The sequence below is a fragment of the Pediculus humanus genome, genomic scaffold (assembly GCF_000006295.1).
Source record: "Pediculus humanus corporis 1103172108260 genomic scaffold, whole genome shotgun sequence".
Taxonomy (NCBI): domain Eukaryota; kingdom Metazoa; phylum Arthropoda; class Insecta; order Psocodea; family Pediculidae; genus Pediculus; species Pediculus humanus.
Genome location: NW_002987829.1, coordinates 634,033 through 695,711, shown reverse-complemented (window position 1 = coordinate 695,711; position 61,679 = coordinate 634,033). Strand labels below are relative to the sequence as shown.

Genomic DNA, 61,679 nt, shown 5'->3' with positions numbered 1-61,679 from the left:
AAAAAAATAAAAAAAAATTCCATCGAATAAGACAGTTTAAAAAACAAAAAGAAAACAGATGCATTTACAAAGAAAAAAAAATTATTTTTAGATAAGTAACGATAATAATAATAATAATAATAATAATAATAATAATGTGACAACTTTCCGCCATTGGTTTAAAATTAAAAAGAAAATTCTACGATAACTTATCACGACAACCTACGAAATATTAACGTCAAAAAAAAAATTACAAAAAGGGAATCCCCTCATTTAAAAAACAAAAAAATAAACCTTTTGCCCTTTTTTCGGTAAAATTTTACGACCGTTTAATATTATTATTATTATTATTTTCACATCTCCATTTTTTTTTTTTTTTTATTTATTTCTAATTAAAAAAATATAAATAAAAATTTCACGTTTGTGAAGCCCAAAAGAAAAAAAAAAAAAAAAAAATTTAATTCGAATTTTTCTAAATCGTTCAGGTAAGAATAATTTTTTTTTTTGCAAGGAACGAAACCCCTCACAATCAAAAATTTTCTCTTCTTCTTCTATTGTTACCCTTATTAGTCCCTAAAAAAAAATTTTTTTTTGAAGGCCGATACAGTTTAAATGATTTACTCACTTTAACCTGAATTCTCTAATACAACAATAAGAAAGAGAGAGAGAGAGAGAGAGAAAAAGGAAAAGGTTTTCATGTCTCAGAGAAAAAAGGTGAGAGAGGGAGGAAAAGTGGAAGAAGATGCAAGAAAAAAAGGGGGGAATAAAATAAAAGGCAAAGAATTAAAAATTAAACAACGGTTTTCTAGTTAGACAAAAAAAAAAAAAATATGACGTACGTATGTAGACGTTTTGCCTTTTCTTTTTTTTTGGGGGGGGGGAGGGGGAACCGTAAGAAAAACAATAATAATGATTTTTTGGGAAAACGTAACAAACGACAGGAAATAATCGAAATTTTTAAAAAAATGATTACCCCGAAAAAATTTAAAATGTATGACGTAAAACAAAACAAAAAATAAATTCCGTTATAATTATAACGGGGGGGGGAGGGAAGGGAGGGAGAAACGTTATAATTTTTTTTTACATACCTGGTGACTATGAGAAACTTTAAGGGATTATTTTGATACAGGCACGTGTCCCAAATTGTAACAAAAAAAAAATCCTTTTCCATTGATTTTTTCTAACAAAGGCGTTTCATCATCTTCGGGGTTAAAACCCTAAAAAAAAAAAAAAAAAAATTTTTTTTTTTAAAATTTACCCTTGAGAATTTTTTTTTTTAGGGGGGGGAGGGGGTTTGGTTGGCACCTTTTTATCCGGAAAGGCAAAAAAAAAAATTTATTTTAACTATTATTACGATGACGTAATTTTAATATTTAATTATTATTGGTTAATCAATTAACGAATTTTGATTCAATCAATCAATCAATCAATCAATTTCGAAAAGAGAGTAATTAAAAATAACGTATATTAACCATCGGTATAAATTAACAAAAAGAGAGAGGGGGGAGAGAGAGAGAGAGAGTAAAACAAAAAATTCGACAAAAAAAAATTTCGGATACTAACAACGTTCAAACCTTTTTTTTTTTTTTTCTCTTTTCTCGGGGGTTCCCTTTTACAAATTAATTTTTTTTTAATGAAATTCAATAAGGACTAAAAAAAAAAAAAACGTGGAAGAAGATAATATTTTTTTGTACCTCATTAACTGTCTTATTTGCATTTAAATCCCTCGCGTCGTATGTTTTTCTCCCATTCCAAAAAAAAAAAAATCGTTAAAATTTTTTTTTTTTCTTTTTTTGCTATCGTTCAATTTTTGCGGCGGCACGTTAATTTACAATAATAATTATTTTCTCCTTGACGAAGCGAAAAATTAACGTTTTCATCAAATATTTTTTTATTTTTAATTTAAAAAATAACAATTACGTTAAATTTCTTAAAAAAAAAAGAAAAAAATACATGAGTTAAATTATTATTATTATTATGTTTTCTGGGACACTCACGTGTAGAAGTAACGATTTGCAATAAGGAAAAGAGGGAAGGATGGAGGGAAGGAAGGAGGGAAGGAAGGACAAACCTACAAAAACACGTTGTAAATTATATTATAAATGGATTGCTCATCTTGAAATTTTTCGTACCTGAAAACGTGTCACAAATTAAGGAAAAAAATTTTTTTTTAAATGGAAGGAATACAATGATTTTTTTTTTCATTCGATTTAATTTTAGACCCTAAAAATGTGATTTTTCGTCTGCAGAACAGTTCCGTTTCGTCAACGGTTTGATTTTTAGGGGAGAGGAGGGGGGGGGTTAAAAAATCACCCAACCGAAAATTCTAATTATTAAACTAGTTTAAGGAACCATTAACACCACCCTAACCTTACCTATACATTTTTCCCGTTTTCATTTCCGTTAATTAGGTATTTCTAGAAATTTATTATTATATGTCAACAACGTCGGCGGCGGTGGCGGTGGCGACGACCTACGTCACATACCCCCAAATTTATTTCGTCTGCGTGGGTGGGTTGTAAATGTGACAATTTAGAAGGGTGAAAGTAAAATAAATAATTAATAATTGTCGAGGCTATGAGAATTTAGGTGGTCTAAATTGCCAAGTGTCGGATCGAACGCGTGATAGGAAAAAAACAATAATAATGATAATTTTTTCCTTTAAAAATATGAAGAAAAAAACCGTTATAATAATAAATAAGACAAAAAATTAACAGGTGAACGTAAATCTCGTTCGAAATTTTATTTTAATTTGAATTTTTTTCAAATGAAATTTTGTTTCGTGTATTAATCAATCGAAAATGATAATGATGATGATGATGATGATAAAAAAATAAATAAATAAATAAATAATAAATCTGTTAAAAAGTAAATATATCTTTTAACGGTTGATTAAGGGGTTGATTTAAATAGTCGGCCTAATAGTCGTATTAATGAGAAAAGTCATGTGTTCAAACCGCTGGTGGTTTAACGGTTCTACTATTCCCATATGTCATCGCCTTTCAAACACTTTCATCCCACGGGATACTTTTTTCTGTTACTTTTTTTTTTCCCATTTACACACACACAAACACACTCACACACCGAAAAAAAAAAAAAAAAAAGTTTTATTTTAAATTAGTTTAATGGATTTTTTTTCTTTTTTTAATTAAAGTTACAGAGCTATGGCCATGCTGTTGTCACACTTATCATTTAAAAAAAAAAAACCACGTGATTCGAAATCAAAAAAAAAACAAAGAGAGAAAGCCCCCCCCCCTCGTTATGATTTTATCCGCGTTGTTTATTCCCATTAAATCCTTTCATTCCAGGTTTTCATTCATCAGGAATCATACTTTCTACATTTAAATTGTACTTAAGCGGCTCCCGATTCTCCTACAAAGTCCATTTTTCTCATTATTATTATTATTATTATTATTAAAAAAAAAAAAACTTTTTCGATAATTTCATCTCGACATGTTCAAACATCAACATAAATTTCATTCTCTTGGATACATTTTTTAAAAAAATTTTAAATTTATAAAAAGGCGGCGTCTTAACGCTTAAAAAAAAAAAAAAAAAGAGGCGTTAAACAAAAGTGCCATCCCTCAATGAGAAAGAAAGATAGAGAGAGTGGGGATCCTCCTCCCCTTTCTCCCCGTTTAAATATTTAAATATATATTTTTTTGTTGTTGTTTCGGTTTACAATGTTTATACCACATCACAAACGAGGCTTCCCGACGTTGTAATTTAATTAAATAATTATTTATTTAAATTAAATTTACAAATTAAATTCGATATTATTATTATTAAGTAGATACATTAATTTTATTATTCCTATTTAATTGAAATTCATCAATTTTATTTAATTAATTAATTAATTAATTAATTTTTTTTCTGTCTGTTACTGATCGAATCACGTTAAGTTTTTTTTTTTTTTTTTGGAATTTAAAATAGTTTTCGCGTTTTTGTGAATTTTTTTTTTTTTTTTCAATCACGAGTTTGTGTTTTGTTATTGTTTAAATAAATAAATTAATATTATTTATTGACCGGAAATGACAAAAATTATAAAATAAGCGGTGCGTGTGTATGTATGTATGAAAGTGCGTGAAACCGACACAAATGTTTGATATTAAATAAAAATTAATAAGTTTAAATGAATTTTATGGATTTTTACACGAACGACATGTCACACGTAAGTTTTCTGTCTTTTTAATTATTATTATTATTATTTAATTAAAATAATATTAATTACCCAATTAAATTTAATAAAATGAAAACTTTTTTGAATTACTTGTCTGTCGTCAAACGTTTCCGGTTTAATATTTTACAACGCAATCGTCTTCTTTTTTTTAAAGAATAAATTAATAATAATAATAATAATAATAATCTTTATGATTTTTTTAAAGGTTTGATCGATTTTGAAAAAAAAAAAAGAAAATAAAATGATTAATTTTGGGGGTATGATAATGCCACAACATTTATACAGAGAGACAAATAATGGATGTTCGATGCCATGTTCAAATGCCATCTCGTCAGAATTCACAAATTTTAATTCGCCCACATCGACAGAAAATTCTAGAAGATTTTCCGTGACTAGTTTATTAGAAATAAGTAATTTAAATAATGGAAAACCTGAAGATGCCGAACCAAGCGAAAGTAAGTCTCATTGACTTGTTTAAACGAAGAAATTTTTTGATTTTTTTGTAACATTTGTCGGGTATTTTGTAAAAGGAAAAAACTATCATATCAAATTACATTTAAACATGTTGGCAACATTTCAAACATTAATTAACTTATCCTTATTTTTTCTCCAAAATGGGTGGTAGAAATGGGGCGCCAAAACTTTGATATCAAAAACTGACGTACAAAAAAAAACAAAAAAAAACTAAAAAAAACGCCTACGAAAATTTTATTATTATTATTTTTTTTTTTTTGACAAATTAATGTCGACTCAATGTGTAAAATAAGTTCAAAGAAATTGAAAAAAAAAAAAAAAAAAAACAAAAAAAAATTTTTTTTTTTTTTTCAAGTTGGAAATGATCCCAAATGAGAAGTTTTTTTTTAAAAAAAAACAAAAAAAACAAAGAAGAAAGTTACGCTCGGTTGATTATTATTATTATTATTATTATTATTATTATTATTATTATTATTATTATTGTTATTTGAATACCTAATAAATTTACAAGTGTCTAATAGTAAATTTTTTTTAACGGTTTGACACTTTTTTTTTTTTTTTTTAAGAAGACGATTACGTAGATGGGGAAAATGGAAAAATGAAAAAACCGAGAAGAAATAGAACGACATTTACAACAATTCAATTAAGTGCATTGGAAAGAGTTTTTGAAAAAACTCATTATCCAGATGCTTTTGTTAGAGAAGAATTAGCAAAAAGAGTTGGATTGAGTGAAGCACGAGTTCAGGTACGTCACTAATTAAAAATTATAATAATGACGTCATTAATTATCTAAGAAAAAAAAAAAATAATGGTTTCGACTCACCAGTTTCTTTCTCATTCCAAATGATGAAGAAAATCATTTCAATAGTAAAATTTCATTTATAAGTTGTAAATATCAAAAGTATCTTCTTTTTTTACACATCTGAAACATAAATTAATAATAATAATATATTTAAATAAAATAAAAAAAAACGTTACTTTTTTTTTTTTTTTTGTTATTTTTTAAATGGGGGTAAAGTGTTATGATCAATTAAAATTTTACCGACAAACCAAAAGAAAGAATCTTTAAAAAAAAATCTAACGGTTGATCTCCATTTAAAATGAATCGTTCCACATGCGTTAAAAACAATATTTGTTTTTTTAAAATTAATTCTTCATTTAAATTTCAATTAATCATTCGCCAAGTTTTCTTCCCTATTTATTTATATAATGAATTTTTTAAAAAAAAAAATAATAATAGTGTTTCTTTGAGAAATTACCTATTACGAATTTTTATCATCCGTTAAATTAGATAATTTTTAAATTTGTAATTTTTTTTAAAAATAAATTTTCGAATTATGGAATTCCTTTTACGTCGAATCGTGTCGCCTTTTCTTGTAATAAATAATCCGGAGTTTTTTAAACAATTTAAATTTCATGATTGATTCACACACTCAAAGTTCCCTAAAAAAAAGCAAAAAATTTGAATTGAATTAAAAAAACGTTAACGAATTTTATCGGTGAATGATATTATATCGTACAAATATTTACGTCATAAATATAATTTATCAGAAAAAATATTTTTTTATCAAATGAATTGTTAATTTGAAATTTAATATCCATATTGAAAATCAATATTTTAAATATATTGTTTTTTTTTTTTAATATGACGTCATACTTGCCTTGCAAAGTTTTGTTTTTAAATTAGATGTAAAACGTTCGTTTGATACATATTTGAGTTGATAATTACATTGAGAAAATTTAATTATGGTTGTTTTTTTTTACTGCAGGTATGGTTTCAAAATCGTAGAGCCAAATTTCGAAGAAACGAACGAAGTTTAATATCTCATAGCAAACACATATCGACTCCATATAAACCCAATCAAGAAATTCAAAGTATGTTAGAACAACAACAACAACAATCATTAACTTCTAGAACTAACATTTTGTTTAATTCAGGTGAATAATACACTTGAGTCATTATTATTATTTACTGATCATTTAAATGACCACCAGGTGTTTGTGAAAATTAAAGAATTTACGCGTGTCTGATATTTGATCAGAGTATTTAGATACGGCTGCATTACTCTGATTAGTATCTTGTTTTATTTTATTTTTTTTTCAGAAACACACGGTGTGGAATATTTTAGTTCCTCATGGAAGCCCTCCAGTGGTATAGGACCTCCACCACAACATCCAGTTTTTGCCACTCAAAATAATTCTTGCAATGTACTTTCTAAAAGTAAGAAAACTTTAATTTCTTTCAAATTGTTTTTTTTTTTGAGTACTTAAAATATATATTTTGTTTAATTAAAAGGTATATCCTTGCCTTATGGTGCGTCATCATCGTTGCCAATAACATCTTCTAATTTTAATTTTCCTTCAAGTTTATCAAATTTGAGATTTAAGACTCATGAGTACTCATTTAATGTTGCTACTTGTAATATTTAAAAGTATCAACAACACTCAATTGTTAATGCTCAATTAATTGTTAAATAGATGATAGCCTATATTAATAAAAAGCTTATTTAAAATTACTTAAAAATCATTTTTATTAATAATCCTTTATATAATTACTACATATATATATATATTTAAAAGCGTAAAGTGACGTAGTGTCGAATAAAATAAAAGTATTATTACCTTTTTAACTTTATATAACTTTGAAATATATTTATGAGCATAGAAAAGATGAATAAAATATGTTTCCATGAAGTTTTAAATTAGTTAATAATTTCTGTGTAAAGATATACAATATAGTTACAAATATGTAGTAATATACATTAAGTCATTATAACAATTAATATTACCTTGATTTTTAAGAGGAAAATCGAAGAGAAGAAAAAGAATTTTTGTCTTACACAAAAAAATTATTTTAAAAACATTCTTATTTAAATTAACGAAAATGAACAGTACTGGCAACATTATTTAAAATATCATATCGAAATATATCGAACGAGTTTGGCAGTCACTTAATCCGTTTAATCGAGAGTAAGTTTTAATACATAGGACAAGGCTGACTGCAAAATGTCGAAGCCTAGTTCTTATTTAGCTGATAAAATAGACGCATTGGAAAATAAATTTAAAGTAGAAAATGAAAAAGATAAGGATAAAGCGTCTAAAGAATATAATGGCGGTTTGGATGCTCCTAGAGCTGGTTCAGGGCGTAGACCGAGAAACTGTAAGTACCTGCTAAGTTTGCAATAAATTATATAGATATTCTGTTTTTAATATTTGTATGAGCAAATTCTAATCGTGTCAATATTAAAATTTATTAAATAATTAATGTAAAATTAAATTTTATTAGAGCTAATAAAAATCATTTTTGTTTATTGTGTTAAAAAATTTTGACAAGGTTATATATGCTAAAGAATGTGATACCAAAACAAAAACAAGTATATTGCACAAGATAAGGTGAATATTTTTGAATATTTATTGGCGTATTTAAAAATACTTTTATTAGCTTTTTTAAAGTTATTTTTAAATATTTATTATCATTATTATTTCTTCAATTAACTTCTCCTTCTGAATTGATTAAATTTTTTTTTTTTTTTTACTTAATTTATTATTGAAGTACATATTTGACAGAGTATTTAATTAACTATATATCTAAACTTTTACACAAATTTATTATAATAATGTGCAAGTTATAGTAAGTTATAAGTTTTATTTAGTGTTTTTATTTTGTTTTAAAAACATTTGATTCGTTTTAGTGACTGAATTATCAATGTCGGGTGGAACGCAATCAACGAGAACTCCTAAAAAATTGTTAGATCTGCCCATGTTTCCAGTTCAACAAAGGGTATCTAATACAGGAGAAATAGATAGGAAAATGCAAGACATTATGAAATTGACTGGTATTTTAGAAATTAATGGAAAAGTAAATTGAACAAAGACAAAAAAATTTTTTTATTTAAACTTTTTTTTTATTAAATATTTTTAACGTTTTAAAAAATATATATAATTTTTCGATTTTTAGAAATATGAAACTGATATAAAAGATCTTGATCACTGCGGTGATCTCGGTAATGGAACTTGTGGTCATGTTGTGAAAATGTTACATAGGCCTAGTCAAACAGTTATAGCGGTTAAAGTAAATTTTGTTTCATAATTGTGCAATTCTTATCTTAAAATACTTCTATTGATATGGTATTAAACTTTTTAGCAAATGAGAAGGTCTGGCAACAGTGAAGAAAATAAAAGAATTGTTATGGATTTGGAAGTAGTTTTAAAATCACATGATTGTCCCTATATTGTACAGTGTTTAGGTTGTTTCATAACAGAATCCGATGTTTGGATTTGTATGGAACTAATGGCGACATGTTTTGATAAGCTACTTAAGAGACTTAAAATATCAATACCTGAAGACATATTAGGAAAAGTTACTTATGCTGTGAGTTAATTTTTATTAAAATTTCTAAAATTTAGATGTCAAGTTATTAAATTTTGTCAAAATATTTAGATTGCATAATAATAATTATAATATTAATGTTGTAATTGTGTAATTTTCTTAAAGACTGTTAAAGCTCTAGATTACTTGAAAGAAAAACATGGAGTAATACATAGAGATGTTAAACCATCAAATATTCTTCTCGATGAAAGAGGAAATGTGAAACTCTGTGATTTTGGTATTTCTGGTAGATTAGTCGATTCGAAACCTCAAACTACGAGTGCTGGGTGTGCTGCTTACTTAGCTGTAAGTTTGATTATTATTAAAATTTATTATTTAAAATATATTAATTGAAACTTTTAAATTCAAGCCTGAAAGAATAGCTCCACAAAATCCTAGTAAACCAGATTATGACATCAGAGCAGATGTTTGGAGTTTAGGAATAACTTTAGTCGAACTTGCAACTGGTGAATTCCCTTACAAGAACTGCAAATCTGATTTTGAAGTTCTTGCCGAAGTCGTAGACGGAGAACCTCCCAAACTGCCACAGGATCGAAACTTTAGTCCAGAATTTATTAGTTTTGTTAATTCTTGGTGAGTGTGTATAAAAATACACTTAAGTCCTTATACAGTGTGTTCGAAGAAAAAAACTCAACATGGATTTTCATTTTCAGTTTAACAAAAAATTACAAGGAAAGACCAAAGTATCGAAAATTATTAGATCATCCATTTATGAAAATGTCGGAAGAATCTAAAGCTGATGTTGCTGATTGGTTTGCGAAGACTGTACCCGTAACCGATATGAATCTTACTGGAAATTCCCCCATAAGGAGGTTATGACATTTCCGTTTCACTAACAAGTTAACTTTATAGTATTGCATGTTCCTTTTTTTTTTTTTTTTTTTTTTTATTACCCTTAGTTTTATAAACAAAAAAAAAAAATTTTTTTTTTCTTTTTTTTCCTTTTTTTTTTTTTTTTTACTTGTTTTTAATTTTCTTAATGAATTATACAAATATATTTATTATTTTTTTAAAAAAAAACCAACAGAAAACAACAAAAAAAAAAAATTTTAGTAGATGTAAAATGCATAATTTAAATTATCGAACAAGAGTGATGTGAATGTTTGTTTGCTTGAGAATATTTGTGCTTCCTATTTAAAAAAAAAAATGACTTCCATTGCTTGAAATTTTAAAAAAAGGTTATTCGATACCTCCTTTTTCTCTAAATAACCTTTTTAAAAAATTTAATAGTAAATTATTTTCTACTATCTTTCTCTCTCTCTCTCTCTCTCTCTCCTTTCTTTTTATATACTTTTTTTTTTAACGTAATATTTTAAATTAATTTAAATTTAAAAAAAAAGAAAATTTGTTACCTATTTCCTGTAGTTATAATTTATAGTAAAAATTTTTTTTTTTTTTTGTTTGTTTTATTTTTTTTATTAAAGTTTTTTTTTAAAATCGATTTAGTGAGAAATATTGATGAGTATTTTTTTTTAATGAAATGATTTATTATTATTATTATTATTATTGTGCATGAGTTTGTTTGTTTTTTTTTTTTTTTTTTTTTTAAATTAAATAATTGGAAAAAGTTTTTTTTTTTCCTTGGACAATATGTAATGTTGTACATATATATATATATATAAATAATTTGCACCGAAGAATTAATTAACCTTCGAATTTAAATAAATAAATAAAATTATCAGATAGAAAAAATTAAGTAGTAAATTAACAATTTTAAAAAATTTTTTATATATAATGTGATAATTATTTGCACGAAACAAAAAAAAAATGCACAAATGGATTTTTTGGATATTTAATTTAGGATAAAAATTTATAAACGTTGGTATTAGGTTGTGCATGAGGTAAGTTACATAAAATTTTATGGTAAATTATTTTATACTAGTAGTAGTAGTAGTAGTAGTAGTTATTTATTTATTTTATTAAAAATAATTTTTATTTAGATTAATAAATAATTTAATTATTAAATTTTTTAGATTTCCAACTCCTGCTACGTCATCATCTTCTTCATCCGCCTCATCGACGTCATCATCAGCATCCACACCATCATCAACAAGATATAATTCTAATTATATAGTTAATTTAAATAATGAAAAATCTTCGGAATTAAAATTTTCACAAGTTAATAATAATAATAGTAAGGGAAAAATAACGGAAATTCATTTTCCACCAAGAAATAAGTAAATAATAATAATAATAAATTCTTTGTGTTTTTTTTTTGCGGTCAATGTATGTTAAATGACGGCCATTTTGTTTTAGTGAAAGATCAACCGTTGCCGCCATAACACAAAAATTAGAATCTAGTCATGTATCATCAACTTCTGGTCATGTTCGTCATTGTGACATATATGAAAATAGAAGAAGATTTTTTTCTCAGGAACCTGTTGTTATTAACGGAGGTTCTGATTTACAAAAAACATGGCATCAACCTAAACCTCCAACTCATTCCCATTCTCATCACCATCACCATCATCATCATCATCATTTTCGAAGTTATCCAAATCAGGTATGATTTGTTGTTGTTATTGTTTTTTTCGGTTATACCTTTTTCATCTTAATGTTATGAATGTTATTGTAGTCATTCACAAATCATCAAGTACCTGACAATACTTTAGAACCTTGGCGTTCATATTCACCGAGCAGGGATTCAAATAATTCAAACGAATCTAGTCAGTGTTATTCTGAAACAAATAACACAGATCACAATCATCAGGTAGATGGGAAAAGTCATGAAGACACGTCGAAAAAAAGATTTTCATCTTATTTAAAATTTCATCTCGGTGGTGGTAAATTTTTAATTATTATTAATTAAATTTTGTAATTTTTTTTTTGGGGGGGGGAGGTTTTATAATTGTTTTTTTATTCAGGTGGTAAAGAAGAATCCAAGAGATATAATTGTCTTTCGTCGTCATTTAATAATAGTAAAAGTACAAGAGTACAGAGTACCTCGAATCCAAGAGTACAGAGTACCTTGCAAATTTCACAACCTAGTCAAAGTCCAGAACCTCCACCGCGTTATAATCGTTTTACGTCACAGGGTGAAGAGAGCGGGTCTCCTTTACCGATGAAAAGAGGATTTTTAGATCATTCACCGTTAAGAAAAGGTTTAGTCGAAGGTTCACCGTCGCTATCCAGAAGGTAACTTGTCAATCATAGTCATCGATATTTGTTTCCTTGTCTTTCGAATAATTTAATTTTGTACATTTTTAAGATATGTATCTCCATCACCACCGCAACCACCTCCCAGAAGACTTTCAGACTGCAATTCAGTTCCTGGTTCACCACAACATAGACAAGTCGAACATTACAGAGCAAGATTTCATTACACCCCCGAACCTCAAAGAAGATTATTTAGGACTGAATTTTGATATTAGTGCAATATAGAATTTTATTTCTTTTCTTTTTCTTCTTTAATGAAATTTTACTTTTAAACGAAATTAATCATATTGTAGAGACTTGTAAATATTGCTTATTGAATTATGTAATTTTCTTTTTTTTTTTTTTTTTTATTAAATAAATAATTCCCTTAAAAGGAAACATTTAAATTGATTAATATGTTTTATTTTTATTTAATACAAAATTGTGCCCATTAATAATAAATTAATTAATTAATTTAATTGATTAATTGATGAGTGCGGGCCATAACACCCACACACTAAACAAAAAAAATAATAATGATTTTTGAAATTATTGGGGAGGGGGGGGGAATGATTTACGTTTAAAGTAGTAAAGCAGCAGGTAAATTCTTATTTACAAAAAAAAAAATAATTAAATAAATATTATAAAAACATATTTATAAAATTTTTTTCATTATAACTAATTTGCCTAAGGCACGAAAATAAATAAAAATAATTTTACATTTAAAAAAAAAAAAAGGTATTAACATATTTATGTATGTTATATTCGAATATAATTGTATAATAATAAGGCTGTGATTAATATTTGCTACATAGTTTAGTAATTGTCTAACATCATCATCACAATTCTAATTATTAATCTCAATTTTTTTTTTTTTTTTACTGAAAAATTCACATTTATTTATCGGTTTCATTTAATTTAATATCGATTTTATAACAAAACAATTATTTATATTAACTAACAGGTAATTTTTATAAATAATACAATTCATCGATAATATATATATTGATAAATAATATTTTGGAAAATAATTATTTTTAAATAAATTTTACTGATTTTAAATTACCACTCACCCATTTTAAATTGTATTATAAATAAATAAGTAATTTAAATTAAATAATTTTTCCATTATTAAAAGCATTTATAAAATTATTTTTGTAGTTGTCTTTTTTTTTTTTTTAATTACAATAAAAAAAATATTGAAGATCTTTTTTTTCTTTTCTTTTTTTGAGGGGGGGGGGGGGAGGTTCATAATATCCAAAAGTACATGATAAAAACGAATAAAACGGCTCCGATTGCAGCACCTTTTACCATCATTGACTTACTATTAAGAATTGAAGCATCTTTTTTATACTGCTGTGACAACATAGACAAGTTTTGGGCTTTTGTATCCAATTCTGAAAGCACTGCACCTCTTTGCAAAACATCATCAATATTTTGAACCATTATTCTCTGTACATCTTGTAATTCTGTATTTAAATTATTTAAATTTCTTCTCGTTCTCGAATCCATATATGATTTTTTCGCTTTTCTAATGTAAATATCTTTAAAAAAAAAAAAAAAATCAAATTGTTAGATTGTCTTATATAAATGATAGTTTTAATAATAATAACTTTAATAAATTTTTATGAGATTTTTAAAAATTACAATTAAACATACCAAATTCAATGAAGCTATAAGGCCTTGACACTGAATGAATATGCCTACCATATTGTGATCTGAACTCTTGAGCTAAATCTTCTAAATAAGAAAAAGCTAGTCTTTTAGAATAATTTTTTTCACAAAGAACTAAATAGCAGACATCATGTTCTATGAGGTAACTAAAAGTAAAAATTAAAATTCAATTCTTTTTAAGTAATTTTAAAGAAAAAAATTCAAATAATATTTTCTTACTGAAATAAGTAAGGTCCAGTTTGAATTGTACATCTAGTAGGACTTGCAGGTGTGAGTTTTCTAAATAACATTTTAGCTTGATTTTGATATTCTAAAACGGTTCTACCACTCTGGAAAAAAAATTTTTAAATATAATTGTGTGAATGGGCGTTTAAGTGAATGTAAACTTTTACCAAATGAATTGACATTTTTTACTCTTCATGTTTTTTTGTAACAGGAATAAATTTTAACGTTTCCAAACATTAATACTATTTATATTTAAAAATAAATAATATTTAATTTGTATACTTCGTAACCGGTAAATAGGCTATTTAAAATGTTTTCAATTCATAAATATAATTACAATTACAAACTGTGTTGTAATTAATAATAATAATAATACTACAATAACTCACTTCTTCATCTTCTTGTATGGAAGCAGTCAATGGGAGGCCATCGGCCACCCGAGCAATCATTGTCATAATAACCATTTTTTATAAATTATATATAACTTCGTACTGACATTTAATTAAGTAAATGTAATAGATAAGGTAAGTGAATTCTTTAATAATACGTCAATTGAAACACGTCAACCATCACTGATTAGCTTCGGATTACCAACTTAACAGGTTTTTTTAAAAAAAAACTCGATTTACCGGATATCGATGTCTGTTTCACAAACTGGAAATTTTCAAAAATTTTTTTGGTGTAAAAAAAAAAAGAAAAAAAACTAATAGAATTTTTACTAAATTATTCATTGGTTATCACATATTTACACGCAAGTATGTATATTTAAGTAAATGCATGTGAAAATTTGTTTCCAACGGTTTTTGTGCAACAAATTAATAACTAAAAACTATGAAAATTTGAGCTTTAGGAAATGTAAGTAATTTTAACTTTCTTTTTTTTTTCATGCACTAAAAATTATAGGAAATGTGGACTTTTTTTTATATTTACAATGAAATTCATTGAAATGTAAGATTTTATTTAATATTTATTCACATTTTAACTTTTTTACACAAGATAGATATTCTTGCCTGATAATATAAGGCTATTTGATTATGTTAACTCCATTATGATTTCAAACATTTAAAAATTCTAAGATTTCTTGATACTTTACATATATTTCCAAGTATTAATTCAATATCAGGATCCTTAAAAATTCAAATATCATTATTTTAATTTTTTTGCCTTTAAAAAGAAAAAAAAAAATTAAAATGGTATGATATAATTTAATTAGAATTACTCACAATTTTTATGGGTTTCTCAAAAATCATTCAAGTTTATTTAACAAAACTATTTTAAAGATTCAGAATCTTGTAACACTTCCACTAACATTTGTGGTGTGATTTTAGCATCAATTAATTGAATTCTATCAGGAGTTTTCATTTCTTCTTCCAATATTATATCCAAATCAGAACTGAAAATGTTGAGATGAAATCATAATTATTAATGGCCAGTTAGGCCATCTTTCTAAACATTATTGCACTTACTCGCTTTCGCTAAAAGATAAATTTCCATTTAAGTTTTGAGGACTTGAAACTAAACCTATTTTCTTTCTTTTTCTAAAACATCTATAACTTGGTTTCTTTCTATCTTTTTCTTTTGGTTTTTTTTTTATTTTGCTAACTTTTCCTATATCAACCGGCCAACAAGATCTTGTTAGTTTTCTGTCAAATGGTGTATGTAACTTTTGTGACAGGGATTTTTCTTTTAATTTTTTTTTCTCAAACAGACGAGATAAGTAATCTCGACTTCGTGGTTCGTTTGTTGTAATTTCTTCTTGAGATTTTAATACAACCGCTTGAGACAAACTCTCTGATTCCGAAGAGAGCGTACTATTGCTAGATTTATAAAACTGAACATGTTTGCATATTTTGCAGTTGCTTTGTGGCATAATTATATTATAGCATTCTATATTACAAATTTGTGGCACCTAAAAAATTATTGTTTGCCCTATAATTGTGTAGTCATTTATATGATAATTTTTCTAACCTTGAAAGTTAACTAACTTTTCAAACCATTCCTTTTCAAGCTTTATCTTATTTTAAATTGTTTTTTGGGGATTTAAAAAAAAAAATGAAATAAATTTTACTTTACTATTTTGACAATATATTCCGAAACACAAACAGTAATAATAAATTGGTATCTTTTGTTTACAAAACAAATCATGGAGTATTTAATATTAAAAAAAAATGAAGGAATGAATATATATATTTTTAATTTAATTTATTTTTATGTAATTTTCTTTATTATAAATTAATTTAATTTTAAGTTTTTAACTCTATATCGAAATTTAAAAAATTTCGACTTAAAAAAGAAAATTAACTTTACAAGATACGAAAATTTTTAATTTCTAATGACACGTTTATATAAATGTAATAATTTTTGTTATGTATAAAATTTTTATTAATTTATCAAAGCAATCGAATTGTATAATGAAAAGAAACAAATATGTCTAATTAAATTAATTTAAATTTAAACATTACAAGAATAAAAATAATTAAAAGAAATACTTTAATTTAGGTTAATTAATAAAAAGTTTATTCGGTACTTAACCCGCCATATTTCATTATTTTGACAAACAAACTACAAAAATATTATCTAATTTCGTCTTTTAATTTATAACTACTCAAGCATTTCTCAATAATCATATAAATAATTTAAAATCGAATAATTTGAGTTTTATTTTTGATAAAAAAAATTTTTGGCGCCATAACAAATATCTCGTGGCATTAATCACGTTTGAAGAATATTAAAAATGGCGATTAAATTAAGTTCCAAATTGGCTTTTACAAATTTGCTTAAAAATGAATATCAAGCCAAGTTTATTTCGCCGATTAAGGTTGGTAAAAATTTAGCATAAAGATTTTAATAACGTCATTCATCATTATTATTAACAATAAGTATTAACTTTCATTATTTGAACTTTCAGTGTTTTTGTAGTCATACAGATTCAAGATTCAGTTCAGCCGTTAAAAATTATATGAAAGCCGTTGAAGAAAATGGTAAGGTTTGAACTTGGAGATATGAAAACCTTAAACACGCTTATTTTATAATTTTCATATCAAATATTGTTTGATTAGGTATAAGTTCTGTGTGTAAATTATATTCATTTGTTAAAATAATTTAATTAAAATTTATAGAAAAATTTATGCAAGAACAGAGAGAAGAGTTTGAGTTGGGAAAAAAGCATTTAGCAAACATGATGGGACGTGATGTTGAAAGTATGGATGAAAGAGAAATTAATGTAAATATTTTAGATTTATCATTGTAAAATATGTTTGTGTGAGTTAAATAATTTTAACCTAATGCTTTCGTCTTCAGAGGTCTATTAAATATCTGTTTCCTAGCGGTTTATTTCATCGACTAGCGAGACCTTTAATGAAACCCCCAGAAAAAGTTTTCAAACAAGATATTCAAAATGCAGGACTTAAAGTTGATGAATATGGTAGGCCTAAAAACTTTTTAATATACACGACTAAACCAAATTTTTCTACAGCATTGCATGTAAGTAATTTTAAAATATTAAATTGTTTTAAAAAAAAAAAAAAAAATATAAAATAAGAATGTTAATTATTATGTCGATTGCAGAAAGCTGCATTAATGGTTGAAAAAATAAATAAAATTCAGCGACAAAGTTTTAAATTGGGTCTAGAAAATACTCCGAAGGCAATGTAAGTAAATTTTTGTCAGTTCGATATATTAATCTTTGAAAATTCTTTTATTAATTTATGTTCCTCATAAGGTCTTTTATAGAATCTGAATGGATGACAAAAAAAGATTTAGAAGCTAAATTTGCTGAAAAATTATACGATGTAGAATATGAAAAGTTTTTAGAAGTTTATAATTTTTTGTTAAATCATCCTTACAATGAAACAGCTGCAGAATTAATAAGAGAATACAGAAATCCGATTAGAGCATTTAATTTTGAAAAGAAAAACATTAACATCGTTGAAAAAGATGGAGTGAAAATTGTCGATTCAAACTTGTAAGCCTTTTTTTATTTATTCCCTTTTTTTTTTTGAAAATTGTATATAAACCTAAAAAATTTTTGTAATATTTTTTACATTTATATATAGATGTAAAAGAGATACATCAATAGGAAGAGCTGTGCTCACATATCCTGGTACAGGAAAACTTTCAATAAATGGAGAAGGAATTGATTATTTCGGTCATTCGGATATGTTATGTAGAGAACAGGTATTGTAATAATTTAATAAGTTTTTATTAACTTTTAAGCCCAATAGTTCTCATTTTTTTCGACTAATTAAATTTATTGTATTTATTGCAAAAGATTTTTTTATTAATGCCCCAATTTAATAACTTATTAAACATTTTTTCTGTAACTTACGATTAATATTCAACAACAGAAGTTTTAGATTAGTAATTTTTTACAACAGAGTCCCAAGGTACATCCAGCCATGATTAATAATGATAAAAGTATTATAACGAATACGTTTTATTTAAAAGTGTAGTGATAACTTAAAAATAATTTTCCTCATTGGTGAATTCATTGACTTTTACCATTCACAGGTTGTATCTTGTTTATTTAAAAAAAAAATTTATAAAGTTGTTAATAGTAGTTATGTAAATTTAAGTTATAAATGTGAGTCAGTGCTAAATAAAGTAAGTTTTGTGAAACTATTCGTAGTGGTTTGGCCGCCCTCGAACCGGCCACAACTCGGTGTGTGTGTATATACTCGGAATGTTTTGCGCCATCTTGCACAAATAATTAAATACAATTTTCATCGAGGTTTTTTTTTTTTTTTTTTTTTAAACATATTTTATTTGTTTGTTTATTAATAATAATATAAAGAGAGACAATTTAAAAAAAAAAAAAAAAAGTGCGGAGTTTTTCCTGTTTGTATATTTATCACAATTATGAAGATTTAAAAAAAATGGTAAGTCCCTTTAGAATTTTTTTTCTTTATTATTATTATTATTATTATTTTTTTTTTTAATAAATATCACAGTCTTGATACTTTTAATTAATTTTTAAAGTATGTTACTTGTGTACGTGTTTTTTGTTTTTATCGGACTGTAACGCACCGTAGATTTGATATTACAAATAAATGAAAAAGTTTCTATAAAAATATTTAATTAAAAAATAATAATAATAATAATAAGTAATAATTTAAATCAAATTTTATTTATTTATATTAAAAATTATTGTATTTATTATTTACTAACGTCTCTGATAAATCATGGGTTTCTTTTATTTTTTTTATTTTTTTCATAACTAACAATTGGATTTCTTTTTTGTTGAAAGTTTTAATGAGTGACCTATCGTACGTAGAATATCATTATTATTATTATTTGTTTTTTCGCAAGAAAAATTTAATAAAACCATTTGCAAATTTTTGTTTTTTTCGCGTAAAAATTCTGACGGGTCATTGACTGTTTCCATTCATAGACGATGATAAAAAAAATATATATATGTGTAAAATTTTAATAATTTGTTGTGTAATTGAAAGCCTATAAGTTGTTAACAGTTATGATAGTAATGGATGTCAAATTATTAAGAATTCACTTGTCGGTTTTAATGTTTTAATTTTAAGCGTGAATCATATCGTAAAAGTAAAAAAACCAAAAAATATTTTTATTTAATTTTTTCGATCTAGTATGAAATGACTTTAGATAGACAACAACAACAACAACAAAATAAAAAGTTTGCATTCGAATGTATTATGTTAGTTAGTTGTTTGTTAGTTGTTTGTTGTACGCAATGCAAGAGTCAAATTCATCGAAACGGTATGCGAGAAATAATTTTTTGTCGGTTTTTTTCCCTTTTTTCGAGGTCAAGGTTGAAACGGCGAAACGTTTTTTTGGTATTGAAAAAAAAAAAAGGGGGGGGGGAAAAAAGAACCGTGAATGAACGTGAACACGAGAAACGCGGCAATGTAATAATAATAATAGTAATAATAATCGAGCCGGAAAAACTTGCCATTAATAAAATAATATCCGTGAAAATTTAAATTGATGAAAAAACAAAAGAAAATTTATCTTTTGATTATCGAAAATTGGGGGGGGGGAAAAGAAAAGTAAATTTCTAATTTCGTTTTTTTGTTGTTTCGATGACGAGAACAAAAGAAAATAATTATGACGATGACGATGTTTCATTATTTTTATTATTATTATTATTATTATTTTTTTTTTTGTAAATGAATCGCTGAAGAAATTTGAATGACAATGTCACTTCCGCTATTCGTCCTATTTAATTTCGAAAAAAAAAAAAAAAAAAGAATTCTCAAGAAGTATGATGGTGTTGTAGTTGTAATAAAGAAATTGAAAAATTCTCAATCGTGATAGAGAAATGGGGGGGGGGCGGGAGGAAAGATACGGTCGGTCTTATTTCGGAAGAAGTAGTCCAAAGTCATCATCACACGTCGCAGATGATGATGATGATGATGATGCAAAACTAATAATATTAGTATTATCGTTTTGTTTTTATTTGCAACACGTATTCGAAACGTGGCGGAAACACGTGTAAAAAAAAATTAACAAATAGTTAATTGTAATTCAATATTCGAATGAAAATTTTTTTCCGAAGGGATCATCATCAAATGACTTAAATTCTATTTATATAAAATTTATAAATAAAAAACGAAATGGAATAATGTACGTAAACAACTTTGGAAAAATGTTCCCCCTTTAGGCTGAATGATAATAATAATGATAAAGAACTTTCGAGAAACGAAAGGTTCGTAGAAAAACAATCGTCCTTTTTTAAACGAAACCGAATACCTAACTGGTACCCGTTGGAATTTAAAATCTCGTTTTGTTTCGATTGTGATAGAAATCAGATTCGAATGATAATTTTTTTGTTGTTTTGTTTTCTTAATATCTTCAAGGGAAATCGATCGTCGTTGCAAAATTCGTTAAGAAAAATAATAATAATAATAATAATAATAATAATAATAACGATAATAATGATAAATTTTTTCGAAAGGAAAGCAAAAAAAAAAAAAAAATTGTTTCACACACTTTTGCACCGTGATTTTCAATCAAGGATTTTTTTTTTTTTTTTTTACGAAGTTTACCAAAGCTTGAAAATTCATTATTATCATTATTATTATTATTTTTTTTTTAATTAGAAATAATTTATCGCGGAACCTTTTGGAAGGAAAAGAAAATGTGAGGGAGAGAGAGAGAGAGAGAATTCGATCGATTGTATCGTAGAATATGTTAAAATTGTACAGGTTTTGTCGTATGAATTAATTAACACGTAAAACCGGTATTTAAAAAAAAAAAAAAAAAACAAATATTACAACACGGTCGATCGATCGATCGATGTATCGATGAGTTCGATTTGTTGGCATTTGAATATTGTTAAGTAATTATCGTTAAAATTCAACACATCCGGAATGTTTACATTCGCACTCGTGAGACTTCTCGAAAAACGTAGAACAAAGCTTCTTGATTCGGTATACAATATCATTTCAATTAGCACCATCATCATCATCATCACCACTACCACCACCACCACCATTTAAAATCGTGAAAACATTTTTAAAGACAACAAAGACTTGTGTGTGAGAACGACAATGTTGTTTTGTTCACGACGACGACGACGACGACTTTGCGTGACATTTTTTTTTTTTTTTTTCGAACGTATTTGCAAATTTCCCAAAAAAAACCAAAAAATAAACAAAAACGTCTTCCATTTAAATTAATAATAATAATTAGGACAATGATTTTTTTAATTTTTGGAAATCGTACGAACAAGTAAAAAAAAAAAAAAAATGGACGAGGTCGTTAACATGAAAAAACATTTTTTTTTTTTTTTTTTTTAATTGTTTTACTTTTTCGGATTTTTTTTTTTTTAAAAAATTTTTAAATTCCCGTATGAAAAAAATTCAAATCCCTTTGTTTTTCCGTAATAATAATAATAATAATAATAATACTGTACGGTGATTTGAAAAAAAAAAAAAAAAAATTAATATTTTGCGGTTTATTTGAATTACTTATTACACATACAAATGTTGTCGTCGTCGTCGTTTGCGGTGAAAAAAAAAAATTTATTTAATCGTAATTAGTTGGTGCAATTACAAGCCGCGAATTTGCATTTAAAACGTTTTTCTCTCTCTTTCTCTCTCTCTCTCTATATTGTGCGTTTTGATTTGAAAAATATTGGTCTTGAAAAAATGGAGGACGTGGTGGAGTGTGTGCCTCGATGAGTTTGAAGAATTTTTTTTTTTTTTTTTAAATAAATAAATAAATAAAATAAAAGGAAAAACAACTTTTAAAACTTGGGGAAAAAAGTTGTTTTTTTATTTTTTGCGAAGATTTCATTAATTGAAAATGGAGAGAGAGAGAGAGAAATTTCTTTGTTATGATTCATTTCTAAGAAATCGTTTTTTTTTTTTTATCGCCATCTTTTTTTTAGTTAAATACCTGGATTCGAGTGAAATTTTGTCGTTTGAGGGGCCGTTGCTTTCCGTTAAAAGAAAGAAAAGTTTTCTGTAATGGCTGCAAGAAATGAGTCTGACATTTTTTTTGTTAAATTTATTTTTAAAATTAATATTGTTTACGTAAACGTTTTAAAAAGAATTTTTTTTTAAAATTTAATAACATCAAGTCAGGTTTTTGTTTTGCGGTCGTTAATTTTTTTTTCATTTTTTTCCCTCATCGTTCGAGGCGTCGTTTTTTTCATTGGAAAGTTGAAAAAACTGGTTTCGTACAGAATGAGAGAAGGTCAAGTTTTTGTTTTGCGAAGATAAAAAAAACATTATTATTAATAATATCTATTATTAGAGCTTTTTTATTTTAATTATTATTATTATTATCGACATCATCTCGATGTCGATCGAATGACCATTTTTATCAGAGAAAAAAAGGAAAAACTGGTGATGGTTATACTGATTCATATTTTTTTTTTTTTTTAGATATGATCTCGATATAAAATGGAATTGAACTTCACTAAAGACTACGATCAGAAGCAACCCTTCGATCGAAGCATAAGCTTCGGTAGGGAATTGTCAGTCATCGACACAAGTCAAAAATGTCGGACTCCGTCATTTTTGGAAAGGTTGAAAAGTTTCGGAGAAGATAGAGCCTCCATGTTGCAACGGTCGAAACACATTGATTTGGAGGATTCGTCATCGTCCGCTCTCGACGATATAATTTTTTTGGATAGCTTCGAAGAAATACACCAGAAAGGAGATGCAAACGTTCTCGTGTCGAGAGACGTCGTTCGACAAAATATATTGGATATGATGAAATCCGGATCCGGAAACGTTAAGCTGCTGACCGATATCGAAACGGGAAACACGAGTGTCAATAATATTGAAGAGCATTTTGCGAATTCTAGTCAATTTGAAAAAAATGTCGGTTTTCTTTGGTCCGTTTTTCACCGGAGAAGAGATCTCTTGGATTATTTTTTGCAATTCAACGTCGATGTTAATTTTTCCGAACCGCAATTGGGTTTCACTCCTCTTCACCTGAGCTCTTTCAGCGGGTGTAACAATTGCACCGCATTGTTGATATCGAAAGGAGCGGATGTGAACACATTGACGAACAAATACACTCCGCTTCATTGTGCAGCTTTTGGAAATGCCGCGTCAACTGCGAAACTCCTCCTCAAAGCGGGTGCCAAAATCGTATCGGAAAAAGTCTGCAACGAAACTCCGATTCACTCGGCGGTTCGATCCAAAGCCGTGGATTGCTTGCAACTTTTCATCACCGAAAATATGGATTTGAGTAACATGGGAGGATGCGGGTACAGTCCCCTTCACTTGGCCGCCGATTTGGGTCATTTGCAGTGCTTGCAAATTTTATTGAATTCGAATAAATGCGACATCAATTTACAAACGCTCGAACGAAAATGCTCAGCTCTACATTTGGCAGCCGAAAATGGTTATTACGAGTGCCTTAAAACATTGTTAGAATACGGTGCCGACTCGAATGCGGTCAATTACCGACAGCAAACTCCGCTTCACGCCGCCGCCAAAGTTTGTTCCGAATCAGTCGAATTACTTTTAAAATACGGTGCCGATCCCAACAGTCCCGACGCGGATAACAGGACTCCGATGCACGCGGCCGTGTGTAAATGCGAATCCGAACATTCGTTGGAAATATTAGATTATTTAACCATGTGGAAGGGTGACGTGAACAGACGGGACAAATACGGGTACACTCCGCTTCACATAGCAGCTCTCAACGAGTTGACCGAGTGCGTGGAATGTTTAATTCTTTCAGGTTCCGACGTGACGGCAAGGACGAGAGGGGGAACATCGGCTTTAAGTATAATTTCGCGTAAAACTCCGGCGGCACTCGGTGCCGTCAATCAAAAATTGGACGAATCCATTACAACGAACGATCCGGACGCATCCAAAGAAATCGTGTTAATGTTTAATTTCCGGTATCTTCTTAAAAATTGCAAACGCGGGGAAGTGAGTTTTCTTCAAACTCTCGTCGACGAAGGACAAAAGGAATTTTTAAGTCATCCCCTGTGCGAGGCTTTCCTCCACTTGAAGTGGCAGAAAATTAGAAAGTATTACATAACAAGACTCATTTTTTGTTTGCTCTTCGTCATTCTCCTGAGCCTGTACGTTTTGACAGCTTTAGCGTATCAATGTTACAACGACTCCGTTTCCGATGTTTTTCCAGACGTCGAAGCGAGAATTTTGATCGTCGACCCGGAACTGTGCACGAAAAAATCTTACTTTGGAGAATTGTTGAGGAGAAATCCGATAATCATGGAAATGGAATGGTTTTTTCTAGTTTTCATAACCGTTTTGGAAATATTTAGAAAAATCTACGGTTTCAGAGGATACAAATCCTTTCGGCATTACATATCGCAAAAGGGAAACATCGTGGAATGGTTTGTCGTTTTGTCCGTTTTTCTCATATCTTTCGTGTACACGGGAAGAACGTACATATGGCAAAATCACGTCGGAGCTTTGGCCGTTCTTTGCGGATGGGCGAATTTAATGATAATGATCGGGAATTTGCCGATATTCGGAAGTTACGTCGCGATGTACACGAAAGTTCAAAAAGAATTCACAAAATTGTTTTTGGCTTACATTTGCCTACTGATCGGATTCACCGTTTGTTTTTGCGTCATTTTTCCAAAAGCCAAACAATTTTCGAATCCTTTCGTCGCGGTGATAAAAATTTTGGTCATGATGACCGGGGAATTAGAATTCGACAGTTTGCTCGAGAACATAACGCAAGAAGAAAGTCATTCGGCGACGCTCTTGGAAATCAGCGCGTTGACGACGTTCGTGTTCTTCCTACTATTCGTGACGATCATCCTTATGAATTTACTCATAGGGATCGCCGTACACGACATACAGGGATTGCAAAAAACGGCGGTTTTATCAAAGCTCGTGGGTCAAACGAAATTGATCACTCACATCGAATCCGCACTTTTCAACGGGTGTTTGCCCAATTGTTTTCTCAAACTCTTGCAAATCACCGCTTTGATATCGCCCTCGTCGTACCGCGTCGTCGTCAGCGTGAAACCGTTGAATCCGAGAGAAACGAGGTTGCCGCAGGACGTCATGAGATCGGGATTGAAAGTGGCCAAACAGAAAAGAGCAAAGGGACCGACACCGTCGGCGAGAAGTTCAATGAGATATCCGACGATGAAAAAGCGGAAAACGATGATGATGATGAACGAGGAAGTCATTGCTGACATGAGAAACGCTTTGTCCAAATTGATGGACGAAGTCGGAACAATCAAACGTTTAATAATGGCGGGAGAAAGAAATGATGTGCCTTAAAAATTCAAATTGCCATTTTTTTTCTCCCACCATTTTGTTTTATTCGTTATTACCTCCTTCTTTATCACAAATTAATTGCTCAATCGAACCGAGTGAAATTTTTTTTTTTTATACGTTGTTTATAGTAATTAGTAATAATAATAATATTTTTTGTTATAAATTAAAAATTTTTTATTGTAAATTTTGAACCGTTTTAAATGTGATCTTTCCAGTTTAAATTTTTTCAGTCATTTTATTATTATTATTATTATTATTATTGTTTTTGTTATTCCACGGTGGTCTTTTTGTTTTTTCTATAAAATTTAAAATTTCCAGGTTTTTTTGAAATAGTTTAAATATTTTAAATCGATCATTTCCCAATGTAAAATAAATATTGATTTTATGATAAAATATGGCGGTGGAATTTTTCCAAAAAAAAAAAAAAAAAAAATGGTTTTCTATTGACTAATTTTCACAAAAAAATAAATAAATAAATTTACATAATTTTTGCAATTATTATTATTATTATTTTTTGATTTTATTTTGATTTTCTCCATAATTCCGACGATGATGATGATGATGATGATGAGGAGGAGGAGGAGAAAAAATATAATTTTATGCACTGTTTCGTTGAAAGAAAATTTTTTTGCTTTTCAGATTTTATTTCCGCTTTTACTGACGGACATGTTGGGAAAAGTAGACATAGAATGCACGGTAGAAAATGGCGGGCCGTCGGGTCAAGCAGGTGCTCTAAGGTATGCAATCAGTAAAACTCTTTACACGTTGGTGGATGAAAACGTTCGTGCGAAAATGATGTTGGCGGGTTTAACGCAAAGGGATATAAGGAGAAGAGAAAGGAAAAAACCTGGAAGAGATGGAGCTAGAAGAAGATATACCTGGTTGAAACGATGAAGAATTTTGTTTTTTTTTTTTTTTTCGTGGCGACCTAAAAGAATTTTATAAGGTAATGAAAAATGTTTTACGGTGCACTTTTTTTTTTTTTTTTTTTTTTTTTATACCGGAAATGTTAAATTTTATATTTTTTACAGTATGTCAAACACACACAAAGAAAAAAGAAAAATGAAATATTATAAAACTAATATCATTTAATTTATTTTAAATAAATTATTTACATTTTTCTAAGAGGTTTTAAACCTAACAATTTCATACCGTCCTCAAGAACGGATCTTGTTTTTTCAAAAAGTAAAAGTCTTTGACTTCCGGTATGATCATCAGATGATTTGACGTTTAAATTTTTCAACGCTCCGTTCGTTGCGCGGCAAAGAGCAAACAAATACGAAACCAATTCTTTAGGTTGTAACGTTTCGTTCGATTTAATCAAAATGCTTTCGTAATTTGCAATTTGTTTAATTAAATTAATGGCTTCGATTTCTTTAAGTGCTTGAGGATCGCAATAACTCGCCATTGTTTTGCCACATTCCAATGAGAGATTACACAATCTGCAGTGACAGTACTGTAGGAAAACTCCCGTGTCTGACGTCATCTGTAACATGTCTTCCCATTTTGCCGCGTAATCTTTCGTGCGACTACGTTTGAGATCGTTGATAATGACGGCGGATACTCCGAGCACATCGGCGGTTTCTCTATCGTCTGCTGATGTTTTGGTAGCTAAAAAAATTATTTTATTTATTTTTTTTTTTATTTTACTTTTGTTTTTAACGAACGAAAGGGGTGTGATTAATTTAAAAATTACTTTTTGTCGATTGTTGTTTTGCAAGTACTCTTTCGCGTGCTTCATCGATGACATCTTTTAAAAAAATAACGTTACCCTTTCTTGTTTTCATTCCGTTTATTTTACCGAATTTGATTTGCCGTAGTATTTTGTTTTTACTTATTTCCAACTTTTCGCAAAGTTTAAATAAATTTGTAAAATGTTCTGCTTGACCATTATCGACAACATAATACATCTCATCAAAATTGTGAGTTGATCTATAAAAGTACAAATTTATATCATTTTGATTTCTGTGTACATTATCAGAAAACAATGGTTTGATTATTTACATTCTATCCAAAACGGCCATTAAATCTCGACAAATGTATAATGTTGTGTTGTCGCTTTTTATCAAAGGTATGACTTTATCATCTATTACAGCTACTTTTTTTTGAAATTCATCTGTCGACAATATTCCTTTTTCTTCTAAAAGTTTTAAAACGTTGTCAGCATGGCTCCTCCTGTAGTCAGACTCCCATGAAAAACTATCAAATTCAACTCCTAATCTTTTATATGTAGCATTTAATTCTTCCAAGGTCCACATTCGATATTTATCCCACAGTTGAATTAATTTCTCATCTTGTCGCTCAAGCAAATAAAAATTTTTTTTAGCTTTTTCATAAGCATCCTGATCGAGTTTGGACAATTGATTTCCCTTAACATAAGCTTTGAACAATAGATTAATAGGATCTTTTTTAATGTCATCGATTGTATAATTTTCATGTTCTACGCCAAGTTGAATTATTCCAAATTGAGTACCTAAAATTTTGATTAATTTTTATAAAATCTTCCCACATCATTGTTCTCTCTCTCATTTTTCTTTTTTTATCATGTTTAACCTACCCCAATCTCCTAAATAATTTAATTTAAATACATTGTTTCCTAATTTTTTTTTTATATTCGCAATACTATTTCCTATAATTGTCGATCTTAAATGGCCAACGTGAAAAGGTTTAGCTATATTAGGAGAACTATATTCGACAATCACCTTTTTTCCAATAGGCTCAAAATTAAGGCTGATGGGATCCGATTCTAAAACATCTTTTACAAATTGTCGAGTATCCAATTTTATGTTAAATTTATATTCGTCTTTTCCCTCATTCACGTGTGTTTCGTCAACGCCGCCGATATTTTCAACGAGTTCTTTTTTAACATTTTTTAATAAATCCGGATGTAATTTATTTGCATCGTCGTTAGGAAGGTTAAGTACCCAATATACTCCAGCCTGTGGATCATATTCGACTTTACTGAAATATTTAAATATCGTTTCGAATGATGTATTGACCCATTGAGGACGAAACACATTAAAAACCTGTTTAAAAAAAAAAAAAAACTTGTTGTTAAAACAAATTTAGGTTAAGTTTTTTTAATTTTAATCGAATATTAAATATTTTACGGTTTTAGCTATATTCAATTTAATTTTTGATGCCATGAATTATTTTATATTAAACTTGTCATCATCATAAAGTTGTAAAAAAAAAAAAAAAAGTTTTCACTATACTTTTTTACATATAAAAAACAGTTTTTTTTTCTTTTTTGTAAATTCAAATCAAGTTGAATTATCTAATGCCACGACAGTTAGTAGTAGAAATAATTTGTAATGGTTTTTTTTGATGAATTCAATTTCATTACGATAATGAAATATAAAAAAATTAATATTTTTTATTATAATCAGTTAAAATGTTTTTAATATTTTTTTAATTTATTAGTTCTATAAATAATAATAATAATAAGACTTTTACAGTAAGTTGAGCTTACGTTTCCAAAAATTTTATATCAATTGTGAAGACATGACATGAAATACTGGTTCATTTATATAATCAAATTATAATTATTAAATTATTATTATTATTATTATAAGTCAGTGTATGGGATAACTGTATGAATAAATTTGCCAATTTTATTCCGAATGAATTTAATTTTTATTTTATAGTAAATTATTTTTTCATTTATGATTTTTTTATAGGTAGTTTAAATTTTTCAATCATGGAAATTGACGTTCCTTTTTTTTTGGAAATAGCCAATTGTCGTCGTTTTACAGAATATTTAAGAAAACATTCTAAAATAGAAAGTTCTGTAAAATGTATGAACGAAACAGAACTTACTAAATTAGATTATGAAAAAATACTCACGAGAGCAAAATGTGAATCGACACAAAACAGTTTTAATGAGTATGATGTCAAATCATTTATTTTTTTATTTTTTTATTTTTTTAAATTTATTTTAATTGATTGCACAATATCGACTATTATTTATATATATAAAAAAATTTTTATTTTAGCGATATTTCTTGGGATTACATTACACAAAAACTTCCAAATGATCCCATAATAAAAAAAAATCTACAAATCATTTATCAATATGCTAGAAAATTTTGTTCTAACGAATCAAAAGAATTAATACATTCATCTGCATCGTACATTTTTCAATTGCTTTTAAATGAAAAAATGGTTTTGCAAAAACACATAGAATCTTTGAAGCAGCTATTCGGTGTAGTATCTCCTAGTGATGTTAAATATTTATTTGAGGTAATAAAATTTTTTTGTAGGTATTAAATAAATATTAATTAATAGTTTTCTTAGTGAAATGCACTTATTTTAGGCCATTAAAGAAATTTCATTTAATCTCGATGAGGATGTCCTACAGCTGTTTAATAATAATTCCAATGAGAAAAATTATCGTTTTCTCGAAAACAACACACCATATGTGCCTTTGAATTCGATTGAATGGGATGCAAGGTACAAAGATAAACACAAATTAACATCTTTTAGTCAGGCTGTTAAAAATTTTGATAATGATAATAAAATTGTTAATGAAATATCTAACTACTTATCTCAAACTAAAAGTATAACAAAAGGTTCCAAGGTAAATCGTTGTCGATTTGTTTTTAAAACAAATTATACCATATTTTTTGTCTATTAAATTTTAAGAGTTTTTTTTTTTTTTTTTTTAAGTATAATAAGAATTGGTTGATCTCTGAATTGAATTTATTCGAAACTGGTGGAGATGTCATGAATACTGAAGATTTTGCCCAAATTATAATAAATCTTTTAAAAACGAGTAAATCAAATGAAGAACTTCAAAATGAATTATTCGATATTTTGGGTTTCGATCATTTTGAACTTATTCAATCTTTGCTTGATCACAGAAAAGAGATTATTCAAAATAATTCTGAATCACCCACAGCCTCATCATCTCAAACAAAAGGTATGGGAAAAAGAATGTTACATTTTATTATTATTATTATAACTCTTTTTAATACTTTTACTATTGTATTTTTAGTGCCAACATCTAAAAGTGTAGCGTTTACTAATGAAAGAGAAAATCATTCACAGACGCAGTTTGAAACGGAAGCAAGAAAAATCTCGGAAAGATTAGAATTAGGTGTAGTGGAAAGAAATTTAAATGATATATTTTTTCGTCCTGATCCGTCTAAAAGTATTTATTCAAATTATGAAAATAATAAAACATCAGAGAAAGTGAGTTAAAAACCTTTTTTTTTTTTTTTTTTTTTTTTTTTTTTTTTTTTTTAAATAAAAACCAATTGAAATTTTTAACGTTATTAATTTATAAATTATTGTTACAGTCGAGTTTATTCAAAAAAAAAGTTCCGACAACGGTAAAATATCCGAACGTGTATGATTTAAAAGAAAGCATGAAAACAACTCCAGGTTACGTCGCCGGCACAAAAATCCTTCTTCCCGAAGGAGTCGAAAGACAATTTAAACCTTCTTACGAAGAGATTTCCATTCCATTATCTGAAAAACCTCCCGCCGACGTTGGTCAAAAAATAATAGGCGTAAATGCTTTAAATAAAATAGGACAATTAGCTTTCGAAGGAATTAAAAGTTTGAACAAAATACAGTCGGTGGTTTTCGATGCGGCGTATCATTCTAATGAAAATCTTTTAATATGCGCTCCTACGGGAGCGGGTAAGACAAATATAGCAATGTTGACAACCGCTCATCAAATTGAACAGCACGTTGAAAATGGAGTAATCAAAAAAGACTCTTTTAAAATCGTTTACATAGCCCCGATGAAAGCTTTGGCAGCTGAAATAACGAAAAATTTCAATAAGCGTTTAAATCCGTTGGGATTGTTAGTTAAAGAATTAACCGGTGACATGCAATTGACTAAATCTGAAATATTAGAAACTCAAATGTTGGTAACCACGCCGGAAAAATGGGACGTTGTCACTCGGAAAGGAACAGGTGATATAGCGTTAACGAAATTAGTAAAACTTTTAATTTTTGATGAAGTTCATCTTTTGCATGGGGATAGAGGTCCCGTCGTGGAAGCACTCGTTGCGAGAACTCTTAGACAAGTTGAATCATCTCAAAGCATGATAAGAATCGTGGGATTATCAGCGACATTACCCAATTATCTGGACGTCGCTAAATTTCTCAGAGTTAATCCTCACGTCGGACTTTTTTTTTTCGATTCGAGATTTCGACCCGTACCTTTGAAGCAAACTTTTATCGGTGTTAAAGCGACGAAGCCCTTACAGCAAATGAATGATATGGACAATGTTTGCTATGAAAAAGTTTTAGAGCAAGTTCAAAAAGGACATCAGGTAAATGATATATATATATTTTAAATCAATGATAAATTTTTAAAAAAAAAAAAAAAAATTAATATAAATTTTCGTCAAATCTTTTCTCAGGTTATGGTATTTGTTCACACTCGTAATGGAACCATTCGTACGGCAAATGTTCTCAAAGAACTTGCCATGAAAGACAATCAATTGGACGCTTTTCAACCTGATGAATCTCCTAAATTTACATTGGCAAAAAAATCAATTAGTCGATTGAAAAATAAACAAGTCGCGGAATTATTTCCTTTGGGATTTGCTTGTCATCATGCAGGAATGTTGAGGGCCGACAGAACAATCATCGAGAATTATTTCGGAGATGGTTTGATAAAAGTTTTAGTTTGCACTTCTACTTTGGCCTGGGGTGTTAATCTACCCGCTCACGCTGTTATAATCCGGGTAAAAGTTTTATTTATTTTTTGTAACATTCGAATTCAAATATCTACAAATCGCAAAAAATTTTACGTTTTGATGAAATTAAACTTTTAATAGGGAACTGAGATTTACGATGCCAAACACGGTTCATTCGTGGATTTGGGAATACTGGATGTTTTACAAATATTCGGACGTGCTGGTCGGCCGCAATTCGATACTTCTGGACACGGGATAATAATAACGAGTCACGATAAACTAAGTCATTATTTATCCCTTCTCACCGATCAGTTTCCCATAGAAAGTAATTTTATCAATTTCCTCGCCGATAACTTAAATGCCGAGGTAACGGGCAAAGTAACACTTTTGTGACGTTTTCAGTACGGAATTAATTCACAAGAAAACTATTAAATAAATAAAAATTTTTTTTAGATTGCTTTGGGAACCATTTCAAACGTCGAAGAAGCAGTTGAATGGTTGAGTTATACATTTTTGTTCGTCAGAATGAAAGTGAATCCGTTAGTTTACGGAATAACTTACAACGACGTTCAAAATGATCCCTTGTTGATAACCAAGCGACAAGAATGGATTCATGCAGTCGCAAAAGCATTGGACAAAGCCAGAATGATCAGGTACAACGAAAGAACGGAAGACTTGAATATAACGGGTAACAAAAATTTAAATTAAAATTTTTTTTCGAACGAAAAGTTTAAATTTAAGGTAATGAATTGAAATTTATTTTTAGATCTCGGTAGAACGGCTAGTCATTTTTACATAAAATACGATACGGTTGAAATTTTTAACGAAATGATGAAAACAATAATGACGGATTCGGAAGTGCTTAATTTGATTGCTCACGCTCACGAATTTCAACAGCTTAAAGTTCGTGACGACGAAATGGACGAATTGGATCAGCTGACCCGCGATTATTGTCCTCTGGAAGTCATGGGAGGAAGTGAAAATTTACACGGGAAAATAAATATCCTTTTGCAAACTTACTTGTCCTGCGGTCGAATCGATTCGTTTTCCCTAATATCCGATCAAGCTTACATTATTCAGGTAATGCTACTCGTAGTGGCGACTTTCCTTCTTTTTTTTTTTTTTTTAAAATAATTTTAATTAATTTTTTGTTTTTCGTTCGATAGAACGCCATAAGGATCATTCGAGCTCTTTTTGATATTGCATTGAGAAAAAAGCAAGCCATCATGACGTCGAGATTTTTACTAATGTCGAAATTGTTGGAGCTTCAAATGTGGGAAACGGATTCTCCGCTCAAGCAATTCGGTTTTTTCGGTAACGACATTCTGGGAAAGTTGGAAGCGAAAAATTTGAGCGTTGAAAAGCTCAGAGAAATGGATCATCGTGAAATCGGCGCCATGATTCGAAATCCCAAATATGGGAAAATCGTACAAAACAAAGCGTTCGAAATACCCTTGCTCAAACTCGAATCGGTTCTTCAGCCCATCACTCGTACGGTTTTAAGAATACGATTGAAAATCAGCGCGGATTTCAAATGGAACGATAAAGTTCACGGGAAAACAACGGAACCGTTTTGGATTTGGATAGAAGATCCCAATTCGAATTTCATATATCATTCCGAATATTTTCTCATAACTAAAAAACAGGTAATACTCGTGTAAAAAGAATAGGAGAAGAAGAAGAAGGAGGAGAAAAAACAAAAAAAAATTTTTTTTTTTTTTTTTTCGCTTTAAAAATTACTTATTTTAATTTAGTTTAAAAATAGGTAATCAAAAACGAAGAGCAAGAATTGATTATGACCATACCTATATCCGAACCCCTGCCGTCTCAATACTACGTCAAAGTCGTCAGCGATAGATGGTTGGGATCCGACATGACGGAGGCATTGTCATTTTTAAATTTAATATTACCCGAAACTCATCCTCCTCACACGGGTTGGTAGCAAACTTTAATCTTCGTCGAAGATGAAGAGTTTGTAATAATTAACGGAAATTTATCATCTCTCTTTTTTTTTTTTTAGATTTGCTTCCTCTTCAACCGCTTCCGGTGTCCGTGCTCGATGATCCCGCTCTGGAAAAATTGTACAAATTTTCTCATTTCAATTCGATTCAAACACAAATTTTTCATTGTTTATATCACACGGATAAAAATGTTTTACTGGGAGCTCCGACGGGATCCGGAAAAACAGTCGTGGCGGAAATTGCCATGTTTAGAGTTTTTAGAGTGTATCCGGGTGCGAAGGTAATGAAAATAAATTTTAGTTTTTTTTTACTTTTTTTGGGAAAAGTTACAAAATTTTAAAATTTTTAGGTTGTGTACATAGCTCCGTTGAAAGCTCTTGTTCGGGAGCGAATGGAGGACTGGAAAATAAGACTCGAGAAAAATCTCAAACGTAAAGTGGTCGAATTAACCGGAGATGTTTCGCCCGACGTGAAAGCAATAAATGCAGCCGACGTCATCGTCACGACTCCCGAAAAATGGGACGGAATCAGTAGGAGTTGGCAAACTCGAAACTACGTTCGTAAAGTGGCATTGATAATAATCGACGAAATTCATCTTTTGGGAGAGGATCGGGGACCCGTTTTGGAAGTCATCGTTTCCCGTACTAATTTTATTTCTTCCTACACCACGAATCGCTTTAGAGTCGTTGGACTTTCGACTGCTTTGGCAAATGCAAAAGATTTGGCCGATTGGTTAGGTATAGGACAGGTGAGAGATTTCTCTTTTACTTTTAAAAGATAATTAAATCAGTTTTACGTAGAATAATTTTTTTTTTTTGAAATGATTTTCAGATGGGATTATACAATTTTCGTCCTTCCGTACGTCCCGTACCGTTAGAAGTTCACATATCCGGTTTTCCCGGCAAGCATTACTGTCCGAGAATGGCGACAATGAACCGTCCAACATTTCAAGCCATCCGTCAACATTCTCCCGTTCAACCTGCTCTCGTGTTCGTTTCTTCGCGGCGTCAAACCCGATTGACAGCTCTCGATCTGATTGCGTACCTTGCGGGAGAAGACAATCCTAAACAGTGGCTTCACATGAAAGAGGAAGAAATGGATCAAATTATTTTAAACACGAAAGATTCCAATTTAAAATTGACGCTGGCTTTCGGTATAGGTATGCACCACGCGGGTCTCGTGGAACGGGATAGAAAAACCGTCGAAGAATTGTTTCTCAATCAAAAAATCCAGGTTGGAAAATTTCGATCGTCGTTCGTATGAAAATTTTTATCGAGTTTGATATTTTGAATTTAAATTAATTTTTTTTTTTTCCAGGTTTTGATTGCGACTGCGACGCTAGCTTGGGGAGTTAATTTTCCAGCTCACTTGGTCGTCATCAAAGGAACGGAGTATTACGATGGCAAGTTGAAAAGATATGTCGACATGCCGATAACGGATGTTTTGCAAATGATGGGAAGAGCGGGTAGGCCGCAATTCGACGAACAAGGAGTTGCCGTCGTTTTGGTAATGAAAAACCCCCCACCCCCTTCCCGTTTTAAAATTTAGAAAACGCCAATTCAATGTGAATTTCATTCGATCGAAAATGACTTTGCAGGTACACGACGTGAAGAAAAATTTTTACAAAAAATTCCTCTACGAACCTTTTCCAGTTGAATCTTCTCTCCTGGAAGTTTTACCGGATCACTTGAATGCAGAAATCGTTGCGGGATCCATTCAAACGAAACAAGAAGCTTTGGATTATTTAACTTGGACTTATTTCTTTAGGAGATTGTTGAAAAATCCCGCGTATTATCAATTGGAAGGTTCCGTCGAAGAATGCATCAATGAATATTTATCAAAGCTCGTGGAAAAGGCGATATCCGCTTTGGAGGATGCTTTTTGCGTCGAAGTTCAAATGGTAAACATCGAAGAACGACGGGGGAGGGCGGGAAATTCGATGAATTTTGATTCCTTTTTTTTTTTTTAGGATGAGCGAACCGTTGAGTGTACTTCGATGGGACGAATCGCATCGTTTTACTATTTGAGTCATCAATCCATGAAACATTTCAGAGACACGTTGAAAAGGGATTTAAATTACGAAGAATTACTTCAAGCTCTGTGTAACGCACACGAATACAGTCAGTTGCCGGTTCGTCACAACGAAGACAATTTGAATGGGTGAGCAATGGATGATTTCCAATCGAAATAAGTTTTAACTTAAAATGATAATGATGATAACGATGTTACTCCATTTTCAGAGAGCTTTCTAAAAAATGTCCGCTTCCGGTCAATCAATACACTCTGGATTCTCCATTTACCAAAGCCGAACTTCTTTTTCAAGCTCATTTTTTCGACGTTCCTTTGCCCTGCGCTGATTATTACACGGATTTGAAATCGGTTTTAGATCAATCGATACGAATCATTCAGGTGAAAAAATTTTCCTCCCCTCGCCCCTCCTCCATCCCGCCCCTCTTCCGCCCCCTTCCGCAAATAATAATAAATAAATTTTCTTTTGGTTTTAGGCGATGATTGACATTTGCGCCGAAGAAGGGTGGCTGGCTTCCACTCTTCGCCTTCAAAACATGATGCAAATGGTTATTCAAGGCTCTTGGATTCGTTCTTCGCCGATTTTAACTCTCCCCCACGTTGAAGATTTTCACGTTAAATTATTGCAAAAGCGAAATCCGATAATGGCGACACTTCCGGGTCTCATAGATAAAACCACGAAAGATTATTACGCTCTGGCAAACATTCTCAGGCAAGATTTGTCCGAGAACGAAATCGAAGAGGTGAGAATGAATGAATGAATGAATGAATTTAAAGAATGCGAGAATAATAATAACGGATTAAAATTTTTTTTTGTTTACATTCGCTCAGATTCATAGAGTAATATGTTCGTTTCCGGTTTTGAGCGTTAAATTAAAAATTCGTTCCGGGGAAGAGGAAATAGACGTGAGACAACCCATGAAAAAAGACGATTGGATAAAATTACCGGCGGATTCGGAGCATTTCATAAGTTTGGACATGAGAAGAAAAAACAAAACGTATAACGAAGGAGGAGGGAGAGGAGGAGGAGGAGGTGGTGGGGGCGGACTCAAAGCGTACACGCCGAAATTTCCAAAGGGAACCGACGAGGGATGGTTTCTTACGCTGGGTTGCGTCGAAGATGGCGAATTGTTGGCATTGAAAAGAGCATCGAACGTGAGAGCGAACGGTTCGAATCAGAGTTTGTCATTCAGGACACCCACCCGAACAGGTTGGTTTAACTCAAATAATAATAATAATAATAATAATTAAATTACGAAAATGATTTTTTCTCTCTCTCTCTCTCTTAATTTTTCAGGTCGACACATTTTGACTCTTTACATATTCTCAGACTGTTACTTAGGATTAGATCAACAATATTCGATAAACGTAGACATTTTCGAAAACGAATAAACGGAAACGGAAATGGAAAAACAATTTACTGTAATAATAATAATAATAATGAATTACTTTATTTAATTACCGGAGAAAAAAAAAGAAGAAAAAATCGTAAATGATTGTGATGCTTTTATTTTTATTTTGTTATTGTTGTTGTTGTTAATAATATCGATGATGATGATAATAATAATGATGACGAGTATATTATATATCGTATTATTATTATTATTATTATTATATAAATTTATATATTAAAATAAAAATGTGGTATTTATACTTTTATTTATTGGTTGTATTCGAAGTATTATTACAAAATATATATAAACGTTTAGGTTTTTTTTTTTTTTTGGCAAAATAATAAATAAAAAGTTATCGATTAGGTAATAATAATAATAATAATAATAAATGACGAAATTTATACTAAAATAATAAACGAAGTTTATATAAATAATAATGATAATAATTAAAAAGTATAAATAGTTATATAATAAAGAGTATAGTATATGTTTTAAAATTGATTTTGCGCCATTTTTTTTTTTAAAAAAAATAATGAATCGATAAATAAATAAATAAATAAATAAATATTTTTATAAGAAAGACATATGAAAATTTAATTTCATAATAACATTGAGAGTTTAACAAATAAGACAAAATTTATTGTTGTTGTTGTTGTTGTTGTTGTTGTTGTGGGTTGTATTGATTAGGTTAACAATAATCAATATAAAAAAAAAAAAAAATGAAATTTATTAAATATATTTAATTTATCATTTAAATAGTGAGAGAGAGAGAGAGAGAAAATGGCTTCGTCATTAATCGTTAACAATAATAATAATAATAATTCGTATGGATATTATGAAATATCAACAAACAATAGGAAATTGTTACAAACTCATTCATTAAAAATTGACAAGATTTAAAATTTATTTTATTTTTTTTTTTTTAGGACTCGTTTTAATACAAAATAAATAAATAAATAAATTCATTCACTCATTGGTGGTTGTTTTCCTTATTTTATTTTTTATTACATAAGTTAAACAAATTTAAGGTAAGGTGTAAAATATATATGAGAGAGAGAGAGAGAGAAAAAGAGAAAGTATAATTTTGTTTAGAGGTCAGGGTCTTTTTCTACTTGTTTAGATGATTCAATTAACGTCGCCGAGGGGCATTATATATATTTAAAATAAAAAATTAATAATGATTTGTGTGTTTGACAATTGTTTATGTATATTATTTGGAAAAAAATTTTTTGGGGGGGTTTTATCCTAAAAGAATTCATAACTGAAACTCCTCCAAAAACTTTTGATTTTTTTGCAAATTTGCACATTTTGTGACACTTAAACTCATTGACGACAGTTTGAATTTGTTTATATTTAAATATTTTCGTCAAAAATTTATTTTTTGCTGTAGTTGACAAGTTTTTATCTTAAAAACTTTTTTGCTGAGCATTGCTTATAGGAACAAATGGAATCAAATGAAATACTTATTCTTTAATCAAAACTTTGCTTTTTTCTTTTTTTTAGGTATTTGGTACCTGTTTATTATTCTTTCTTTTTAATCTACTAATTTTTTTGAGGTAGATGAAATAATTAATTTCATTAATTATGTTTAAAGTTTCTATTTTGAGTAGCGCATCTACAAAATACTTCCATTAGACCACAGCAGTATGTGTTTGTGTGTGAGTGTGCGCAGTCGAACCTTCTGAAATAATTAAAAATGATGGCGTTGAAAACTACAAAATAAGGTAATTTATTATTTATTATATAATAAATGTATCGTTAATTAATTTTTTACGCGGAAAATGAAAACTAACAATTCAAAAACATTTTTTTTGATTTTGTCATTTATGTTTTCTCATAAATGGAAAATGGATTTTAGGTGAGTCGATTGTAATTTTATTAAAGAATTTTAAGATTTCATTTTCGTAATTATGACATTTTAATTTATTATAATTTTTTCTCAATTAGTTTATTTGATTAAATTATTTTAATTAACGTTTCTGTAATTAAATACTTTTCATTATTCGAATGAAATTTTTTTTTTAGTTTTTCAATATTATAAAAACCATAGACGTACAAATGTTTCAAAAGCGCGAAATTGCTGACGGTTGGGTAAAATATCGAACGAACCGGAAATAGTTAAAATTCCAATGGCGGTTAAAAGTAATTGTGCGGGAAGAGTAGTTGTGCGTACGGGTAAAGAAAATGTCGATTGTGGAAGTGTAAAAACTGGTTTTTCATCACCAATTAACGATGAAAATTAATGGAAAACTTATAAAAAAGGTATTTATCAACTTATCGGTAGTTAATTTTATTATTTTTGCACGTTATATAATAACTTTCTTTAACCTTTTTATTTTACCTGAGAATTTGATTTATTTCAAAATTGATTTATTGCATTTTATTTGCGATTTATACATTCAAAATGTCATTGAAATTTGAATGGGCTCATTTAATATGTGATTGTATTTAATTTTGGCACAAATATTGACTGATTTTTGATAACTATAATTTTTGGGACACGTGCTAAGGTCGACATGGTATACCCAATATAAATCAGTCAATTTTGGATGACTCCATTAAATTTGAATTAATTTAATAAATTAAAACAAATCACATTAATTTATAAAATTGTTAACATTTTTACAATAATTTAATGAACTTATCACATTTACATTCATTAAAAAATATGTATCTGACTTATTTTTCCAGAGGTAATGTATTTTAAGGATGAGATTGTATACTTTTATGTAATGTAGAAAGCAAAATGGTTCACATTAGCAGTAAGTTTTGTTAGTTTTTATGGTTCCTTAAAATAAAATGTATCAAAATTTAATATATAATTCATTTATCAAGAGAAATTTATCTATAAAGTTATACATTATGAAATTTTTCTAGTAAATATGTATTACTTTGTTGGAAAAAAAAAATGTCAAGAGTATTTTTTGTCGATGAAGGGATGCATTAAAAAGAACAACAGAAATATAAATTAAAATAGATATATATTTAAGAACATAACTTAAAAATAATTGTGAAAATTTACAATGAAGAACTGGTGGAAGAGATCCTGCTTATGTGATCTTAACCATGATAGGCATATGGAACAGCAGCAACTTTGGCAATTGGAGCAGGAGCATAAGCATATTTGGCAACTGGAGCGGCATAAGCAACTGGAGCAGCGACTACAGTCTTTTGAACAACTGGAGCAGCAGCAACAACAGCCTTTTGTACAACTGGAGCTTGACGATCGACGACAGCGTTGAATCCGTTGACTGGATCAGCAGTGTAGTGAACAGTTCTTCTGGAACCGTCTGGTTCGGTCAATGAGTACGATCCTTGAACGACGTCACCTTGTCTAGATTCTTCTTGGAATTTGCTGTCACCGGTGAGGTGGTCTTGAACGTCGTAGGCATAGCTGTAACTCGGGTTTGGATCGTAGTCGGTATCAACAGCAGCTGGTACGACAGCTTTGGCAGCATAAGCCAAAGGAGCTGCGTGAACGGCTGGAGCAGCATAGGCTACTGGACCGTGAGCTACGGTAGCAACTGGAGCACCGTATGCCAAACTTTTGTGAAGCAATGGAGCTCCTGGTGCTACAACAGCTGGGGCACCAATGACTCCGGCTCTGGCAACTGCGACAAGGGCAGCGAAAAAAACAAACTAAACGTAAAAGAAAAATTATTTTTATAAAATATTATTAAGTATTGTAAGAACAACAGGTTGAGTTAAGTTTGTTAATGAATAGTTTTTCATTGTTAGTCATTGTTTGTTAGTTGATAAAAGTTTTTACAGCTCTTTTTAACAATAAGTTAAAACAAATTCAATAAGTTGTTTCCTGACACCATCAGCATTTCAAGAGCAAAAATACTTTATTAATTCCAATAATAAATCCACAGTGCCTTAGCATAATTATTATATCACAATTGCACATTCAATCACAAATTTTCAAAAAAAAAAAAAATTATCACACTGATAAATAATCACAAAAATAATGCATTAACACAACACTTCACTTTGTCTTACCTTAAAGGCCATTTTTATTTTTTTTTTGTGTGTGTGTTGTTGTCGTGTACTACACTGTGTTCTGTGTGAGATAATTCTGTCTGTTTGAATTTTTACCCCGGTTTATATACCCGTTATAAAATTTTCATCCAATTGAGATGTATTCGCATGGTGTTTAACTTACGAATCCATACCATGATCCAGCCATTTCCCCAACATTTTAACATAGTCTTATATCACGCCCATGTGTAACCTGAGTGATGATTGCTTTGTTGTAGACGCAAGGTCCGCAAAAAAACAAATTTTTTTTTTCTTTTATCTCTTTTTCTCTTCTTTCTTCTTCTTCTTCTTTCTCTCTCTCTCTTTCTCCATCTCCTTTCACTCCCTCAACTATTTTTTTTTTTTTTTTTGGGTTTAAGGGCGTCTCATTGTTATCATTTTGTATGGCGGTCGGTTCCCCAATTTCTTTACAAGGTAATATTTAATTACTTATTCATATATATATTTGACATATAAATCAAATTCTTTCTTTTACGACGACATGATTAAAAAAAAAAATTTTTATTTATTTATTTAATTGATTATTTAATTTTAATTAATTATGACGTCACAAATGTTTGTTTTCTCGTCAAAAAAATTTTTTTTTTTTTTTTAAAATAAAAACTACGTAATCGTTAAATAAAAACAAAATGACGAAGATAAAAATAGGAAATAAAATAAATAAATAAATAAATCGTGAGTTTAAAAAAAACTTTATTTAATAAAATCATTGAAAATTGTTAAATAATAATAATAATATTAAAATTGTTTCATGTACTTTTCTTGCATAATATTTTTGACATGATATATATATATTTTATTTAAAAAAAAAAAAAAGTAAATCATGACTTTTAATAAAAATTCAAAAGAATTTCAATAAAACGTTATTAAAATAAAAATGATAATGATGATGATGATAATAATAATAATAATTTTTTCGGTTCGCCATTTTTTTTTTTTAAATAAATTTTTTTTAATTTTTTTATAATACGGATTTGATTTAACCGGGTTAAATAAATTTATTTATTTATTTAATATAACAAACGAATAATAATAATAATGATAATGATAAACGAATCGTTTTAATATATTGTTGTTTTCATTCATTGTTTTTAAAAAGTGTACTCTCAGTACTTTCTGCTGGAGGCCGCCATTTTGTCAATCGTAATAAATTCAGGTCAAAATAAATAACCGATAATGATATTTAAAAAAAAAAAAAAAAAAACGCCTTAAATTAATTAATAACGATTTCAAATTATTATTATTATTATCCCTTTTATTTACTTATATGTTTTCGAACGGTAGTTCTTTTTTTTAACATAAAATTTTTCCAGAAGGATTTTTAACTATTATTATTATTATTCTTCCAGGCATGAAAAAAATAGATCACTTTTACTTTTATTATGTGTGTATTGTGTAATTTTTTTTTTTTTTCGTTTTTCTACTGCTTTCAATGTTTTTACTTATTTTTTTTCCCGTATTATTATTAGTATTATGTTGCATGTACATATAAATTATTAATACGTAATAATAATAATAATTTAATAATAAATTTGATTGTATTTATCTTTGATAGTTAATAACACTTAACTTATGTAAAAATTTATATAGTATTTTAAATGTACAATTATCATTATTATTTATATTTGAATCATTGAATTGTGTAAGTAAGTATGTACGCAGCATCCTTTGAAATTTTATTACGTGCCGATGTAAAATAATAATAATAATAATAATAGTTGATTTTTTCAAAACCTTGTTATTAATTATAATTACGCGTAATAATAATTAAAATCATACGAACTTGAATTATTTTTTTAATTGTGAAATTATAATTAAATACTTAAACGAAAGAAAAAAAAACGAGTTATTATTATTATTATTATTAATGTACAGACGAGTAAATTAAAAAAAAAAAAAAAAATGTGAATGAAAATTTTATCAGAAAATCAATTTCAAAAAAATGCCATTGACATTTTCAAATAAAATTTTCATAGCGATGATGAGATAATAATGAAAAATCCCGCGAAAATATGTAAAATTACGTCGTCTGCTACAAAAGATGTTTGATAATATTTTCATACACGAAATGATGTTTCGCGTTGTCATTATTATTATTATTATTATTAATTAATTACTTATTTAAGAAAAAAAAAATGTTATTTTCTAACTATCTATATAATCTACGTATTTGTCCGTATTTTCGATGGAATTTATTATTATTATTATTATTATTATTATTTTAAATATTTAATTAGCGTGGTAACCTTTGACCTCTTGTTTTCGGTAATTAACAGGTGTCTAAGTTTTTTATCTTATCAAAAGCAACATTAAAAAAATTTAAAATCTCCGGCATTTATCAAAAAAAAGGTTTTCACACGTTCAAACACGGTTCGTTAAATTAATTTATGTTACAAAAAAAAAAAAAAATGGCGATAAAAGTTGTCGCGATGATAATAATAATAATAATAATAATAATAATAATAATAATAATAATAATAATAATAATAATAATAATAATAATAAGTAAACGGACGGTTAATTTTTATATTGTGTAATTTTTTTTTTTTTTTTCGGTTGAAAGGACGAAAAACAAAAATTTTAACATCGGTTAAATCGATGCATGGAATGAAAGAGATATTTATTTAATTATTAGGTACGAATTTGAAATTTGTCACTCATTACGCTGATTTAAATGACATCGGGTGTGGTTCGGTCTTTCAAAAAAAAAAAAAAAAAACCGTTTGGAAAGCAATGACAAATTCGACAAACTCTCCCTCCCTCCCCTGCCCCCCCCATTAAAACTATAATTGACGTTAATAATAATGGTAGAAAAAAATTTTTCATTGTTAAAAAAAAAAAAAAAAAAAATTCGACGTAAATCGTGATAAATTGTTAGCACATTCGTAATACTTCTTTAAAAAAAATAATCGTTTAAATATTCTGAAATTTTATTTCTATAATAATTAATTAAATTGCTCGTGTCAAAGGTCAAGGTATGAAGGACTAACTAAACTTTATTTATATGGGTCATGATTTTGATTCCGAATCGAAGCTTAACCTGTATTTGGTACCACTGTGAACTTTAAAAATTTTTACCCTACGGCGGTTACATTATATAAAAAAAGGAAGTGAAAGGAGGTGCGTATGTGCGTGAGTGTGCGTGTGCGTGAGAGTATTTGCCGTCTCTCAGGGCACCGGATAAACTTATCAAAACGAGCTTTAATCACCGTTTCAAAAAAACTTAATCGACCTGAATTTTCCATCAGTCAAACACTTATCGGGTCAATAGGTTATCGTGGTAGGTCAGTAATTGAGTGCTAAAATTTGGATGCGTCACCCTTCCCCGCCCCCATCGTATAAAAAATAATAATAATAATAAAATTTTTTAAAACCCTCTTGAGTTATGTTTATAATGACTGCAATAGAAAGAAAAATTTATGACGTCATAACGTTTTTAAATTCGTTTTCTTCCGAATTGATTTCTCTTGATGATTGTTTAACCGTTTTTATACTGTTTAAAAAATCTTCTCGTTTTTTTTTCCAATCCGTCACTATCATGGGACTCTGAAAAATTTTTTTAAATTCATTTTTTATTGTTAACGTAATTAATTAATTAATAATAAATTTGTTGTTGTAGGATCTCACCCCTGTTTTTTTACCATCGCTTTCTCTTTTCGTTTGTTCGATTTCATTATCGTTTGTTGTTAAATTTTTATATTCATCGCAAGATTCTTCGTTTGTCATTGTCGAACCGATAAATATTTGATTATCGCTTATTTTATATACGTCCAAACAACAATCCCCCGATGATGATGATGATGGTGATGATGATGATGATGATGCGTTATCACAATTTTGACTATTTATTATGTTTGTACTTAATTCTTCTTCTGTCATATCTAAAAAAAAAAATTTTAATTCTTAACGATTGTTTTAATTTTTTTTTTTTTTGAAATTTAATTAATAATAGTAATAATATTGTTATTTATATTGTTAATAATATTAAATTACATTTACATTAATAAGTAAAATTAATTGTGTTCATCTCATCTCAGAAATATTGTTCAGAAACTTACTTGTTATCAGTTTCAGCTTTTTGTACCTAAAGCCTTTTGTCTTCTGCTACTATTTTAAGCTATAAATTTACTATTTTTATAACTACTCAGAAACATTTATACCTTTATATACATAAATATTTAATTGTAGTCGATTTGTTATTGTAAAATAATTAACCGGAAACGCAAAAAAAAATTTTCAATAATTATATTTATTCAATCGACAGTAATGAAAAAAGAAAAAAGAAAAAACTCACCGTAAATTTTTTTTAAAATTTTACAAAAAATTTAATTTTTATTATTATTATTGTTATTATTATTATTATTATTTTGATTTTGATAGTAAACTAAATTTAGTTAAAAAACAAATTTTTTTTTTTTTTTTTTTTACTAGAAAATATGGAATTTTGTAAAGTGATTTTATTTTATTTTTTTTTTGTGGGTTAGCGATCGGGCTCCCTCCTTTTTTTTTTTTTTACATATATAAATTCTCATGGGATAAATGATTAATAAATTTAAAAATTTAGGGTTAATAAGTTTAATAAATTTTAATAAATAATAAAAATATTTTTAGGTTCCGTCGCGATAGTGGAGGATCCTTCTTCATACAAAAAAAAGGAATTTTTATTCACATGAGGAAATTAAAACAAGGATAATTAAAGTATGTAAGTGAGATTTAATTTAATATTACCGCATACAACAACAACAACAACAATAATAATAATAATTTCGTAATTTTGTTTTTGATAAGGATTTGAAAAAAATTTTTTTTAAAGCGATATCATTGCGTGTAAAAAAATTTAAAATTTAATTATCGCACGTGTAAAAATTATTATAATTTATTTTTTTCGACGTTTCGAAAAACCCCTCGGAAAAACTCGCGAAAATGCCTTTTCTTTTTTTTTTTTTAAATGAAATCGGACCTTTGCGTCAATCATTACTTTCAAAATTAACATTGACATTGTATTTTTTTATTTATTTTTACCATCGGGTTTCATACGTTCTCGCCAAAAATTTAAATTTAGCAATAGTATTAGTAGTGGGGGTGGTAGTGGTAGTAGTAGTAGTAGTGGTGGTGGTCGTAGTGGTAGTAGTAATAAAAAAAAAATTAAAAAAATAATATTGTGTAAATTTATTACACAAAAAAAAAAAAAAAAAAAAAACGTGATCACGTTTCGAACCGATTACTTTTGTTTTTTTTTTTTAAATACAAAGAAAAAAAAAATTGTCGCATTTTTAAAAATATATGTTAGCTAAGTGAATTTACGCAATAATGATAATGATGATGACGATAATGATAATAATAATAACGAGAGCAAAGACGGCAAATTCGATATGCGGAGATAAAAAACATAAATAAATAAATTTATTTATTATTATTATTATTGTTATATCTTTATAATATTTTAAATGGGGTCATAAGGAAAATTTTTCAATTTTTAGTTTTTAGAAAATCAAAACAAGATTAAAATTTTTTTTTTTCTTGTTTTTGCTGAACAAATATCTGATCGTTAAGTTAATATAAATTCAAGGCGGAGTTTTTTTTATATTCATGAAGTATAACGACTCGTAATATTTTTTTGCGATTCCTTTTTTTTTTTTTTTTTTTTTTTTTTTTTTTTGTTATGAAACGATAAATGTAACGTTCCTGGTATTTGAATTATGTAATTGTTTCGTGGGATAAAACGGAGGGTTTTGAAAAATTTTCAAAAAGGTTGAGATTTGTTATAACGTCATAACCGTGACGTAATGAATTCGGATTAAAATATTTTCGAACGTGAACGATAAGTTTGTTTTAGCTATTGCAACTAAAATTTTTTTTTGTTTTAAGTTTAGCTACGGTAAACAAAATATTTATAAAAGAGGATTGTTATGTTGGTTGATTGTTGTTGTTGTTGCTGTTGTTGTTCTAGTTGTTGTTTTTGTTGTTGTTGTTCTAGTTGTTGTTTTTGTTCTAGTTGTTGTTTTTGTTGTTGTTGTTGTTCTAGTTGTTGTTTTTGTTGTTGTTGTTGTTACTGTCGTTGGTTATTGAAATTTTTTGTTTATTATTGTTGCGTATATTCGTAGTGCTGGACATATTTTTACTTGTAAATTTTTGCAATCGTTTGTTGTTTTAGTTTTTGTTTGTTTTAAACATCGCTGACGAAATAATAAACATTAAAACGAATTTTTTCGGTAAAAAAAAAAAATTTAGGGACTGTCGTAGGTTGTGAAAAGTTTAAAGCTAACAATTTCCGGAAAAATTGTATCGTCGTTCAAAACCTTAAAAATAATAATAATTGTAGATAGAACACATTTTTTTTTTTTTTTAAATCAAATAAATATCGCGATATTTTGATTTTTCTCATAAACCAATAAAAGTATAAATGTCGGTTTTATCGATGTATCGATCGATAAATCGAAACGTTAATTCGAAAAGGAAAACGTTACCTCAAAACTTTTTTGACAAAAGAAAATTTTATTGTTATTGTTGTTGTTTTATTCAATGAAATAATAATAATAATAATAATAATAATAATAAACCTTGAATATTTTAATTAATCGATATAATAATAATAATAAAAAACTTCACCTGTTTAAAAATTTGACAGAAATTAATTTTTCACGTTTAAACGTTTTGTATTGTTTATTTCAATGACTTCCAACTTGCGTTTTATCGATTATTATTATCATTATTATTATTAATTTTGTCGATTCGAAAGTTTATTTATTTATTAAGTAATTAAATTTGTAAGGTAAAAAAAAAAAAAAAATTATTGTTTTTTAAAATTTCACACCTTCGAGCGATCGATTAATCGTTGGCAAAACTTTTAGTCACGTTAAATGAAAGTTTTTTTTTCAATTGTCATAGAGTAAAAAAAAAAAAAAAAAATTTTTAATTTCATCGTCAAAAAGTATAACGCGTCATATTGAAAAATGAAAGGTTTTTTTTTTAATTTTCGTTTTGGAGAAAAAAAAAAGGGGGAAAATGGGAAAAACAGAAAAATCACGTGAAAATAGAAAAAAAAAAAAACCTTGAATGTTTTTGATGCAAGTCAAATAATAATAATAACAGGACTGCCCTTAAGTGGGTGTCTTACCACTCATTAATTCGTGACCCGGGGTCGAGGTTTTTTTTTTTTTTTTTTTTTTTTTTTTCCCTCCATTTGATACGAATCTCTATGATTTAATTTTGTTGTTGTTGTTCTTTTGCGAACAAAAAATCATTATTTTGAATTTGAATTTAATTTAAATTTTATGAATTCGTGTAGGAGGAGGGGAAAAATTATTTTTATGGAATCGTTTGCTCTTATTTCCCCCCTCCCCACCCGATCAATCTTATATTTAAATTAATGAATAGTCCTTGACTGAATTTCGAATGAAGTTTGAAAAATGTCACTTCATCGTTGCGAATGCAACGGTTATGTTTTATTTCATCGGGATAAAATTTTGATACGTTTAATTTATTACCGAGATATAATAAAAGTCATTATTCATCTCTGTCGTGTTTCTGCAAGTTTAACGATTCCTACGAAAAAAAAATGATTTCGGGGTGGGAGACGGCGGGGAGGAGGCCTTGTACGTATTTTTATTTTGGGGGGCACCGCGAGTTCGATTTGGTTAGCAAGGTGACGTTATGTATGCTCCCGTCGTTTTTCTTTTCTTTTTTTCCATCGCGTCATTGTTTAAAAAGTGGGTCGCGAAATTAATACATGGAGTTGTATTTGATGTAAAACGTAAACGTAATTTCGACGATTCATTCAAAACGTTCGGTTATATATATATATTTATTAAATTAAAAACGCGCGAATTCTCACAAATTTAAAATTTTTTAATAATAATAATAATAATAAGTTTACAAGGATTTGAATTAATAAAATCATTATGGACAAGTTTTTTTTTTTTTGCGGGAGGGGGGGGGGAAATTTAAATATTTTAAAAACCTGTCGATGAATTCGAATTAGCCTTGTGGTCAACACCTGTTTAATTAAATATAATTTTATTGATTAATTACCATTAATAAACAAAATTTTTCTTTATTAATAATAATCGTTGATAACGAGTAGTCAGTCGTTTTATTAAAATCAAGTTTTTTTTATCAAAAATTATTAAAAATAAAAATGTGATGATTTTTTTAAAAAATAATTTGTATTATAAATATCGAATCGAAAGCTAACGTAAAACGATTTTTTATTAATTTTTTCCAAAGGGAAATAAATGCGTGTGCGTGTGTGTGCGTGAGGGAAAGCGGGAAAAATTTTATTATTAAAATTAATTAAACTCATATGATTTTTTACTTATTATTATTATTTTCATCATAATTGCATGAATTACTATATATTTAATAAGTTTTTTCGAATCGATAATAATAATAATAATAATAATATTTTTTAATGGTTTAAAATAATGCCAGAAAAAATTTTTTTTCGGCCATCTTACCTTGGATAACGCGACGATAACGTTTTGAATCTATATATGTGTATACTTTCAATCGATTTCGATTTATGTACCACCACCGGAACGCGTTACGCGTTATTTTTTTTTTTTTTTTTTTTTTTTTTTTTTTTTACGTCTTGGGTTCCCACACGTTGCAAACGAGTAGTAGTAGTTGTCAACCTTGAATATAATATTAAACTCGTATTATTGCCGGTAACTTTTAATTTATAATAGATCATTGTAGATTGTAGATTGTCGACGATGTATCGTATAATTTAAAACAATATATAAAATTCTGTCGTATTTGCATGAATTTCCCGGGTAAAACAAACGGAAAAAATGGTTCATTCGTCTTTTTCCCTTTTTTTTTTTTTTTTTTTTTTTTTTTTTTTTTTTTAATAAATAAATTTACCCCAATCGAAATAATTTTTGTTTTGTTTAAAAAAAAAAAAAAATCTTTATCGATTAATTATTATTGCAAAACGATTTAATTTTAGTCGGCGTATCTCTCTCTCTCTCTCTCTCTCTCACACACAGTCAAATTCAAGGAGCGAATAAGAAATTTTCAAGTTTATAGGATAATTTTTCTTTTTTTTTAATCGGCCTTAATTAATTTAAAAACCGTGAGAAAATTTAGTTTAAAAAAAATAAACATGTTTCGAAGTAGGTGGAGAAAGTTATGCATTTTTTTTTTTTTTATTTGCTTAATTATTGGGAAGAAAAAGGGGGAGAAGGGGGAACGACGACGGCATTAATATATAATTAATGCAGTTCTTTTGTTTTTTTTTTTCGCCGAAGGTATTTCATGCATAAAAAATTTACGATTTTTTGATTAATTACAAAGTTATGACGTTTTACGATGATAATATTGGCAATTATTAATTAAACAATGTTTTATGACGTCATATTACATGTTGTAACGTGACGTAATGTCGTAGAAGTAGTTTGAATGCGTGCAAAAACACAAAATTTACCCCTAAAAACAATTTTTTTTTTATTTAAAATAAACCCCCCTAATGTAATTAAATTTATTCAGAAAAAAAAAAATTTTTTTAGGATAAGGTTTTTTTAACACTTTCGGCGTTTATTTACACGATGTCCTTTTCGACATTCGTACAATCCATTAATAAATAAATAAATAATTTAAAAGCAATAAATCGATATAAACGCGATCGATCGATCGATAATAATAATAATAATAATAATAACGAAATCAAAGTACGCGAAAAACCAGAATTAAAAAAAAAAAACAGGTGTGTAATTAATTATTATTAATAAAGTTTAATAATTATTGTCGCATAAATGTTATTAATAAAATATTCAAGTTATTTAACGTGGGATTTATATGGTAAAACGAAGGTCTTCTTCTTTTTATTCTTCTTCTTAGCTAGCGACTTGTACCTGTACCTGTACTTGTTGTTGATTACCTCGAGGTAATGCATGTCGTGCTTTCCATGTTTCATTAATGAATTATATGTACGGGGCGGAGCGAAAAAAAAAAAAAAAAAAAAAACCATCCTGATGCTTCAAGATTAAACTCATCTTCAAGGTGTTGGTTGCTAATCTTCCAATGATTGTTGTTATTATTATTATTATCATTATTATTTATGATGTATCATCATTTTGCAGTTTTCAGTATTACCCGGTTGTTGTTTGTTGTTACTTGAGTGTGTCTGTGTTTGTGTGTTATGTGATTTTGTCGAAATTTCTCGCACAAAACGATTGCACAATTCTTTTTTCTTTATTTTAATAATAATAATAATAATAATAATAATAATAATAATAATAATAATAATATTTCGAATTTTAATTATTAAAAATGATCAATCAAAGTATTTTTTTTTTTTTTTAAACGATTAAAATGAAATTAGAAAAGTTGTTAGTTGGAGAAGATTTTTTTAAGGATTAATAATGTAACTAATCACGTGTTTGTTTATGTTTCGAAAGGGTTTTTAATAATGTGAGTATATGTATATACGATCTTTGTAATAATTATTTTAAAAAATTTTTTTTGTTATTATTATTATTATTTTTTTTTTGCGCAGGTTAATTAAAATAAAAGTCATTGAAAAAAAAGAGTCGGAGATTAATTAATTTTAAATAAATTAATTAATTTAAATTTTTTAATGTTTTTTTTTTTTTTTTTAAACTGTAGATATATATATTCTGTAGATATAAATAATCCAAGTTGAATTTTTTTGTTGTTGTTGTTGTTTGTGCCACGATTACAAAGTTTAAAAACTTATAATAATAATAATAATAATAATAATAACAACGAGAGCATGACGTTAAAAGATATATATATATATGCATATACAAAAAAAAGAAAACTCAAGGCGCCCGTTTTTTTTTTTAATGCAATAGTTTTTTTTTTTTTTTTTTTTTTTTCTTTTTAAATTTAGGTGGGATGAAATCTATCCTTTAATTTTTAGGTGTGTTAAAAATATTTTATACGTGTGCACTAGTTTTCATCGTTTATGGCGATCTTAATAAAAAAAAAAATCGAATGAGAGAAAAAAGAAAAATTATTCTCACGAGGTTATCGAATGATTTCAAAATGCCGGCAGGTTCGGGGGTAGTGGCGCATTCTATGTAAAAATTTAAAAACTAATAAGTCGAACATTTTCGAAAAGAGTGGGGAGGAGCTTTTTTTTTTTTTTTTCGAAAATTTTTCTATAAATTCGAATCGAAATCATTTACGTTTCTTATTCTATCTGTTGATCCGACGAGTGATGAATGAATTACTTTGGGTTTTGCATGATTGGTTAAAAAAAAATTTTTAATTTTTAATTTCGATTCTAATCAGCGCTTTTTTTTTCGGTATCCCGGAGGCTGCGCTAAGGTATTTTTGCTAACACCCGGAGGCCGCGCAAAAAAATTTTTCCATTTTCCACCGCTAGGGGAAGGGGTAAAACAAGATGTCGCCCCTTTTCATTGTTTTTATTATTTTTAAAAAAACCAATTGGGTACGGTCGCGATATATTTTTTTTTTTTTTAAATCGTAATCGTAATCGTGCGAACGGTCGTGCGTTCGTGCGTTCGTTCGTTCGTTTTTTTTTTTTTTTTTTCATTTTATCGCACGACGCATTTTAAGGTCTTGTCAATAATTACCTTGACCCAGTCCGTGTTTTACCACAAGATGGGTGTGCCAATTGCACCTCGCGGATTTTATTCCCATTTTTTTTCCCCCTCGTCACGTATTAACATTTTTTTAAATTCAGTTATAAATTTTTTTTTTTTTAATTTTACATATATCAAACAAACGACCCGCAGTTGGGACCCGTTTCGATATTTATAACTTTGCGTTATTGCATCATCACTCCATATCTCGTTCATTATCTCGCATTATCAATCGATTTGATGTTTAAAAAAACGATTAAAATCAAAGTAAAGCAAAGCAAAGAAAAAAATTTCCAATTCTTCTCAAGGTGTGGCCGATAAATCACAATTTGGCTTTTGCCTTGTAAGCAAAAACTTTTTTGTGCTTCCGTAAAGGGTAATTTATGTTAAATGATTTCATCGTGTTAATATTTTCATATCATTATCCACCGCCGCCCAACATTATATACTTTTTCCCTTTTCTCTCTCTCTCTCTCACTCTCTCTCACTCTCCAGTGGAAAATTTGCAATGTCATTCTAAGAGTTTCACATCATTTGAGTTATAATAAAATTATAATAATAACTAAATTATGCGAAACGCGTAATAATTTGTGGGTACGCGCGTCGCGACACGCGTGGTTTTTTTATGTCGCAAGGACGTATCGATTTAAAAATTTCATTTTAATAAATCCAGTTTGTAAAAAAAAAAAAAATATTTATTTGTTTTTCAATTGTTGCGATACTTTGTTGAAAGGTTTCGAATTACGCAAAACGCACACACACGCACACGCACGCACGCGGACACGATTAAATTGACAAATTTTCATAAGGTTTTCTGCAATACCCCCCCCCCCCATTTCCGTTTATTAATCGTTAGCTAAAGCATTTGATTACTAATTTTTCTTTCGCGGGTATCCATGACCTTCTCAAACGAATCTTTAGGTTGGGGAGATTGGCGAAAATTTCAATTGTTTCCCCTTGTTGCATTCCATCATCATCATCATCATCTCGAACAATGATGATGATGATGATGATGATGAAAGTGACGCGAATATTACTCGAAAGTAGGAAAGAGAATGTTTTTTTAAATATTACGTGATGGTGAAGTGGTAACACTTTTGTAAATCTGTAACGAAAATGATGACGTGAATTATAGTATGGTCAAACAAAGAAACAAGAAATTTAAATGCTGGAGAAAATGCTGGAGAAAAAAAACAAAAATCAATATCATTATCCGGTTGTTTTAATTAACGATAACGCACGACGATATATAAAAACTGGAAAGTTGGGGCGCACCCTGGTTCAAAGCCTGAACCAAGTCCGATTTCGTTTTTATTATTATTATTATTATTATTATTATTGTTATTATTATTTATTTTTTTCCGGTTTTTAGTATTGCATTTAAAAAAAAAATTTCAATTTGGCTAAAATCAAACAATTTCTTCAATCCGTTGTGCGTGACCGTAATAGCATACGGTGAAATTTTTTTTTTTTTTTTTTTTCATTTCTTTTCTTTTCGAGTCTGGCATTCGTTCAAAGTTTTTTTTTTTTTTTTTTTTTGAATAAAATAACTCGACAAACAAAACCTCAATGGTTAGCCTAGGGAATGGACAAACGAAAAAAAAAACTTTTTGTTTGTTTGTTTGTTTCGATTAGGAAATATTTATAATGGTTTCAAAATACTTTTTGGTTTTACCCGATTTTTCAACGATCGATCGATCGATTTTTCCATTCGATTCGTTATTTTCCATTTGTCGAAGTTGTAGGGGCAAAAAAATAAAAAAAACTTGATGACAAACGCGATGCCAAAAATGTTTGTATTAAGGAAAAAATTGTTGAAAAATTGTTGTTGTGATTTATCCATCGAACAAACGCTTTCCTCATGTGCCAAAAGTTGTTGTTGTTGTTGTTGTTATTATAATAAAATTTGGGAGCAGCACGAGGAAGTTCTCACGGTCTTATCTAGTTATGCACTGCAATTAATTTTCTAGTATTTAAAATTAAAATAATTAATAAATAATTTAAACTTGTTTGTCGTTGTTGTTGTTATTGTTGTTTTATTATTATTATTATTATCGGTAGTAAACACGTATTGCGTGTTACTTTATTGTGAGTTGAATTGGTTAGGATTGTGGTAAAAGAATATGCATAAAATTTATATTATTTACAATTTATATTTTTAAAAAAATATTCCAAATAAATAAAGGAACATTCATACTGAGTTGTAGGTGATTCTTACACTCATGAAATTAATTCCTAAAGTTTAAAGAATTGGTTGGTAAGTCTCTTAATGGTGGTATTTAGCGAAGACTGGAGAAGCAGCAGCGTAGGAGGCAACTGGGGCAGAGTGGACCTTGGTGACGGTGGCAAGAGCTGGGGAGCTGTAGGCAGCGAAAGCTGGGGCGCTGTAGGAAGCGACGGCTGGAGCGCTGTAGGAAACAGCTGGGGCAGCAGCGGCGTAGGTGGCGAAAGCTGGGGCAGAGTGGACCTTAGTGACGGAAGCGACGGCTGGAGCGCTGTAAGAGACAGCTGGGGCGCTGTAGGAAACAGCTGGGGCGCTGTAGGAAACAGCTGGGGCGCTGTAGGAAACAGCTGGGGCAGCGGCGGCGTAGGTGGCAACAGCTGGAGCAGCGTGGACCTTGGTGACGGAAGCGACAGCTGGGGCGCTGTAGGAAGCGACGGCTGGAGCGCTGTAAGAGACAGCTGGGGCGCTGTAGGAAACAGCTGGGGCAGCGGCGGCGTAGGTGGCAACAGCTGGAGCAGCGTGGACCTTAGTGACGGAAGCGACGGCTGGGGCAGAGTGGACGGCAACGGCTGGGGCGCTGTAGGAAACAGCTGGGGCGGCGGCAACAACGGTCTTGGCGACGGCTGGGGCAGCAACAACGGTCTTGGCGACGGCTGGGGCAGCAACAACGGTGTTGGTGACGGATGGTTCACGGTGGACAACAGCGTTGAATCCGTTGACTGGGTCAGCAGTGTATTCGACAGTTCTTCTGGAACCGTCTGGTTCGGTCAAAGAGTAAGATCCCTTGACGACATCACCTTGTCTGCTTTCGTGTTGGGATTTGCTGTCTCCGGTAAGATGGTCTTGGACATCGTAGGCATAGCTGTAGCTTGGGTTTGGATCGTATTCGTCAACGGTAACAGCCTTGGCGGCGTAAGCGACTGGAGCGGCAGCAACAGCTGGAGCAGCGTGAACGGCAACAGCTGGGGCAGCGTGGACCTTGGTGACGGAAGCGACAGCTGGAGCGCTGTAGGCAGCGACGGCTGGAGCGCTGTAGGAAACGGCTGGAGCAGAGTGAACGGCAACAGCTGGGGCAGCGGCGGCGTAGGTGGCAACAGCTGGGGCAGCGTGGACCTTGGTGACGGAAGCGACAGCTGGAGCGCTGTAGGCAGCGACGGCTGGGGCGGCAACAGCGAAAGCTGGAGCAGCGTGAGCGGAGTAGGTAGAGACACGGGCGACGGCTGGGGCGGCGTAGGAAACAGATGGGGCAGAGTAAGAAGAAACAACTGGGCCTGGAGCGACGACAGCTGGGGAGCTGACGACTCCGGCACTAGCGATAGCTACGCAGGCAGCGAAAACGATGAACTACATGAAACAAAAATAATAATAATAATTAAACATCCACCTTATTAATCAATATATCCGTTAGGTTTTGGCTAAATATTATCCTTAAAAATCACTTAAATCACTATTTCACAAACAAAAGTTAAAAATCGAAAAAAAAGAAAAAGAAAAAAAAAGAAAAGTAGTGTTTCGACCCTAAAACTTTGAAATTTTCTCACTTCGAGCTTTACTCCAATAATCCAATTAAATTATAAATTAAATAATTTTTTTTTTTTTTTTTTTTTTCGATTTCACTGTTTGATCGCTATACATACCTTAGCAACCATGATTATTATCTTAATGAGACACTAATGCTAACTTGAGTTGGATATGGTGCTTTTATACCAATCTCGGAACCCCCGAATCAAGGCACATGAATATACTTGTGACGTCATTATCAGTCATTGTCATGAGTGCGGCCGACGGAAACTGGTAGGGCAGGCGGTCATTCCTACGCTTACGCAGTAGGTTGGTTCGTTTATTTACGATTCCAAGGAGGGCACACACTCATTTTCACACTTTTTTTTTTTCCACCTAAAAATGTTTGTCGTGAAAGAGGGAGTTTGTTTAAATTTTACCCAAGAAATGTAACATTTACATAATCGAAAAAAAAAAGAAAAAATTTTATTAATTACTTATTATTTTAATTTTTTAATTTCATATATTTTATATTAATGCGAGTATATCGATAATTTTCCTTTTGTCGTTGCTGTTGTCGTTGTCGCAACTTTTCCGAAATAAAAAAAAATGGCGTGTTTCCTTCGGATGAGTTATCAGTCGGACGTTACTTAAATTTTTTTTTTTTTTAAATCATAATTAATTAATTAATTATTTAATTAATCGTGTAAAATTAATCGAAATGCATGCATTTGCCAGTAGGAATTTTGTTTTAAAATTAATAAAATTATCGTATTTAAATTAATCGATAGATCGATCGATCGATCGATCGATCGAACGATTATTTTCTATCGTAAGGAAAATAATAAAAATGGCGCCTCCGGTAAAACCATTTAATTTGCCATAACTCATAGAAAAAGAAATGAGAAAAAAAAAACGAACGTTTAATTCGTTAAAAAGTTTTGGAGTTTTTTGCGATGTTTTGGAAAAATTGTATTTTTCGGTGCAACGAGTCGTTTTACATCATCTAATATAAAAAACGCGCGATAAAACGCGTCGCGTTAATAGAAATATAATAGTCAATAATAATAAAAAATTAAGGTTCAATAAAAAAATGTAATAATAGTAATAATAATAGTAATGATAATAATGATAGAAAATAATAATTTTTAATCGTAATTGTTTATTCGTCTTTCTTTTTTTTTTTTTTTTTTTAATTTTTCATTTCAAGTTCAAAAAAAAAAAAAAAAAGTCAGACAACAATTCACGTAATTAAAATTTCCGGAAATTTTTTTTTTTTTTTTTCCTTAACGTAATTATTAAGACGACGGAAAAAAAAAAGGTCAGTGAGGTTTTTTTTCTTTTTTTTTCTTGTATTTTACAAGACGGCAGGGCGTGGCACGAGCCCCGACAGAACGTCGTGAACAACGAAAAAATCCCAACGTGAAATCATAGAGGGAATTTTTTTTTTTTTTTTTTTTTTTTTTTTGTTTTTCCCCCCTTTTTAACCCAAAACGATTCGAATGAATGAATGAGTGTATGTGGTCGTTGGGCAACAGGACGATAGGGAAAAATTTTTAGTTCGCAGATCGACCGATAGGTGGAAAAACTAATAATAGTTTTTCCCAAAACCTTTTCTTTTAGTTTTTAAATGGATTAATTGATTTTCGATTATCGAAATGAGTTCGATTTCGATTTATCGAAACGTATGTTCGATTAAAAAAAAAAAAAAATTAAAAAACAAAAACGTTTCGGTCATTCGTCATCCACGTCACGTTTTTTTTTTTTTTTTCGATGCATAAATAATAAACGAGAGGGGCAAAAATTATAAAAAAAAAAAAATTTTTTTGTTTCGCGTTAATAGTAATAATAATAATAATAATAATAATACAATCGGAGGCGGTGTTTGATAGACAATTTATTAAAATTTATAATTTCTTTGTCTGCATTAATGTTTAACATAATAAAGGCGGCGGTGAGTCCGTTGGTTTCATCGTTGTGTTCATAATGTTATTATTATTATTATTATTATTGTTGTTGTTGTTGTTTTGTAGTCGCGCGAATAATTTTTCGCACACACACACGCACACGCGTTGCGTTGTAAAATTTTTATTAAATAAATAAATAAATAATGTATTGAAATCGAAATTATCCTCCGCCGCCTCCATAAAAAAAAACAAATGGGTTTAGTGATCAAAGGGGAAAATATGGCGAACTCGTATTAATAATAATAATAATCATAATAACGGAGATTTCGTTTAAATTTAATTTAATTGAAGTTTTATATAAATTTTTTTTTTTTTTTAATAAAAGCAGGAGGCAGGCAGGCACACGAATCGGTGGTATTCAGGTCTTGGTTGATTAGGCCTTTATCAAGGCAAAAGAAAATTTTTCGCTTGAGGATTTTTTAGAAACTTCTGGTTCCTGGGTGGGATTAAAATTTTTTTTTTTTTTCCCCCTACAAATTCGAATATCAAAGTTCCTTCTTTTAAAAAAAAAAAAAAATTAAATTTTCTTTAAAGCCAGTTACGTTTTTGTTTTTCCCCCCTCTGGAAACACGCCTAAAAACGAATTTGATATTATGGGCATTTTTCTATAACTTGATCTCCTTCCACGTTCACGAACCACGCAGGTCCACTAGTTATTATTATTATTATTATTACAATTGTAATTTTTTTTTTTTAAATCATTATTATTATTATTATTTTTCGAAAAAATTAAATACGTTATTTAAAAGGTTTTTAATTTTCATTATTATTATTGGAAAATTTAACGTTTAGCTTTTGTCACGGTGGTGGTGGCGGTGACGGTGGCGTTGGCGCACGAAACCTTTTTGACAGCGGGGGGGGGGAGTGAACGAAGGTTTGTGATGTGGGGGAGGGTGGGAGTGAAAGAGAATATGGATTCGAATTTTGCAATTTTTAAGTTTTTCACAAAAAAAAAAAAAATATATACGTGTGTGTATACATATATATATAAATTCACTTTCCATTTTCAAGGAAATCAACAAATTGTTGGCGTTTTTTTTTTTTTTTTTTTTTTTTTTTTTTTTTTTTTCGTTTCGGCTGTGTTCAAAAATGGAATTTTTTTTTTTCTCGGTTCGCTTGGGAACGTTTTCCACAACATTCAGGTTTTTTTTTTTTTTTTGTTTTGTTTTTATTAGGGAGCTACCATACGCACACACACACACACATATGTGAAACCGTTTCTTCGTCGGGTGTGGTTGCGGTTGTTGTTGTTGTTGTTGAAGTTTTTCATTTTCCACGACGGCTCACATGGAATCGCCATCCATATTTTACTTAATTTAAATCATCATTATTATTTTTTTTAAGGCGCGCACGAATTTAAAAAAAAAAAAAAAAATGATTAATTGGGTTTGGTCTTTTGTTATTGTTGTTGTTGTTTGAATATTTAAATTTTTCCCCGTTTTCCCGATCTATAAACAACAAAAGGAAAGAAAGAAAATGTTTTTTTGTTTAATGTTTCGCAAATGGAAAATGGAAAAACGATTCGATTATATCGATCCACGTTCGAAATTTTTTTTTTTACTCGTTATGAAAACGATTAATAAAAATCGATTTGTCCCATTCGAAAGTGTTTGTTGTTGTTGTTGTTGTTGTGGTTGTTGCGATTTTCTCTGTCATTTATTTATATGATTGATTTTACCTTTCGTCTCGCGATACGATCAATAATAATAATAATGATTTCGAGTAACGTTACAATTTTCCATACCGTTTGTACGAAACAAAGAAAAGGGGAATAAAAACACGGCAGACGATAATTAAATTTCTTAAGGGTTGTTAACGAGATGAAATTATTACGTCACGCACGCACGCACGCACGCACGTCATTCAATTTTTCTTTTATAGTTGTAGTAGTAGTAGTATTAGTAGTAGTAATTTTTTGCTTTTATAGCTCCAAGATACGAAATAAACGTTTTGGGTGTTTTTTTTTTTTTTTTTTGTCGCGTATTACAACTCGTTTCGTTTCCTTTTTTTTTTTTTTTTTTTTTTAAATGTTTATTTATAGAACCGATTATTATTATTATTATTATTAATTTTTTTTGCTCTTTTTAAATTTTAAAAATATTTATTTATTTTTTTTTCGAAATACTATTTTAGGATTTATTATTTAGCCGTAGGCGATCGGACGGGGCGGGGGGTGGGTAAAAATCGATAGGTATGTAATTGACGTTATTAAAATGTCTCTGGCGTCAAAAAAATGTCACTCAAGGTTGAAGAAATTTTTTTTTTTTTTTGCTTAGATTTTTCTAGAAACCGCGATCGCGAACGAATTGTTTATAAATAAAAAAAACGGGAAAAGTTTTTATTAAAAATTTTCCGAACGTGATAACGAACGTGAAGTTTTTTAAAAAAAAAAAAAAATTCTGGAATTTGGTTTGTTGAATAATATTTCCAGAGGGAATTTCAGATAAAAATAAATGACGTTAAATTTAAATTTTCTATTTCTTTTTCCGAGGAAAGAAAAAAAAATTATTTCAAAATTTAATTAATGTGAATTTTAAATTGCATTAAAAAAAAAAAAAACAAAAGAATTTTCTAGAAAT

At 29.1% G+C, this 61,679-nt stretch overlaps 10 protein-coding genes across 10 annotated transcripts; 5 read left to right on the top strand and 5 right to left on the bottom strand.

Annotated features, from left to right (window-relative positions):
* Window positions 1-4,400: 4,400 nt before the first annotated feature.
* Window positions 4,401-7,063, top strand: Phum_PHUM492340 (Ultrabithorax, putative; the record flags this gene model as incomplete). The annotated part of the gene is made up of 5 exons (XM_002430598.1): window positions 4,401-4,614; window positions 5,200-5,378; window positions 6,403-6,571; window positions 6,738-6,854; window positions 6,930-7,063. The coding sequence occupies 5 exons, from the start codon at window positions 4,401-4,403 to the stop codon at window positions 7,061-7,063; spliced, it is 813 nt and encodes a 270-aa protein (XP_002430643.1).
* Window positions 7,064-7,639: 576 nt separating this feature from the next.
* Window positions 7,640-12,388, top strand: Phum_PHUM492330 (dual specificity mitogen-activated protein kinase kinase, putative; the record flags this gene model as incomplete). The annotated part of the gene is made up of 13 exons (XM_002430597.1): window positions 7,640-7,793; window positions 8,326-8,492; window positions 8,592-8,705; window positions 8,778-9,005; window positions 9,129-9,308; window positions 9,373-9,596; window positions 9,677-9,835; window positions 10,853-10,864; window positions 10,997-11,200; window positions 11,280-11,526; window positions 11,599-11,800; window positions 11,888-12,158; window positions 12,232-12,388. The coding sequence occupies 13 exons, from the start codon at window positions 7,640-7,642 to the stop codon at window positions 12,386-12,388; spliced, it is 2,319 nt and encodes a 772-aa protein (XP_002430642.1).
* Window positions 12,389-13,406: 1,018 nt separating this feature from the next.
* Phum_PHUM492320 (Vesicle-trafficking protein SEC22B, putative) lies at window positions 13,407-14,521 on the bottom strand (the record flags this gene model as incomplete). The annotated part of the gene is made up of 5 exons (XM_002430596.1): window positions 13,407-13,702; window positions 13,818-13,978; window positions 14,052-14,159; window positions 14,225-14,247; window positions 14,447-14,521. The coding sequence occupies 5 exons, from the start codon at window positions 14,519-14,521 to the stop codon at window positions 13,407-13,409; spliced, it is 663 nt and encodes a 220-aa protein (XP_002430641.1).
* An 805-nt stretch (window positions 14,522-15,326) lies between these two features.
* On the bottom strand, window positions 15,327-15,927 carry Phum_PHUM492310 (uncharacterized protein; the record flags this gene model as incomplete). The annotated part of the gene is made up of 2 exons (XM_002430595.1): window positions 15,327-15,450; window positions 15,524-15,927. 2 exons carry the CDS (start codon window positions 15,925-15,927, stop codon window positions 15,327-15,329), a joined length of 528 nt encoding a protein of 175 aa, XP_002430640.1.
* Window positions 15,928-16,791: 864 nt separating this feature from the next.
* On the top strand, window positions 16,792-18,508 carry Phum_PHUM492300 (28S ribosomal protein S9, putative; the record flags this gene model as incomplete). Its single annotated transcript, XM_002430594.1, has 8 exons — window positions 16,792-16,875; window positions 16,966-17,038; window positions 17,177-17,280; window positions 17,358-17,540; window positions 17,664-17,707; window positions 17,779-18,021; window positions 18,113-18,233; window positions 18,434-18,508. The coding sequence occupies 8 exons, from the start codon at window positions 16,792-16,794 to the stop codon at window positions 18,506-18,508; spliced, it is 927 nt and encodes a 308-aa protein (XP_002430639.1).
* A 4,428-nt stretch (window positions 18,509-22,936) lies between these two features.
* Phum_PHUM492290 (ankyrin repeat-containing protein, putative) lies at window positions 22,937-26,650 on the top strand (the record flags this gene model as incomplete). Its single annotated transcript, XM_002430593.1, has 2 exons — window positions 22,937-25,750; window positions 26,396-26,650. 2 exons carry the CDS (start codon window positions 22,937-22,939, stop codon window positions 26,648-26,650), a joined length of 3,069 nt encoding a protein of 1,022 aa, XP_002430638.1.
* Window positions 26,651-26,867: 217 nt separating this feature from the next.
* On the bottom strand, window positions 26,868-28,902 carry Phum_PHUM492280 (uncharacterized protein; the record flags this gene model as incomplete). The annotated part of the gene is made up of 5 exons (XM_002430592.1): window positions 26,868-27,367; window positions 27,453-27,688; window positions 27,761-28,229; window positions 28,314-28,782; window positions 28,867-28,902. The coding sequence occupies 5 exons, from the start codon at window positions 28,900-28,902 to the stop codon at window positions 26,868-26,870; spliced, it is 1,710 nt and encodes a 569-aa protein (XP_002430637.1).
* Window positions 28,903-29,456: 554 nt separating this feature from the next.
* Phum_PHUM492270 (activating signal cointegrator 1 complex subunit 3, helc1, putative) lies at window positions 29,457-37,793 on the top strand (the record flags this gene model as incomplete). The annotated part of the gene is made up of 21 exons (XM_002430591.1): window positions 29,457-29,641; window positions 29,839-29,998; window positions 30,072-30,327; window positions 30,477-30,949; window positions 31,057-32,043; window positions 32,134-32,460; window positions 32,554-32,778; window positions 32,866-33,100; window positions 33,179-33,492; window positions 33,579-34,058; window positions 34,178-34,346; window positions 34,433-34,653; window positions 34,723-35,121; window positions 35,205-35,606; window positions 35,691-35,879; window positions 35,971-36,273; window positions 36,343-36,533; window positions 36,614-36,782; window positions 36,878-37,144; window positions 37,233-37,611; window positions 37,699-37,793. 21 exons carry the CDS (start codon window positions 29,457-29,459, stop codon window positions 37,791-37,793), a joined length of 6,426 nt encoding a protein of 2,141 aa, XP_002430636.1.
* A 3,062-nt stretch (window positions 37,794-40,855) lies between these two features.
* On the bottom strand, window positions 40,856-41,984 carry Phum_PHUM492260 (the record flags this gene model as incomplete). Its single annotated transcript, XM_002430590.1, has 2 exons — window positions 40,856-41,434; window positions 41,961-41,984. The coding sequence occupies 2 exons, from the start codon at window positions 41,982-41,984 to the stop codon at window positions 40,856-40,858; spliced, it is 603 nt and encodes a 200-aa protein (XP_002430635.1).
* Window positions 41,985-45,253: 3,269 nt separating this feature from the next.
* On the bottom strand, window positions 45,254-45,715 carry Phum_PHUM492250 (uncharacterized protein; the record flags this gene model as incomplete). Its single annotated transcript, XM_002430589.1, has 2 exons — window positions 45,254-45,369; window positions 45,478-45,715. The coding sequence occupies 2 exons, from the start codon at window positions 45,713-45,715 to the stop codon at window positions 45,254-45,256; spliced, it is 354 nt and encodes a 117-aa protein (XP_002430634.1).
* Between the last annotated feature and the right edge of the window lie 15,964 nt (window positions 45,716-61,679).